We start from the raw sequence: 72,089 nt of genomic DNA, 5'->3' as shown, positions 1-72,089 counted from the left end.
TGAATCCAAGCTAGACACTCAGCTGAAGAAACTTTTTTCTGATCTGGCATTTTCTATACTGGAAATAAATACCACATTCCAAATGGTACCTTTAAAATATCTCTTGCAGGGCTAAGATGGCAGAAACCAGTGCTGGAGCACACAAGGAAAGGGAAAGGACCTGAACTGCAGCACCTCTACCTCCAAGGACTCTTTTTGGTCTTCAGTAAGTCTCCACATCTTGTTCCATACCAGCATTGTGGATTTAATTCAGAGTGGGAGACTCTGCCCCAGCTTTCTTAGCAGGCCTAATTTGATGATTAAAAATATTACAGAAATATTATTACCAGGGCTGAAAAAGAATTTGTTTTCCTAGGCTGTATATTGTCTTTTTAAATCTTTATCCCAAAGCAAAGAAAACCAGTTGGTTTGTGTTTTTCTCTTTATATGTACACATCTATTTAGCCTTTCTTGCACACATACTTCCCAGTTTTGCTTTGTATAAGCAACCATATTAAGCGTTTTTAAAAAATTATCCATTTTCACCAACTGTTTCAGAGTTACATCATTTTTTTTTATACTTTCATATTGGTATTTCCAAGAAGTAAAAACACTTCATAAAAATTACCTCCCAGAGTGCTAGAGGACTCAGAGAGAAGAACCTGTAGGTCAAAATCTTTTGGTGACATGCAGCCCCTCAGGGCATGGCTGGGTTTCGAAGTGAGAATGCAGGAGACCTGGAGAGACTCCCTCGGTGCAGCACAGCTGAGGTGCATTTGCAGCCTGGCTGGCACACAGGCCACACCTGGGGATGTGCAGACAAACTAATGGTGGAGGGTAATGCAAATTGTGTTTTCAGAGCATTTACAGACCAAACTGATCCTCTCCTGCTCCTGGAAGAAGACTTTTTCAGTTAGTTACAGTTCATTAACTGCTACCATTGAGTGGTTCTTGTTTTAATGCCTTTGATCAAATTCAGACAGGGATTTTTTCTTTGTCAGCATTCAGCCAGAGAGTAAGTTCTGGTTTAGTTAATGAAACATATAGCTAATTTACATTAATGACTATTACTGGACACCTGGAAACATTCAGGCAGCCCAATCACTCAATGGTTCTTTTTCACTTGAGAGGTCAAAACCTCTGAATCCAACTTAGACCAGTGGTGCCATGAGTCAAATGTAATAAATTGAGGACTTCTATTAAATCAACAGAAATGAGCTGCATAAAACCTCACAGTTCTTGTTATCTTTGGTATCTCCTGCTGCTTCCTCATGATTGAAAGGCAACTTTAAAAATGTCATATTAGAAAACATGCAGCATGTTGTCCTCCTAGTTTGTTGCAGCGGTTTTGGATGGTAAAGTGCTGCGGCCTTCCCAAAAACATCTCCAGGAGGAAGCTGCTCAGTGCAGCCCCCACACTTGCACACACACACGGACACACACACACACCAGAGAGCTGGCAAAAACAGTCCCACAATGAAGGAGCAGGAAGGCTCTTCACATGGGCTCTACAGGAGAGGTGTATTCCACCACACCCCTGCAAGGCTCCAGAGAAATAGACTGAGAATAATGGGGGGTGCAGGGTTATATAGGGGAGCAGAGAGAGCATCAGGGACCAATGGTCTGAGGGCAAGGGGCGGTACACAGGCAGGGCCAGGGTAAGGAACCAGTAGGGAAACTCTGAGGGTGTGATGATGGGGCGTAGCCGGTAACGAGGGGTGGAGCGGCCAACGGAGCCAACCAGGGAAGCAGAACTGGGGTACATTAACAGAGCAGAACACAGCATAACCTAGAAAGGAGCCTAGGATTTGTCCCACCATAGGAGTCCCTTTGTTCCTTGTCCAGCAGGCCCACCGGCCTCCACACTAGTTCTCTTGACTCAGAAGGATTCGGGTTAACGCAGGGAAACAAGCACATGGGAAAACCCCAGGCAAACTTGTTCTCCATCTGTTCATCCCTGGAGGGTCACAGTTACACAGCAGAACAAAGCTGAAATAAGCAAAACTGACCAAGGAAAAACATGGATCATTGCAAAGGATGAAAACCCCAATATTTCCATTCAAGTTCTATGGCACAAGCCTGACACTACTTTGGTTCATTGTCCTGTAACAGAGGCAAACAGGCTCTGAAAGAACAGCAATCTGTCCACTGGAAGTTTTTCCTAGCGAGATCTCAGATCTTGGCACCAGGCACAATTCCAGCATGAGGGATCATGCTGCAGGGTAGAGCCTTCTACCACATGCTGATACAGCCACAACAAAGAAAAATATCAGAGTAAAAAAAGCCTTTGGAGTCCAAATTTTTAGGGGGAGAGTTTATTTTAAAAACCACAAATGCTTTCAGCTAAATTCTTGTTGGTTTATATATGAATTGGGGAAGTGAAATAATTGTGGGAAAGGTGGAGTCTAAGGCAGAACAATTGTTTTTATTATTTTAACTGTAACCACCTCAAACCAGTTTCCAGCTAATTTCATTGCAACTAAGCATCTGGGATTTTATTGTCATCATTTTTAGTAGTCAAAAATGCTTTTTCTATCCCATTGAAGCTTCTCCTCTGCCTCTTGATTTCCCAGAGCATTGTAAATATGGGACAATGTAACATAAAACTCCAAAGAAGCCATTACTTAAACAAACAGATGGGGTCATTTTCATTTATTTCATGACAACATCCTCTACCCTTTGCTTTCCTTTGAGGTCACTTTTTGATTGTCTTGTTTTGCAGCCAGGCAATTTGTCCCACACCCTCTGCTGTTCATGGGCTAATTAGAATTTTAAAAGTAATTGATACACACTTTGCAGTATGCTGTTAATTCCCTCCAGATTGCTGGGAACATTAGCTTCAGTGTTTGTTTATTTTAACTGACTCTAAAATATTAAACTGTCATGGTTTAGGAATGGTATTCTCCAATTTAGTGCTCCCACTAAAATCATGCTGCCACTCACTCCTTTTCTTATCCCATTCCTGACCTGTGCCTGGAAAGGAGAATTGGAGACACAAAAGGCAAAGGTCATGGGTTGGGATAAGAACAATTTACTAGAAACAGCTATGAGGTAAGAAATGGAATAGTAACAGCAACAATAACAAAAGTGTACAAAAGAAAGAATGATTCACATTCAAAACGCTCACTGCAGAGCCCAGGCTGACCCAACCACAGCCACACCACCCCAACTGCTCCCTCCAGCTCGGAACCAGCATTACCCCACCACTCCCACAGCTCCCAGTGTTTCCTGCACCAAGTTTACTCCGACCCTGAAGGAGCCCCTTCTCCCCAGATGAGAGAGTCCGTTTCCCCTGCCTCCAGCAATGCTGTGAGGTGGTACAGATTAACCTCTGGGTCTTGGCCATGGCCCCTCTGGCTACTGAAAAAACAGTAATTTTTTTTCCTTTAACAGTAAATTCATTATAAAAGTAAGCAACCTACATCCTTAGCAGTGGCTCATGGCCGTGGAGATCTCCACACCCCAAGAAGACTATGCAGCTGACCCTGGGCTGGGGAGGTTGGCCTCTGCACCTGGAGTGACCCAAGCAGGGTCACACAGGGCATCTGCAGGGCTCACCTCATCATCACTGGCACTGGCTGGAGACACCCCTGCTGCTGTCGTCTGCTGGCTGCATTGCCTCGGACACCTCGGACACCAGGAACGTCTTGGTCTTTCTCCACACTGCTTCAGCCCAAGCAGCATAAAGCAGGTGCTGGTTTTGTACAAGAACCTTCCCTGGCATGAGAAAAGGCCCTGGCCTGAGCCCATAGACAAGTCCTGAAGAAACACATCCCCCAGCACGTTAAGCCTAACCTACACCCGCTCTCCTGCTCCACAACTCGGCAGGGATCCCAGGAGTCCCTCCCCCCAGGCCATTCCCTGCCCTGTGTCATCTCTCAGGTAGCCCTGGTGTCACCAGGAACTGAGAATTCCTCCAGGCTCCAACAAGGCTCTTCTGAGCAGCACAGCCCAGGCAGCCTATGCCTCTGACAAGGGCATTAACTGTGACAGTGCGACATGGTAAAAGAAACCCTGCAAGAAATCAAACATGGAAATGTTCTACCATCTTTTTATTATTATCTTGAATTGAAAATTACTATATGCAAATTGTGTAAACAGAATTAGAAATAATGAAGATCTAGCAGGAATCAGCACCAAGAATTTGGGACAGAACTGTGTGGGAAGAAAATTAGCAGCAGTTTACAAGAAAGAATTAATACTAGAATACATTCAGAGTCTGCAGAGTCATCTCATTTATCTTCTTCTACATGTCTCTGAAAAGAGGAATAATTATATGAGGAAAAAATCATCACTACTATACAGTCCTGCACTTCACCTATACCCTATTATTTGTGCAAACAAAAAGTTAGTGTGGGATTATCAGTAAAGATTTGACACCACTTTCCACAATGAGTATTATTACAATTAAACAATTAAAATGGAACCGCACTTGTCAGAGAAGTGCCTGCAGTATACATCAGTCAGTGTTAACAAGCACTTCTATCTGTATGTTTGCTTATTCATTTATGCTCTGATTAAGCCAGCTAATGAAAGCAGCAGTACCTGAGTTCATTCAGCCAAGGATCCTCTCTTAAGGACCACAGGTTGACACCCAGATATAAGAACTAGGCAAATATTGGCATTTCCCAAGTACTGTCACAGCCCCGGACCACTTTCAGCTCAAGGTATTTCCTGAATCTAACACTGTTTATCTGTCTAGTAACACTCAGCAGATGTCTCCTCCAAACGCTGTGCAGGCTCTGCATCCCACAGGCTCTTTTTGCAAATGCAGTCTTTGGCAAGGCGTTTCACACTGTGTTCATCCTGAACACTGTTGCTACAGTTTTTAATTACTTTAATACTTTTATTTTCTATCTATTCCTTTCCTAAAAACTTCTTTTTGCTTTATTATTTGCTCTTTTGGTAGCTATAGAGTACTGAGCTGCTATCCTCATGGAATGCAAGTGTGCTCTGAATTGCAGCACACTGTTTGTACAGCTATACCACTTCAGAAGTGAACAGTCTGCCTTCTTCACATAGCTACCAGTTACATCATCATAGCTTTAAAGAGATCAAGTGCTTCCATAGCTGTGTAACCCTACCTGTACTGGCAGCTGTTCTCATTGAATCACATGTTCGTAACCTGCTCCAAACTGAAATACTTAGCAAGGCACGAGGCAGTACAGAGACCAGGCAAAACCACACTAGCATTTCACTGTCTAAAAACACCAGCTTGAATCAACCAGCACTGCTTCATCCGAGCCCATGCACCCCATGCTGCTGATGTAAGAACCCGGCTTCTCCTCTGTTAATCTCAGTGCTTTTGTTTACCCCCAAAAGAATTTGTGTCTGGTACTCAGACTCTCACCTCCAAGTATCAATGAAGAGTTTTTAAACCACCAGGCATTGAAAGTTGGGAAACTGTTTCTCCCTCAGGTTTCCATGGTTACCGTATCTCCAAAGTGTAATTTAAGTCACTTATGTTGGTTTGCTCCAGGTACCTTCCCAAGCTGTCGCCAGGGTATCACTCCCCCTTGGATTAGTAAGTATATGGCCAGTGTAACCCTAATTCTTCGCCCTGGTGTTCCCAGGCAGCACCCCAGGGGTGGCCCAGAGGTTCACTGAGCAGGTCCTGCAGTGGAGTGACCTGTCTGCCTCTGGGTATGGCCAGGGATGGCTCTTGCCATTGAGTTCAAAACACACTACACGTGCTTTGGCAGATCTTGAAGGCTCAAACATGACCTGGTGGGAGGTAACGAGATTTTTTCTATGGCTGAATCATACTTCAGCTTAGATGTATTTACTGATGGCTTTATAAATCTGACATTTTTCAAGAGAAGCACAAGGCCATGGATAGCACCTCAGGCCCAGGCCAGTGATGCCCAGAGCTTTATTCAACATGCTCAAAGGCCTTCAGGCATCAGTGTACTTCTGCAAATCCAGTACTGAAGCTCCAGACAGCCTGACAGAATAAAGCCAAGGAAAACCCACTTTAAAGGCAGCATAAAGAAACATGAGAAACACACAGCAGCTTGTAAAATGCATGCTTTTAAATATATGTCGCAGATAGCAGAAAAATAAGGGAAGACACAATAGCTATATATAAAAAAGTCCTTAGAACAGCTGAAAAAACAGATCTAATGTATTTTTCAGCTGCCAATTCAGATAATCTGGCAGTACCAGAAACCACCAAGTAGACAGTTGGAGCCCACAGGACAGGAGCCTGTTGGGCAGAGGTGCAGAAGGCCAGGCACTAAAGGCCAGAGCTTACAGGAACCAGTCAGTGCAAATAACGTGTGGGCACCAGGGCACCATGGTTCAATGTCTGCAACATGTCTGGGGCTCCATCAGATGGAAAGCAAGAGCTTTGACAGATCAGTCTTCAAGATACAGAGCTAAACTACGATGCTCAGGAACTTAAAAACTCTGTTACATATTCAGGGCTACATTCTGCCACCCATCCCTCCCAGAACAGGGTGTTCCTACCTGGGAATGGAAGGGCACTATCCAAAGCCATCTCCTTATAAAGAACAATCATCCACAATCAGGCCAGACATTCCTAAACTGAGATGTAATTTAAATTTGCCCAGATTCAAGATGAAAGGCTGATCACTGAGCTGCTGTCAGCTGGAAACAAGCCCTGTGCAAGTATCTGAAAGTCTAGAGGCTGAGACAGTCTTAGGTAATTTTTAAGGATCATGGTTTAAGGAATTCATTCAGACAGAAGGATGGTGCATTACCAAAGAAGAAATACAGGGAAGTGAAACCACCACAATTAATAAACACAGAAAATTTACTTCTTCTGAGCACTTTACTACACTCAATTTAAAATGTTTTCTGTTCAGTCTAGCTATGTTTATCTACAAATATATAAAATGACATGATATGTCCGTTCTGGTGGATAAAGTGGCAAGTAGTTAAGAGCATGCAAAAATAATCAGGGCAGCAAGCGGAAAAGAAAGCTCTTTTCTACTAGAATTTACACATGGAACCTAGAAAGAGAGACTAATTGCTCCCTGGGACCCTGTGATTAGCTAAATCTGACTTGCGAACAGCTGCAAGATCATGGTATCAAGGAGTGGGTACCTCTGTTTTCTGTCTCACTGGCTGCTTGAGACACATTTTCCCCGTGATTTGAGCTGATTGGGCCTCTGATTTACCAATTAGAGGATGAGACTGAACAAGGGGGAACGGAGGATGATTAAAAATCTGCTCCTTGCTATTTCTAAACAACTGTGGACCATTCTCTTCCAAATTAAATCTGGCTTCTGGCTGGCGAGCTAACTGGCAAACGCAATCTCATTCCCCGAGTGCCAGAGCACATCAGCTGTACATGTGCCATTTGTGGCCCATCTGCAGGAAACATGACGTGCCAATTGATTTCAGGAGGGCTGGCAAGGGGATGCAGCACCACAACCAGCATGTCACTGAGCTTTCCTATTCTTCCCACCTAAGTACTGTAAAGTTTGGGAATCCTGTAAGACTGTGCTTTAAAACTTGGGCAATTTACACCATTTCCAAATATCAGCTTTTGTCAGCAGGCCTGTTAGTAAAGTGCCACTCTTTAAATGGAAAAGTAGTGGCAATGAAAGCTTTTCATTGTTTAAAATAATTATAATGCAATTTAGGAGTTCTGGCAGGTGATGCAGGAAGTATTTGGTTTCTGTTTGTCCACTCTGTCTCTTGAGCTAAGGCAGGGTACAAATGACCTGAAAACACCCTCAGAAAAATAGTTCAAAGCATATCAATTTAAAATCCACTCCTATCCAGATGAGATGTAAAATGCATGTCCATAGGAAGCCCACTGGATAATTCTTGGGCACAGACTCCTCACAGGAAGGCTTTAGGCCAGTTTCATAACCTTTATAATTTCAACATCTCTATCTTGGGAGGGAAGTAGTGTTTTGAGAAGAAGAAAGTTCTCTTCAAAATAACTCCATTTTTTTCCTGAATAATTGTCATTTTATTTTTTAAAAACTCATTTTACATAGATCATATTATGTTTTATGATATCATTGATTTTTTCAGCATGAGAGAATACTTTAGATGGGTAATAGCAAACAGGTAGCAATGCTGACCAGAATTACAGCTCACTCCTCTAGCTCTGACACAGTGGATAGGTAATGTGAGCTGTACAGTTACTGAGTAATCAGTAACCAAAGCCCATTTGGCCCTCTCTAATTTGACCAAATTAATTTGTCCCAATAATTGACATAGCTGGCAAATTCATTCCAGGAGAGACTCAGGAGGAAACCAGTTCCTAGTTACCAGCGCAGACTAAAGTGAGCTGCCAGAGCTGCAAGGGGGAGCTAACAAGGCACCTGACTGTATAATGCTTGGAGTAAGGAGCTGTCAGTCTTCCGCTCTTGAGTACTCTCATTTGAGAAAAGCACAAGTTGAGTGCCTCTTGTCCTCTGTGATTGCATCTGCACTCCAGCACTGCCATCCTCTTGGAGTTTGACTAAGCCCCATGATCACGGAGAGCTTGTTTGCTGTTTTCTCAGCATACACACGGTCGATCCATTTCTTTTTTTTTTTAGCCCTTGTTTGCCTTGCTGTGGCTGAAAGCAGTTGCACACCGATACTGCCTGACATTGTCAGTGGGGAAATCATGTCAAACACCAGTACCTGTAATGCTGGCTGCAGCTTAAGTCAAAAGCTGCAGCGAGTGGCCTCACTGCACAGCACTGAATTAAAATGTTGCGCTTATTCATAAGCTTCCTTGACATTAATATGAATAAAATGGCAAAAAGCCCATATTTTATATTCTGTCATTTCACTCTGCATGACTAGTACTGTAACTTTGTATGCTCCCACTACACTCATACAGATTACACTTACAAATTGCCCCTCTGAATAAAGAGCACTGCACAGGGATGACAAGTATTGATTTTCAATCTCCTTCCAAAATGACTCTATCATCGCAAGTAAGTCAGGCAATTTGCCTCACTTTACACTTCAGGCTATAGGCCTCAGATCACATTGACAGGCCTGATCCTTCAGGAGATGTTTAATTAGAAAAGAAATGAAAGGAATTACTGTAAATCAGCAGTTAGCAGTGCTACAGAATTTGTAAGCTCCTTCTTCCCCCCTGTATGAGCTGACTTTATTCTCCTATCCTCATTAGGAAGTTTGAGGTGGTTGTTTCACTTAATTAAAACTGTGGTCTTTTCTCTAGGAAATACCTTGCTGGTGTTTTCTCTTTCTCCTCCACTGCCACACGGCAAGGGCTCATTTTCCTCACCTTCCTCCCTGGCAATGCCCATGGTTCCCTGGCACTTTGCTCTCAGAGCTGTTTGAACAGAGCTGTGACTCCCGTGCTGTGCAGGTGCCTCTCACCCTGTCCCTGCTGTGGCACTCAGAGATCATTGTTCTCCTTCTGTACCCACCCATGGCACCCGCACAGGCCCCTCCAGCCTCAGGACCCAGGAGAAATCATTAGTTACATCAATTCTTCCACAAATGACTCGGGGTTTTGACACTTTATATCACCATGTTTTGGAGTTGTTGTGAGGTGAGGGCTTCTTACTTTTTTTTTTTTTAAAACCAAACCAAAGCAAACCAAAACACAAACCCCAGGGTTTGCTGGCCTCCCCCCACCCCGTCTACACACTCCCTCTCCCTCACACAGGCATCTCTCCCTGCCATGACAGACTGAGACAGGCCCAGCCTTGTGCCTCCACCGCTCTCCAGCCACACATCAGACTCTCAAAGCAACAGCCAGGCAGCCTCGAGTCCGAAATTCCCCCAAAACACAGTGCAGGTTCTTGAAATGTGCCCCTGAAGGTGTCTGCAGGCACAGTACGGGAAATCCGGGGTACATGGTGTGCTCACTACAAGTGTTTCTCACAGCTAGTCATGTGGACGACATATCAACCTTACCATCTTGAAAGGAAACCTCTGTGCCTTTTAAGTACCTGTTAAAAAAGGAGTATCTCTAAGCTAAAGAGAAGGATGTAACATTTGTGACACTGAGAGAGGTTTTAAAAAATTACCTGCTGTTGGAATGCGGTAGGGAGGAAAAACTCTCCTACAGTTTTATTAAAACTTGTTACAAATGGTGAGTGCAATCATCCATCACCTTGTATAGATTACTTTTTCTTCTCTTTAGTGTGAGAAATGAAACCACTTGTTTACTGCAGCAGTAATACATGGAGACCTAGCTCCAAAGCTCCCAGCTGTGCCCTGTCTACCACTCACTATGAAAGGGGCAAAAATAGCACCAAAAAAAAAAGCCAACAGAGAGGTTTGGATGCCAATGGACTCACAGTGGGCAGCATGTGACAGGTCTTGTTTCTGCAGTGCAGAAACACTTGAAGGGAGGGAGTGTTGTGTGAGAGGTTTTCAGCCTTGGGCTGGATGGGGCAGTGGAGGAGCCCTGGCTCCCCTGTAGCCGTGTCAGAGACTATGCTCTCTTTGAGACAAGGACAGCAAATCAAAACACCGCAGATTAATAGCTATTTTTGCTGCAAAAAGTCAGGAAAAGGTCATTTTATTTTTACAAATGCATAGAAACATCTGGAATCTTCAGTATTTCTTTGAACACGGTGCTGTCAGTGTGAGCTCAGTGAAGTCTCTGAACTTTAACTCGTGTTTTGCTGTTAATTTGGGTCACGCGGGTCACGCAGATGACTGGGACTTCTTCCTCTGGTGTTGGGAGGAATCCTGGCTGCAGAACACCCTACGTACTATTGGCAGACATGGCTTGCCAGCTGACTGTGTACAAAGGCTTTCAATAAATAGTCTCATTCTAAAGTATGTGATAGCTCAGCCCTGAATTATTGGAGTCAGTGGGGGAAATACTGGATGGATTTTTTTTTTTCCACTGAATGATTCAGGGGTTTAGAGAAGATTAATCACTGTACTATACAATAATAAAAATACAACACCTATGAACTACTTTAAAATATATCCTGATTAAAATATTCTTTTCTACTCAGAACCCATTAGAACAAGAACCAAACACAGAGTGAACCTTCTGTGCTTTATTACTACCACTATTAATATTTTCAGAAATTTCCAGCTGCTTCAACCATTTGTTCTGGCACTAAAACCAAAAGCTTTGATTTACAGTGTTCTAAAAACACCAAGTTGTTCTGTGAACAACACAGCTAATGGAGTCAAGCTGCCTGTGAAGTTGAGCTTTTTGTTCCTTTTTTCTCTTTTTCTACACAGAGTAGTTGCAGCCTCCTTACATGGCCTTTGTGAGAGCCATACTGAGGAAGACAGGCCAGCCAGTGACCACCAAGCAGAGTATGAACAGCTGAAATCCACTTGCCTTTTCCCTGGCAGAGATGCTTATTTGGGTCCCTAACTTAGCTAGATACTAACGGCCATAAATTTGTAGGAATGTGATTATCTTTTAATTGTCTGTTTCTGTGTAAAAATTTGTTAAAATAGCCTACCAGGTTCCTAAGTTCCTGGAGGCTTATTCTGGCTTGGTGGTTGATTGACCACATGTTCACCAAGGCCTGTTTTCTTGAGGAGATCAGGCCACTGCATTTCAACGGCTCAAGTTTTTAGTCATTATCCTTCAATTGTACTTTCATAACATTCAAGAATGAATAATGCTTTCTCACTACCAAACAGTGACTTTACATATGGGGTTTAAACAAGTGTAAGGCACTGAAGAGAGCCCATAGTGTAGCATAGCTGAATGTTCAGTCATGCACAGGAGTTTTACAGCCTGGGAGAAGAGGACAATACACTCCATCCATGTCTCCTTGCACAGCTGGGGAGGGCTGCTGAGGTAGCCAGTAGTCACCATCTGCTTCTGAAGGGATCTGCAGTCTCTGGACTGCACTCCTTCCCACAGGTGGTTGTGGCTTTGTGCTGGATGGGGAGCTCCTGCACTCAGCACCACCCTCAGCCCCAGCTTGCTGAGGGTTGTTGTTTCTGCAGAAGCTGTGATAACATCAAGCTCACTACTGATGGAGGGGATATTTCTTGCTGCACCTTCTGCTGATGTTTTAGTTCTTCTGGAAGAGCAAAAACAGCCTAAAAGTTCCCTAGCCTGACCTTAACATCCCTATAACCAAAACAAACGAGTTTTCTATGGGTCTTTTTCACAGTATTTCAGCAGTTTTCTGTCTCTGACAGACATGCCACACAAGTCAGGTAACATAACCTTAGTTCTCCTGGCCAGACATTCACAAGGACCAGTGCAAATACTATTTTAAAGTTCAAGGGAGAATATAATTTTAATGAAAATATCACTGCTCTTTTCCTGCAGGCAAGACCTGTGTGGTCCAGCCAAATGCCCTTTCCTGACTTGTCCTCCCTGTCCTGCTGGGCTGCTACTGTCGGAGGGTTCTCCTGCCTCTGCACTGTCAAGTACCAACAGAGAGCTCCCCTTCTGCTCCCTGCTCTCAGGGCTTGGCTTTCTAACATTACAAGAACATGCAAAAAATAAAAGGATAATAAAATCTTAACACCTTCTTAGGATTGTTTTTCAATAGATCTCAGCCGTATTATAAAATTGTAAAATCATTTTTCACTTACAAGTATTTTCTGTTAGAAAATAGAATCATAGAATGTCCTGAACTGGAAAGGACCCACAAGGATTATTGAAGTCCAACTCCTAGCCCTACATAGGACAGCCCCAAGAATCACACCATGTGCCTGAGAGCAGTCACTTATTTTCAAGTGTTCTGTAGTTTTTTACACATCTTTGTTTAAAAAAAATTATTAATCAAAATATGCCAGATACAGGCCTGAATTTTCACTGCAGAAGCTATCTATATATGCTGCAAAAGAGATTAGTATGATGCCTAATATAAATTCCTTTTTTCCTTTTAAAGCTCTTATGATGTAGGTACAAGCTGTACTATACAAATGGAGAAAATGAGGACACAGGAAAGTAAATTACTGAAGACCGTGAAAAATTAGCAATAGTAATCATTATCACGAAGTATTCTTTTGCTGATATCTCAAGAAGGAAGAGGAAATAGAAAGTGCATATTCATTTCAAAAGCTTCAGATCAGTGAAGAAGGAAAACACTTTCCAGTTGCCTGGCAGGAGTGGCTACTGGAGGGCAACACTGTGGCTCCTCTGTTGTGCCATCATCCTTAGACTCCACTAAGACACTCCTGCTGCTATTTTGGTTGCTTCTTGCCTAAATGCAGGCCCTAGCCCTCGATGCTGTGGTGGATCACAACACACGGGGTGTTGTGGGGCACTTCTGCCAGGGATGGTTGTTGGGGCTGAGTCCTTGGGGCAAGGACAGCCTGTTTTATCTCCCTGTACGGCACCCATCAGCCAGCACAGCACCTTCACTCTCCCTCTTCTAAATTGGGAAAACTGAAAAATGCCCCAACCTCTTATTTTCTCCATCTCTGTCCCTTTTATACCAAAATAAGTAATACTTCCCAAAGCCATTTCAAGGGGATACATACCTTCTTGTGCTATTGCCTCATTTTCTGAGAGTACTTCTGAAGGAAACCTTCTCACTAAACAAATTTCAGCATGCTCAATTTAATTTTTCAGAGATTCTACATGAGAGAGGGAGATAAGTGACACAGAACCAGACTAAAATATCACACTTTATTGATTTTTTATTTATTGAACCAGACTAAAATACCACACTTTACTTAGAATTAAGTACTGAAAACTTGACTTAATTGCAAGGTTTAATTAGGTCTTTGAAACTCAGCTCCTACTGAATAATGCATGTCATGTGAGGGAAAAGAGGCAAGCATTTGGATGATGGAACAATAGCTGATTACTCGCTGCTCGCTGCTCGTCACCTGGTTCAAGTGCTGACCTTTACTTGCACTGGTTCCCTTTCCCCAGAAAAACCCTACCTCTGCTTTGAGTTGTTGTTCTCATTCATTTTGCAGTTTTCCTTTACACTTCTTCCCTTTTTTGAGCAGTTTCAACTGATACTCTTTTCAAAGTACACTAGCCCTCTCTGACCACTCCAATATGTTTCTAAAGAGGAGGAGAAACATTTTTCTTGCGAGGACAGTTCAGTTTCAGGTTGCACTGGAAATCCCTTTTCTCTTCAGTAGCTTATTGCTCTGCTGTTTTGTCCCAGGTTCCTGCTCATCTTAGCCCATATATTTGGGATTCTCCCTCCTGTCTGGAGAAAAGGCTTGCTATTATTCCAGCTGCACTTGAGCCTATGTGATCTGAAGCAATCATCTTATTTAAGCTGCAGTTTAAAAATAAAATCCTCTCCATAGTAATTATAGTGTTGCATTAGAAAATACTGGCTGTGTACATATTGCATCCATAGCCTGTACTCTCTGCACTGAGATAGCTGCACCATCTGCTCTCCTGCTCCCTGTTCTTACTCCTGCAGAAATTAGATAAACATGTTGAGGGAGCAGCAGGCTGTTTGCAGTCATGACATATCTGAGCTGTGTTTAAAGTCAAAAGCCCATATTTACTGCTTGGTGAAGAGAGAGGACTCATAATCAAGGGCAATACATTAGATCCATAGCAGTTTAATGATTCAAAGGGATGGCAGCCATGTGTGTCAACCTGTGACTTCTTTAAAATGGAGAAGGCTCCAAAAAGAGAAGAGGGGAGGGTTAACCTTGCTGGTTACCATGAGATGGCCTTCAGTGCAGGGAATTGGGTTTGGAGGCACAGAAATGGGGCAAGCAGGCACTGCTTCTCTTGCAGCCTGGAGAGAAATTCATTGGCCTTCACCCAACACATAGTGCTGAAGCAGCATGAGATGCTGGCAGGAATACTTGCAGGAGGACACCCCTCTCTGGGATAAGTTGCCACAGGTGCTGTTACTCAAAAAATAGATGTGAGCTCTTCCTCCATATTTGGAAAGGAAGGAGAGCAATGAAAGGGAAGGAGTATTGACAAGATGGTCCTGTAGTAGCTTAGAAGTCAATCAGTCTGTCTCGTGCCTCACTGCAGAAACCCATAGAATTTGTTGTCCACATTTGAACAGGAAACCCAGTCTTTATCAACTGACCTAGTCCAACATCAGCTCAGAGTACTTACAACACTGAGTACCTACTACATCTAAACTAATACTCTGAATCTTATCTGAGCCTGGGCACTGACTGGGCCTCTGCAATGCGAAGATGCCATGTTCAGTTAACTCTTCAGTGCTGTGAATCCAGGAATTCAGTCAGCTTGAAGCCTTAAATGTTGGTTGGCTGAGCTTTGCAGGAGCTGTAATGGCCCTGGGATGCAGTCTCCTGGTTTAGAGCTAGTGCTTATACTGAGGTAATCGAGTAGATAAACTGATCCAGGATAAGACTCCTACATCTCAAGCTTGCAAAAAATTCCGAAGTCATGTTTTACAAGCTCAGGTTCTTTAGCAACATGTGTGCATTTTCCCTTGTTCATTTCATCAACCTTTCTAATTTTACTTGTTTTCTCTCTGATCCTTGGAATTCAATTGTACTGATTTCTTGAGCATTAAACATACCTGAACATTCCCCTAGTCTGCTTAATGGCCCTAGGAAAAAGTGTTTCAACTCATTGGCAAGGCAGTTGGAGCAATCACTGAACACAATCTACTCTTGCAGGATTAGATGTTGGAAACAGCGAATTTTTTTTACAGTGAGTGAGCGAGCAAAGTTATGATATTACAAATGGCTCCTGAGAAGTGATAAATGGGTTTCAAAATGCAGCATAATGATCACTACAAGGGGATGCATTTTGGTCTTGAACTACTATGCACATTTTGTTGAGATGGGAGAAAATATCCCAGAGAGTGAGGCTTCAGTAGCCAACTGGAACCCAGTTTGGGTTTTCGCAATGATGTATTCACGAACTTCAAGTTCCACATCTCTGGGATGGTGCTAAGAAGGGACAATGCAGCTGATGTGGATTGATGAAAAGTATTTTAAAAAAATCCAAAGATGCAGGAATCTCTAATCCTGAAGTGTATCACAGCTACAGCCTTGCAGCTCCAGGTGGTGACTGTCATTTTACAAAACCTCAGGAGTCTGAATTCAAGTTAATGTTGAATTGACAGTAAATTTCTAAACTCTCTCTCAGTTTTTTTCTGACTGAGGTGCAAGCTGTTCTTGCACCAAATGCTTTGTAGTACTTACACTTTCTGTCAGAGATTAAGAAAATGGCTCTAGTAACTGAGTCACAACCTGAAGTGCCAAACATGCTGGTTCTTTTGGCTGAACCTATGACTCAGTCAAGGTGAGCAGAGTTTCTCCCCTCTGCTTCAGAAACATATCCAAAGCTGTTCCCAGATGTTTTCTGCTCCCTGCAGGTCTACCAATGGCTCTGTTTTTACAATTTTTCTACTCTCTCATCCAGTGAGTCTTTTTGCCACTCATACTTTCCCTGCAATCCCCAAGTCCTAATCTGATCATTAAAGCAAGTAAGGAGGAGGCCATAAGAAGCCTCTCACTGCAGTGTCAGTGTGGCACAGCTTTTTTCTCCCTGAGCTCAAGGTACTGGGTCTATTATCCTGTGGTGCTTCGTGGCCTGCTCAGGCCAGGCAGTGTCAGCATCTGCCAGGAGGTCCTGCACTGGAACACCCTGTGGATACAGACTCCTGCCCCAGGTTCATTTGTAGTCACTGTGCAGAAAAGGAATAAAGGAAAAATTTCCCCTTCATCTATCAGTATATTGATGATTCCTGTTCGGGGTGACTAGCTGAGGAGATGGGCTCTCCCAGGGCTCTGCTCACCAAATGCAGTGGGAGCTGTGGAGGGAACCTGTGGGTGAGATGGCACATCCATGACATGCACTGTGTCCTGCAGAGTTACAGCCTTGATTGTCCATATTACTCCTCAGAGAGGAGGAATCATCTTCCCCTCCAGAGGAAAAAGTGTAATGCCCTGTGTCCAATTTTCTTTTCATTGCTGTTTTTATTATGAAAACAAAATGTTCACTGATTGTAAGATGAAAATGGAGAGAGCTAATTTTTGTAGTTCTTGCTAATAAAATTCTTAATGTGTTCCTCTCCCATTATCATAAAGATTGTTATAGTTTACTTTATCTCTGGAATCTTATTATTTTCCCCTGAATTCATGGGCATTCCTTATCTTCAAAACTATTTTCATCTATTGAGATATTCCTCCTTTATCTTATCTTTACTTTCATAGTTAGTATGAACATATCTTTATTATCCTACTTCTGTTTTCAAAACAATAAGTGGCTATTGATCACAAAAGCCTTAGAGTCTTTAGAGGATGAGGCAGCAAAAATACTGGAAGCACTGGGTAAGAAGAAATTTTAGGTTTACAAGTAACCAAAAATCTAATCCACAGCAAAGTAATACAAAGCCATTTAAAAACTAGTAATTCCAGTAGTACTGAGAAGTGTCAGCTTAGTTTACTATATTGTGAATGCTGCAGAAAATACACTGGGCCCTGCTCATACAGGTAAAATGCATGTCAAGTGCTCACATCAAATGTTATATCGTTGGGGGACAGGTTGTAATAACCTGGCTGTACTGAAACCAGTCTGTCTGCCTGCCTCATGCCTGAGCATACTTAAAAATGGGTTACAGTGAGGGTTAAAGAGCTGCTCTCCAATCATAAGGTCTTTTTCCCTCTGGAAATATTTTGTACCTTGTAGGGACCCAAGCAAAACTAAAACGATGTGGTTGCAAAGATATATTGGAAAACACCTCTGAGCTGCTTGCACTAACCTCTGTGAGTTACAAGCACAGGAGTTGCTCTGAGAGCAGTACAGGTGAGTGTGGCCTCCAGCTCAGCTCCTGGTGAAGGCCCTGCTGCACAGACACAGGGCACAAAGCCCCCGAGAGTCTGAAAACCAACAAGGGAAGTACAGGGCCTCTTTACAGGGATTATTTTCATCCCCAGAAAAACAAGAAAGAAGGAACAGGAATCCAAGGTGATTCTAACTCACATCGCACTTGTAGAATGCAAGACTGCAGTGTGTGGCCCAACCTTTGCACATGTGTCGTGGTCCCACTGAGCACCTGCAGAGCCAGGGGGTTCCTGGAGGCTGTTCAGGTGTCCCAAGGTGCGCTGCCACTCACTCACTTTCCTCCTTGGGCTTGTGCCACTGTCTCTGTTTGAGCTGGTCTGATAGTCATGGCTGGAAGCCAAAGGAGGCAACACAGTTCATCTTAAGGCCCTAAAGCCTGTTTGACTGTATTTAAGTAGCAGTTAAACAAAAGAAGATAATCAGAATTATCAAGGAATTCTGTGAATTTGACTTCTGAAATCCTAAAACTTTTATCTGTCCTGCTTTGGGATGGCAGCAGGAGTCTAATGATGAACATGTCATGAACAAAGACTGAAACACCTCTAAGCTGAGCAGCCCCAAACTGGAATTCACCTGTGTTTCCTTTTGACACATGGCCACATGAGTGCCCTTTTCCTGGAACAACCTGAAAGCTGGCAGCTAGGTGGGAGCCAGAGCATGATGGATTGCCCAGGCAGCTACAGTGACTCTGGTGTCAGCGGGTAACAAGGCAGTTGAAATCCTTCGTTTTTCCAAATGTCCCCTCCATCTCCTTTGAGCCACCAGGACACGTAAAGCAGATGAAGTGCAGCAGGAATCAGGCCAGCTCTGTCACCAGCACATGCTGCCAGCAGGAGCTCTGCTTCAGACCCACGCTCCTGCCGTTAATCTCATTTGCACCGAGCCAAACACTCACAGAGGCTTTTCCTCACCCACTCTCTGCTGAAAGCAAACTGTTCCAATTGCTGCTGAGGTGAGAAGGAGAGGACAGGGCAGGCTGTGCGTCAGAGGATCAAGTCACCACCAGATGGGAAAACACACAGCCCTCGTCCTGCTGGAGCAAGGCTGGCCTCCCTGCACATTGCCATGGCAACCTCAGGCTCTGGGGTGACACTGCCTTCACTGAGACCTGGGCTTGTACTGGCTGTGAGGAAAGGGTTTGAGGCTCTCATCATCATTCCTTTTCCCCACACCACTGAACTTAGACCACTGCTGAACTTGCTCACTGCTGTGGAGCACAGGCTGTAAGATTCCTGTAAGCTTCTCTGGCTTTTTCATTGCAGCAGTTTCCGCTGTAATGTCCACACATGGCTGCTACGGAAAAAAAAAGGACAACAGAAGGATAAAAGCTAATTATTGTGGCTGGCAAAAAACGGTAGAGGGTCTCTCCATGCTGGCAGTAGTTCACTTGAGATGTGATTAATGCTGGCTAGTGTGGGCACAGCCAAAGCTTGTACAACCCTAGATAAATAATAATGAAGTTTAAAAAGATATAAGCTCCTTGAGTTAATAATTTTAACAGGCTGTGAGAAATGTTGCTGTTCTCATGGTAACAGAAAAGCTGTAATTTCATCTCTAATTTGAGCATGCCTGATTATACAGTGTGCATATATGGGGTGTGCAGATATAGTATGTGTACAGATAGCTTTCTGACAGGAAGTTTTTTCTCTCTTCTTTAACTGAACTTTTTAATGAAATGATACTATTGTATAGTTTGGGCAAACAATTCAAAATGGACTAATTAGCACTAAATATACCATTGAAAAGTGTAGTCAGAATAATTTGGAACGAAACTGGTATTGCTGCTTGCCACCCCTGGTTTCTCTATCAGTAGATGTCTGATACTGATGTATGTGGGCATCTCTCAGAGCTCTTCAGGAGATCTGAATGCATTTGCATCCACTGGTGGTTGCAGTTGTAGAGTTATATTCATTAGACAAGAAAGAAATGCATTCACTGGTCCTCATCTCTGTTCTACAAACAATGTGTGCTCACATTTTGAATAAAAAACTCAAGAACAAAGACTCTCAGAGGGCAAAACAGCCCAAGGATTTGGACAGTCAATTTTTCCTTTTGTGGCTTTGACCAAGATATCAAGACACACAAAGATACCAAGAGTCTCATCTTTTCCATAGTAATTCTGAAAAAATATGAAGAAGGCACCCGAATGAGTGCTGCAGGTGCAAGGCTGAGAATGAGTCTCTCAGAAAACCAGCGAGAATTAGACTCGTGATTCTTTAGCACTTCTAAAAGTGTTATCCATGGTCCTTTTCAGTTTATTACAATGGCTTAGTCATGGAAGCCAAATGACAGCACACATAATGGAAGCAGTTTGGGTATCTGTACAAAAGCATCTCCATGGATTACTAATCTTAAACCATCTCCGGTGCTCATTTTTCCTATTAAAGTTCTGTGTTCAGGTTTATTATTCTCTATCAGTTCGAGAACATTTAACTGTCTGATACCAGGGCAGTTCCAAGCAGTTTCAGAGTACTTACAAATAGGAATTACAGCTCTGCTTGTAGGAAAACATGTGACCTGGTCCCAAATGGATGTGTACAGGGATTGAACTGGGACCCCAGTTACACAGGGGTAGGAGTGGATGCGTGGGTGGCCCGAGGAGCCTCCTGCACTGGAAGGAGCTGGAGCTGAGCATGGAGGAGGAGGAGGAAATTGCCATTTTCAGCTTCTTGTTTTTATCTTTCAGCATAGGCAGATTGACATGTGATGGAACAGACACATTTCACAGTTAGCTTTTCAAAGGCTGTTACTTCAGAATCATTAACCTGGCTGAGATCTTTGCATTCTTCTCTCTGCTTTGCTGAGTGTTTTCATAGCAGCAATTGGTGGTGGTTCACATATCCTTAAAGCTGAAAAGCTGGCATTTTAATTTATCCTAATTCAGAACTAAGTTGTCTTGCACTGTTGGCTAATTAAATGTTCAAAGAAGTGATAAATTAAGCAGGTTGATCATTACAACACAATTAATTAGTCAGTCCAACTGAATCCAAGCCTTGAAATCCGCATTCCCTGAGATGACAGGAATTTCAGGGATATGCAAGAATGCGAAGGGTGTGTCAAGGTTTAAGATGAAAAAAATTTCCTTGAATATTTCATGTTCACATGAAGTTTGAGATTTTCAAGCTGTTCATTTTGTGCATAAAGGAATTAGTTTTCTGGTGCCACTAAGAGATGATGAAGTTTCAAGATAGCACCTTGAGATGCTGAGAATTGCAGCTACTTTCCTGCAGGATCTGACAATTTCCTGTGTTACACATAAGGAACACACCTGTTTGTGAACAGGTATGAGTGGGACAAACAAAAGCACAAAACCTCTAACCAACCACCTTGACATTAGTTAACTTCCTAAATAGGCCACTTTAAATGTGATATTCTGTGGCAGGGAACTTCCATTCACAAAGGTTTTCATACACTGTTTTACTAAAAGTTCTCCCTGGGGCCATATTATCTCAGATCTAAAGATCAGAATGTTTGTTCTGAAAATCAGTATCTCTGTGCACCTGCTCAAATTCTCAAGACAACTCCCTGCCAGGAGAAAATTAAATCGGTACAATTCATTCTCACAGCAGCTTGATATTCCTCCTGCTAATACATACAAGTGCTCCTTCATCCCTCCCATGTGCCTGGCCCTGTAGAGGGTGTCTCAGGAAGGGGCACGTTGGCACACAGTTCAGCAGCACCACGTGGTTGGGGATTGTCTGGAATGTGAATCTGGGGATGGTGTGCCTGGGACAGGCCATGCCATCTTGCAGCTGCAAACAGGAATGAACACTCATCAGGAGAGGTACTGAGATTGTTTAATTAAAGCATATGGGGGACCTTTTTCTGTCTGTGCAATCATACCACTCACTGTTCGGTGTGTTAGTAGAGTTCTCTCTTCCTTTGCACTTAGGATAGTTAGATTTGAGATCTCCAGTCCTCGGCAGTGGAGGACTTACAACAAAGAGTAATTGCTGATAGTGTCTCTCAGGGGTAACTTTCCAAAGCATGCTTCCCACAGGCTGTTTTTCTCACCTATCCACAGTGCCTCTGGAGTGGAACCAACACTTGAATCATTCTCTTAGTGCTGCTGCACTAGCTAAACTACTCTGTCTTCTGCCCACCTCTTCTAGAGGTGAGAATAAGTTTTAAAGGTCTTCTGCATGTCTGCCATGAAGAAAACATCTTGTCGTGGCTTTTCAGTTTATCTACTGTTTCCTTGGGTCATGGGTTATACCTTGTTTCCTGAACTCCTACTTGTCTGCTGAATCAGCTGGTATTTCATATTGCAAATGGTGCTCTTCAGATTAAAGCTTCTACATTGTTACAGTTTCTTTTTTTTTCCTTTTCTGAGCTCTAATTGGTCTAGCTGGATTATGTTAATTATTTCTGATCAAAACTGCTTAATAAGCATGTCAGGTCAATTAGTGAGGGCCTCTGGAGTTTAAGATACTTCTTTTCTTTTCTTTTTTAGTTATCACGTAGGCAATCCATTGTTACACATTTTATGTTTCTAGAGCTATCCCTGAATTAATGAAAAGTTAACAGACTGGGATGTAAGAAAATGCTTCATAAACATCCACCAATATCTTGCACTGGGGATCACTGGTACCTAAAATGCTGCTTTAATGCTTCAGCATTGAAATCAATCTTGAAAGCAGAGTTCATGGCCTCACAGCTGGCCCACGAGGGGACGAGCATCAGGAGAGCCATGCACTGCCCTGAGCCTGAGGGATGGAGGTTAAACAGGGAAAGCTGCAGCCATGAGTGTTGTCCCTTCCTGTCCATAAAAAGCAGGGATAACAGTAATTTCCCATCTGTGAGATCCATTTGAGTAACTCTTTGTAAAATACTGAAAGGCTGCTAAATGCTGTTATATTTATTTCTTGCAGATAACTTCTTGTAACACTCATTCAAAAACACAGAATTCTTTAGATTACACTGGCATAGAGGATGTCAGAGAAAAGCTGTCCACAGATTTAAGTCTTTTTTTTTTTTTAATATTCTAAATACTTGATTTATTTCTGTGAGTATAGGTTTTCATCAAACCATCTTTCTCCTTAATTGAGCTTATAACTTTACTGCTGTCCTCCTCTTTGTTCAGTCTGGCAAGCAATTTCCCAGCCTCGTCTCCCATCTCATATATCCACATTTGATCTGATTATTAGCATTTAATCTTCTACAAAATTCAGTGCATGATATTCAAGACCAGCCTTCTTTAAGGAAGTAATACCTTTTGGTGTGCTGGGTGTCACACATCTCCTTTGTAAGGTAACAATTTTATCGTATGGTATTGCAAGTTATTTGCTCTCCATTTTCCTTTCCATCCTCCCCTTTTCTAACTGGCATATGACTCTTCATAAGAAGGTATAAGTGAGGATGATTCTGTACTACTCAGGTGGATGATCAGCTGTCTTGGGTAGCCATGTGAACACACTGGTGTCTCTGCTGGGGCTGGCCCTGAAGCACAGGCACACCCTTGGCAGCAGAGGCAGGATGGGGAACAGAGACGTTGCTGAGGACAGCAAACATCAAAGGTGGAGTTTCTGAGCCAGCACAGACAAAACCTCTGGTGCACACATACATCACCTTTTGCTCATAAACCTAACTGGGATTACACATCACCAAGACAGACTATTCAGAGCCTAAAAACATTTAAATCTGGAAAAAAACAATTATCAAGAAATGGCAAGTGATCTTATATAGCCAAGAAGTTGTCTCCAGTGTCAGAGTACAGTGCAGACTGTTACCAGCAAGCTGTTACTGAGAGAACTGAGCAATCGGTGTCACCACAACTCCTTCTTCACTTACGCAGACCTTTCCTTCACTTATTTCCAGCTAAATTCCTATGGATCTGTTCTAAGTTTTTCCCGGATGCAATTTGGCATTAGTTTTGTTTGCAGCTGCAAACAAATCTGGGAACTGGTGATGACCAGTCATGTTGCACTGGCTGCTGGTCTCTCATCCTGTCTCAGGGGGATTTTGCTTCTGTCCCAGTGGCTCACCTGCACCTCACCTCTCCCCAGCTTGGGAATCAAGGAACCAGGTTGTCAGGAACATCCCTTTTTTAAACAGTAACAGCCTGGATTGAGCACTCCTTGTTTTGATAAATCAAGGCTTAAAACTTGCTAGAAAACAGCTCTCTGAAAGAATGCTTTGCTACCATGCCTTTCCCATGCATGCTAAGTGCCCTTGTCTGCAAAGCCACTGAATGTCCTTTTTTTGTTTCTCTCTACAAACCTATCTCTACGTATGTCAACACAGTGTGTGTCAAACACTAAATTATTTATCATTAGTCCTAGGTGCTTCAGGTATGTCACATAATTAAACTATCAAATTAACAGGGAAGAGGAGTGGAAAAAACATGATGTTCTGAGCTCCAAGTCTTCTCTATACAGCATGAAAATGGAAGACAATTGAACCATTTAGGTCTTCTGAGTTCAAAGATTTTCTGCATTTTATTAAGAAAAGATATTTCCTTTGGGTCTCATTTATGGCAATATTTTAAATACAAGATTTTTCTGTTCTATGCAATTATATTTAAGGGACATCAATGATTAAACTCTCAAAAAATAGAGTACTGTTCATTATTGTCACACTGCATGAATTTGAGAGTGTGGGGTGTTTTTGTCAGACTTTTGACAAATAGTGTTTTTAGTCTTGTTTCTGAGGGATGAGATGCTGGGAGGGGTGTTTAATTTCAGAACTGATTAGGACTATGAATTGGTCATTTTGGGACTTGATTGCTAACAGCTGAGACATTATGGGACATTCTGCAATGGAAAATTTGAAATAGCTGAGGGAAAATTGCTCCTAGTGATTAATAGCACCTTTACTCTAAACTTCCTCCAGGCAACTGTGCTCTTAAAATAGTATATGGGAGGTGTGGGCAGAGCAGCCGGACTCAGCTGAGAGCAGGGGGTTGTGTGCTCCTCAAGCACCTACAAAACAGGGAAGAAAACCTTTGGCAAAGATGTAGGAGATGCACCTTTCCTTTCTAACAAGGAAGCCTATGATTTTCCATCTTGGATACCCCTGTAGTGCTTATTGTTGTACTCACAAATACCACTCACCCACTCGCAAGTGGCCTCCCTCCTCTGAGTGACAAGCTCCACAGCAGAACTTGTGAGATGACCAGAGACGTGTGAGTATTCTTTTTTAATTGTTTTGTTTTGTTTGTTGGGCTTTTTTAATGCAAGGAAGTGAAGTAGATACTTTTCAAAAAAACCTTCATTTATTCTGCAGGAAATGCAGGAGAATGTATTGAGCAAGCTGGGTGCATTTGACCCTTAGACCTGGTGATGCAAGTATAGCGACTGGTCCTTATCATGTTTAACATACTGTCATATCAGTGTCGTGGTGTATGCTTCAGCGAGATTCCAGCACACCAGGGATGCTGATGAAAAAGAGGACGTTTATATTGTAGCAAATCCTGGTGCTACAGTTCCCCACTTCAGGTGAGGGAGTCCAGGTGCTTGGTCAGCTTGTCATCAGTCCATCTACCTGTGTGTGCACAAACGTGTCCTGAAATGCTTCTGGAGTTTCTTTCTAACAGTCCTTCACTCCAGTCTGACTGCAAGCAGCTGTGGCAAAAGCAGCAGCCTTATCTCAAAAATAAGTGAATCCGAAACTGATAAGAAACCCGTCAGTCTGAAATTCTTGCTAAGGAAACATCCTGCTGGTGTCCCCTAGTGATCCCACACTGCTGGTGTGCACTGGAACCAGTCTCTTTCCAAGTACAAACACACTCTTCTGCCAGAGGTGAGCCCAAGCCTGCTCGTGTGAGGGATGAGAGAGCTTCAATGCCGTGCACATGTTGTTACTGTCCCATGTTTGTTAGTGTTAATTGCAAGATATTGGTGAAGCACAAGTGATGGCAACCAGTGAGGAAATGGCCAAAGGACCTTACAAGGGCTAAGTCTGTCCTCAGTTTAAAAAATGTAGAGCAAATCCCAGCCCTTTTTTCCTAGCTTGGAAGAATTTTCCCTAGTCAAAAACTTAAATAGAAGCAGGATCCAGACATACTTGAAGATGTGGCTCAGTAAAGGCCTAGACAATCCATAAAAAAATGCAAGTCTTCCTAAGTACAGAGTTTGGTGTAACCCTCTTCCTCATAGAGCAGGAAGAGAAGAATTCAAAACCACAAAAGTATTAAGCTCTGCAAACGTAAGGATCTGACAGGCACGAGATGGCTCACCATGTCTGGGGTTTTGCACACAAAGCTGTATTCAAACATAAGGAAAACATCTTTTTTCTTCTTGAAAAAACAAAATGTGAGTGAAGCATTGTGGATTTTTTTTGGAGGGGGGGTTCATTTTTGTTTCAATGTTTTTATTTCCTCTGAGTGTGTTTGTACAAAGTTTCAGGCACAGATTCTCTAACTTTTTATTGAAGTCTTCACAAGTATACTCTCTTCAACAATGTATCTAACGACATTTTGATGTGTAAGGCTCATGAAGAGTGGTTAATGTGATAAAAGCAGAAGCTTGAAGCAATGACATCTAAAGAGAGTCTGTCTGAAGATCTTGAAATCAGATAGAATAAAGAGAAGGCTAAAATGACAAACATGTTTGATCTTACGTACTTAAACAGAAAATCATTTCTGAGACCTGTCTTATCCTATAAAGGAGCTGATGAATGTCTCAGATTTAGATACATGTAGCTATATTTGCTACTGAGAAAATTACATACTTGCCCTTTTGCACTAGTGCTGTATTTTGGCAGTTTATTGATTTAAAAACCCAAATCACCCACTTCATTCCTCCTCCCCTCTCTGCCCAAAAAAGTACTCAAGTGGAAAACAGAAGCTGGCTTTCTTCTACAAGGAAGGAATTAATTTCCTTAAGGAAAAGCAATGAAACGCCTCCAAAAATGAAGTACTAAGATGATTTTGGGTCAAGTAGAGAAGCACAATGCACACAGAAGGCAGCTGTTGAGTCAAGTGCAGTCACTGCAGTGCAACTACACCATTTACGGGGGAAAGGGCAGGTAATAAGGGTGAGAGAAAACAATTTCTGTGGCATTAAACCTGTAAATTAGGGGGAAATAGGAAGGAATTATATGGTGTGAGCCCTAAATCTCTCATTTTTGTATTCAAGTCTGGAGCTCACAGATCAAGACAAGCAGAGAGCCTGGTAACAAGGAGGTAATGATGATCATCCTTAAATTTACCATTGGATATGAATGGCACAGACAAGCTGAGACCTAGAGCCCTTCCTTTAGAAAAATAGGCTCTGTTCATGCAGAATTGAAGGAAAATGAACATTCGCTCTTGTTTTGAGATACTTCTTCCTCCAAGCCCATAAGACTTTAAAATTTTAAACTTTAAAGCCTTTATTATTTTTTTTTTTTTTACGTAAGAAAACTTATTTTCTTGTCTGCATTCAGGAGGTTCCTAGTCCAACCCCTCCAGCTATGGAAAGCTTTTAGTATTATCATGGCCCCGATTCAGTAAAGCATTTAAATAGCTGCTTTATTGTAAGTGCACCATGATATATACAACTCTGGGCTCCACATTCAGAGGCAAGGTGGCCTTGGAGCCTTTAAACTAAATAATGGTGCATTAGAAAAATTCATCTCTATTAAAAGATGCCCTTTTCCTTCATCTTCTGAGGCAGTGCAGAGAGATTTGCAGAAGGCTGGGCGTGCAGTCTGTAGTTACTGCCTGCCCCGGCACACAGAGCAGCCAAGCTGGGGCTCACTGGCACTCTCCCCTTCTCACAGATGAGCTGCTCATCCCTCACCACTCCACAAGGACCTGTGGTTTAGCTTTGCTTTGCTACTGCCATCTCTGTCCAAAGCCAAGACATGTCCACCTCCACATGTTCTTTTGAGCAAGTCACTGACCTAAATGCAATGTACCTGCATACACAAAATCTCTAATTTCATGCAATAAATACTGATAAAAAAGAGAGAAAAGCATAAAATAAGAGGAGAAAAGATAAAAAAGGAGAAAGCATCAGCTCTAGATCAATGAAGGCTGGGGCCACCTAAGCCACAGTGCATGGGCTCCAGCCAGCAGAGAGCAGCAGTTTGAATACTATTTTAGAGATGCTCTAATTCCTTATGCACCCGCATCTCTGATATTACACTGAAGTTACACTTGAATGTACAATATTTGCATTCCACTTGCTAATTCATGTTGCTTATACTCTCTAATCTTGACATCACAGCACAAATCCTTTTCATGCTCTATTTCCCATGCAGTACAGCTTCCTTGGTTTGTAAGCAACATTATTTTCCCCATTAAAGTTAATTTTTATAGTAGACTATGGACTGGCTCTAACTTTCTCTCACACCCCCCACTTTCCAGGAGGAGCTACACAAACAAAAGTCAAAGAAATTTTTATGGGTTACTGAAAAGATACTAGTAAATTCTGCTCTTCATTTTCTAAGCTGGTGAGAGTTGTTACAATGACAGAATTGTGGACAAAACTACTTCTGACCAGCAGACAATCAAAGCAGACATAATGCATCACAATAGAATGTGAACATACTAAGGAATCTGCTGAGAATGAGGAAAGAAACTGGCTGCTGAAGGCAGCCATACTCCTTCATGGATAAAATCAAGGCAGAGGAAGTAAATACGAATCCTGAAGGTGATCTGTGAGCAAAAGCAAGGTCCGTGAGGAAAACAGAATGAGTCTGTGGAGGCCCGTGAATGGTGGCACAGATTTTGCAAGGTGCTTTTCAATATGTGTGGTGTCCTCAAAAAAGTCTTGTAATTCCTTGTACTTTGCTGGCTTCATGACCCTTCATGTTCATGTAGCTGCAATGCAAGCCCATGTTTTTCAAAACAAAGCTGAATGCACCTAACCTAAGCCAGCACATCTGTCTCAGTAAAAAGCTGTCAGCTAACCCTGATGAACACTGACCAATATATCCACTCCTTCAGTGTTTGCTTGTTTGTCTTCTGTGATATCTGCAATGTCACAACAGAAGTGGTAGATCTTAGCTTGTCCTGGCATAAGGTCTGGTTTGGCATGCAGAGAAAGTCATGTTGAGTCAAGGCTCATTCACTAGTTTTATATTTGCTGACTTTGCACTAAGAAATGATTTCAGGATCCATGTCCTAGTTCTGTAGCTGGGAATACAGGATACACAACCTGCAAAATGCTGTAGGAGAAAACACAGTCTGTGCTCTGTGGTACAATTTAGACCATCTGTGAAGACAAATCTTTCCAAGCTGTGTTTTTGCTGCTGCTCTCTGACATCTTTCTGTGCTGCAGTATGAGTTATGTAACAGTGATTTTCAACAGATATCAACAAAAGTGACCTCAGCTTCAGCAGCCCCATAGCTCTTTAAATTATGCCTTGTCAGTGTGCATGGGCACATGCAATGGTAGTTCCTATATCTCCACTTTTTTTCCTTGAGTGTTTGCTTTCCACTCATACAGGAAACAGTATGGGTTTTCCTTTTGGCTGTGGGGCAAAAGGTTTTATTTCTCTCTCATTTCCTGATGAAGGAATCCTTCTAAACATGTAATGAGACAGCAGCAATGCATTTTTGCATGGCTTCTACTGAAAGACTCTTCATGAACTTTACTTTTTGTGGCATGCAGGGACAAGGAAATATCCAGTGTTATTGTTCAAGTCCACTTTATACTATATCCTTAAGAGTTGCTACATGGGTAGAGCTCATGAGCCTTAACAGAGTCATGCTTTAAATGGCTGCTTATTTCTTCTGTCTTGTCTCTTGTGTGCTCAGAAGTGGTTCAGACTAGTCCACAATAGAAACTGCTTCTGGTTTGTGTCTGAATTCCTGCAGATTCCTGCTGTGGTCAGTGGAGGTGCAGAACCACTGCATTAGTCCTCAAGGAACAGAGGCTGTATCTGTAACCTGTCGACACATGAAATCAGGTTTGAAAGTATCTCTTTAACTCTCTATCTTTTGAGGGAAAAAAAAGGGCCCCAGTGCAAGGCTGGGACTCAGCTGCACAAATGTCACTCCAGACATTCCTCCAGCTGCCATTTCAGACCAGCACAGCTCTGTCACAAGTCCCGTGTTCCATCCACCGGCCTGTTCTGGATGGCTCTGGGTTTTAGGTGATAGAAGTTCAACTTTCTGGCCTTTGTACTGAGTTTCTGGCTCAATCTGAGACTCACAGCAAATCTCTTGATTCCTCTGCAAGACACAGATAATGATCCTCTCTATGTAAACAGCAGGAGGCTCAGAGAAGAGCAGGAACTACTCCATGTACATCTGGATCCCAGCACAGCAGGGCCTCAGTCTCAGCTGATCCTCATGCACTGATAGTTCTTTCATCTCTCTCTCCAAGCTGGCCTCATACTCTGGCCAACAGAACAGCCTGGAGGCTGGAGGCATTTCAGGGGTGGAGACTGGTATTTCTGCTTTAGGCTAAGAAACTGAAACCATTCTGGGACAAAGTATTTGCTGCTGCATACTGAGATTGTTGCCACTCCATGGCAGCAAGGTTAGTGTTCATTCAGAGCTTATACAGATGTTTTTCTCAGAATTGCCAAACCTTCCATTTGTTCACATCTTGTTCTCTGAGGTACCACCATCTGTGTACCAAGTGGTCTATAGTACAAGCCATGGGTTTTCTCTTCTGGAAAAAGATGATGGGTTCAATTGTCCTATTCCCTACACTGAAACACTTTCTGCACAATGGTGAGCTGCAGATGGTTTTGTCTTACTTGACTTCAATATTGTATCCTGACTCATGGAAGAACATTTAAAGAATACCTCTCATCAGTGCCCTGAAAAGATAACTACACTAATTTTCCCTTTTTACCTTTCTGTCACTAATTCAGAATTATAAACTGCATAATTATACTGCACAGATTTCCATTCTTTCTTGTGCAGCATTTAAAATGTTTTGTTCTCTTACCAAAAGATTTTTTTCAATATTTATAGTCTAGATGCTTTTTATGTGTCTTGGACGCCACAGACTCTGCAATAATTCCTTTCAAGAGTCCTTATTTCTGAAAGTACCTTTGTGTGACTTCATTTCACACTGTTCTCCAGAGTGCATCTTCACATCTTCCACATCTTCACACAGTTGTCAGCTTTTTATTTTTTTTTAATTTTATTTTTATCAACAGCAGTGCTTAGAGTTTAACAATCTCTGATTGTATTTTACTGGGGAAAACATCATATGAGCTTCAACCAAGCCATTAGGATACTGTGGACAAGTTGTGTTTTCTCTGTCAGGTATCTTTGCAATCTTCTTGAGTGGGGAGGAGGGTGAGAATGACACAAGTGTGAAGAGCTGGGACAACAAGGGCATTTTGGGGGCTCCAGTTGGCAGCATGTAGAACTTTGTGCTTCTGAAATCACTGAGCTGTAGCCAGTGCAGGACAGCTGATCTTCTGGAAAGCATTCCATTTAAAAAGTGAGCTGGAAAATCATGACCTAGCATAAGGTTAAACTATTCTTCTGAAAATGGACTAATGCAAACTTATCTGCCAGGTTTGGCTGACAGTCCTGAGCAACAACCCAGGGAGCTGAATGCCTTTAATTCAGGAAAAGACAGGCCAGGGTATGGAAGCTTTTGGAGTTGTAATGGTAGAGCAGATAAAAATGGGGCATTATTCTCTACTGCTTCTTCTTGTAAAAAGAAACCAAGGCAGAAGAGGAATTATCTCCTAAGTCTCATTACCATGGACAAATTCAAGGTCAGGAAACCAGTCTCTCGCTGGGCTGTTCCTCCCAGTGGGGCTGTGAGCTGCAGCACTTCATGGAGCAGGGAGAGCCTGACTGGTGGATGTGAGGGCTCTGCTGATCATCACAAGGATGGCCTGCATGACAGGCAGTGTGCTGGAAACAAGAATTTTTCATGGGAATGTTTGTAGTTTACAATTTAACACAAACCCTGTTAAAGCACAAAAGCAGCGTGTGATAGCCCAGAAACACTGTGCACAGCAACTTTGGGTGTTTATTTATGAAAACAATACAGCGTGGTTCCAAGAGGAACTGATCAAGTTGCATAAAAGATTTACGAGTCCATTCTGTAGCTGTAATAACGCTTTTAGCACTTTCTCAGATCTTTTCTTATATTCCAACATAGCAGCTTGTGCTGGTTTATCTTTTGGACTATAAACCATTTTATGCCTTCAGTATTTTGGAAGTGATATCACCATAAAACAGATTTAAGCCACAAAATAATACACATATTTTCTGTTTGGAAGTGTGTTAAATCTGTTTTTGAGAAACTAACTGCTTGTGAAGCTATTAGCACAGTACTAGTAATACCCCAAAACATCACTCTAAAGGTGACGGCAGGTTCTTGTTAACAAGTAATCCTGCTTTAATACAACTCTGTTGAAAAATTCATAATCGAAAAATCATGTTCAAGAAAAAAAGGTGTTCCTCTCAAATGGTTTAAGCAATTTTATTTTGTTTTTTAATAATTTAATTAAAAGAGTTCTTAAAGTTTTCATGAAATGAAAACCAAGGATCTTGGGATAGCTTTTTTTTCATTCTTCTTTAAAAATATACCTAAACCAAGGCTTTTCTAAATGTTCAGCAGGTAAATATGCTAAAATTTACAACTCCAATTCAACATTTAAAATAATAATAATGGAGCAGGGTGATACTGTCCTGAGTTGATGTCAGCAGTTTGCATCCTGTGTGAGCATGGCCTCAGGTGGGCGATGTGAGTGCACCATTCCCGGGGAGGGAATTCAGGCACTGCCGCTGCTGGGGAGCGTTGGCAGAGATACCCAAGCTTTGATAGGTATGTGAGCAATAACTCCTTCTGCAGTGCTTAGAAGAAAGCAATTTCATTTGGGACTACATAAATTTTCAGTTTAAGTAGGTTAAGCGAGGAAAAATAACATTAAGAACTTTCACTGGAGTTGCAGTAGCTTCAAAATTACAAAGAAATGGGAAGAGTATTTATGTTATCCAGTAACTTTGGCAATCAGCTCTACCAAAACACTTAGACATGTGTTCTTTCTTTTTTCCTGACTTCTTTAATCACTTGTTTTTCATTAAAATTTCTCAAACAGCTTGTGAAGCAGTTATCCAAATATGTAACTTAGAATTATTCTGAAATCTGCCATTTTAAGAAGCATTTATCAGAGTTGATGTACTCAGCCCAGGTATCCCAGATCATGTGCAGGAATTACCAATTCCCTGGGAGAAATCCCAACTAGCTTAAGTCTTTTTGGAAAATGTCAGGTCCCACGTCAGAACTGATTGTGCATGTCCAGTCATGCTGTCAGCTTTGGGTGCCCTTTGCAGGATCTCCAATTGCCAGTAACTGGTGAGAATCACTGAATCTCTCTGAAAGACTTCAGAGTGTGGAGGATCCATCAGGAGTATTTCTGATAATGCATACAGGAGTTGAGGGTAAATCAGAAATCATCTTCTCTCAGAGAAGTTTTATCAGGTTCAATAGAGATTAATGCACTCCAAAACACACACACACACACACACACACACACACACACACACACACATGAGGAAAGCCTTGAAAATTGGCCTTTGAATTCTCATCTGAAGGTCCTGATCAAGACAGGGAGAAAGTGTGTGTTGCTGAAGATCCCTTTTAGCTTTCAACTGTGCACAGGTGAAAACACTTTTGTTCATCTATTCCTACCTGGAATTTGAAGAATTTGGATCACTTCTGAAAGCAGCCAAGAATTTTTAGCTCAATACTTGGGGAAAGAAGGACCCCACCCTTGAATTCTAATCCACTGAAGCAACAAAGCTGGGAAGTGGCTTGACCTATCCCTTGGTTATGAATATTTACACCAGCTCTTTGAAATGCTTTCAGACCCAGGTATATGAATGTGTCCAAAGTATTCACCACAGGCCAGGTAAACAGAAGTTTGGATGAAGCATCAAAGACCTCATAGAAAATTCTAATCATTCCTAGCAGCTAGATTTCATATCTCAGCATGTTTCTGTAGGTACTCACCCTCTTTCTGAGGTCTCTTCTTCCAGAAACTCAACTTTAGGGGTTTAAGTGTTTGCAGTAGATGACCAAAGAAATAGTTTGTCTCAGATGCAGGCCAAAGCACAAGCAATAGCACCAGCCTTGGTGTAATCCCTGGCCCCTTGCCCTTTGCTGGCAGCTCTCAGGTTTATTACCTAGCCAGTGACCAGGCAGGGCTTGGAGCTTTTGAACCAATGGGCACTGGCAGTCTCAAATCAGAGCAGGCAGGGTTTCTTTGAGGACAGGCATGAGAAGTAGTCCTCTTTGGAGGATTCTTGGCTCTTTGTGGCCAAGGGTCCTTCTGGGCTGGGTTTGATAACCTGCTGGGACCATCATGGGGAAAGTAGTCCTTGTGCAAGCCTCTTGTCACCCTCCTTAGGGGAGCAGAAGGCAGGAGAGGAGGAAATTCAGGGAAAAGTCTGAGAAACTGCTGCTCTGACCTCAGGATGCAACCTCCCTTTTCTGTAGCTTGTCAGAGCAGGTGCTGAGCCAGGCAATGGGTGCAAGGAACATCCTGGTGTGGATAAACAGCCTCGCTCACACCACGGGGCTGTCGCAGCTGCAGGATGTGCCACACCAGAGCGAGGCAATTCCCAGCACACACATGGTGGGCACAACAGCCTCCAGCTGCCCTTACCTTTTCCTTCTGCCTCTGGGCCCTGCTTCCCCCACCAACTAAGGGCTGGAGAGAGCAGTGGGGAACCCCAGCCCCAGTGTTTGCTTCCTCTACAGGAGAGGCTTGTTCCAGCTGCTGCCTGATGCAGCTCTGTGTTCTCAGAGGAGCTGCTGCAGTCACTTGATGATTTTGCATGTAGATCCAGCATCTGATCACACTTTTAACCTGGAGGGGGAAGCAAAGGAAAATTCTGGTGAATTAAATTACCTTCTGCTGCATACAATCATCTGGCATAACACGGCTCGGCAATAACATTCATGTTGCCATTAATGGAAAACACTTCGCATTGCACTCCAGAGATTTTGTTGTTGTTGTTTCCGTTGATATGGAAGTGATCCATTCAGATTGGAGCTGCCTGAACAAAGCCTAGGGGCTCAGACACCACCAGCAGCAGCTCTCTAAGTATCTCTGTCTTACTGTGTAATCTCTCACTGACTTGAAGGAAATGTGCCAATTGCTGCTGCTATAGGGCTCTGTGTATATAAAACACACGCTCAGCTGAGTGGCCCTATGGGGCAACATGATTTATTTTCTGGTTTACCTCAAGTAAATCATGGTAATACTTCAACAGAATTGTCTTGGCTTCAACAAAATGTGTCAAAGTATTTTTAAATAGAACATTTAATCCATGCCTCGCTCCCTCGAGTCATGAAGTAAAAAATTAAAAACATGACTATGTACCATCCAGGTAGAAGTCAGAAAATTCTCATTAAGGACTTGTGGGGAAAGTGAGGAATTTTCCAGATGCCTAAAGGTATCTCAGGGTTTCTAAATAAGAGAAATTAAAGCTTGCCTTGGAAATCTTTGGTCATCTTGAAAAGTAAACTGAAACATACATAATAAAAATGATAATAATGATGTCAGAGGACCAGAATCAACATTTCATCCTATCATTATATACAGACTGCTTCCATCAAGCTGACAGGTGCCTGTACACCTCTGAGGTAAAGATGGTTGTAGTGCTGACAGCAGAATGGTGACACCTGACTGACAGACAACAGAATTGCCAGGCGGTTTGGATCCAGCTGGAGGAGCAAGCTGGGCTTCCAGAGGCTGGAGTCTGGTGGATGTGGAATTACATTATCTGAGATGTGACACTATTTTATGTCCTTGGTCCCTAAAATGTTCAAAGGATGGTTTTCCCCCTGGCTGAATGAGACTACCCCTTGAGCCATTTTATTAATGTTTCTTTATTGTTTAATGATAGCTTGCATAGCTTAAGGCTGTCTGCTCTGTTAAAATTAGGAGGCACACTTTGTGATGGAAAAAGTCATCCGCTTTTCTCACTGGAATCATTCACAAACCAAGAAGGGATGCTGCAGCCAGCCCTTAATTGAATTTTGTGGCATTCTGAATGATAATGCATGGGTCTCCTCTCTGAATCAGGAATGAGGAATTATTACACAGAAGGATAAACAGGATAAAAATGAAAATTAATGCTCTTGGAAAACAAATCAAGCACTTCCGCAAATCTGTTTACTGGCATTTCTGTTCATAGACTCATAGGTTAGAAGTCTCTGTTATTGAACCCAGACCCATCAGAGATGATCATTCCCTAATTCCATGCCTTTTTTACTCCTAGTGAAAGACCATGAAGTTGCACAGGGCATTAAAAGCATTACTTTAAGTAGTATGGTGAATAGACTGAGCTTATTACCTTCAGTATAAACCAGGAACATAGGAGGTGGATAATGAAGGGGAAGGCTCATGTTTACAGATGTTTATCTAAGGTAATTAGACATTTGCTGGGGGGAAGGACTGTAAACCAAAAGTACAGGAGAAGAAAAGTGATTTATTCTCTGAAACTGTCTGCCTTTTGCAGTGAGATCTAAAAGTAGATCCCATCAAATTTGCTGTCATTTACAACATTTAGAAATGAAAGTGGCAATTACCAGCCCTCTTTATATGTCAAAGGTTGTTAGACAAGGTTGGCTCAGCATTTTCACAGTGAAGAGCGTTCAGGTCTTTCAAATTCAGATCTTAGTCTTAATTGGACATAGAGGAGCCTCTCATAAAATGAGCAAAAACAACACAGGCAATGTAGTTTCTGGACAGGTCTTTGTTTGGCAATGTTATGGAAGATGAAGGCTGGGAGACTTGGTTATTTTTCAGTGCAGAAATCCTCCCTAACATTATCAATTTGGAAAAGTTACTTTTTTGTTGTTTCTACTGAGAGAAAAAATAAGTAAAGGATTCAATGCAGAAATTTTCCGATGTAGATCTACTGTACTACATACTTACCACTTGCTACAACAAGTCAATATTAGCCCTGGTGAGATTCAATGAGATATGACAAACACACTATTCAGGATTTAAGTCTATTTTCAGAAGAACTTGTTCTTAACAATTGATTTTTCTTTGTTAAGTAGTTGTCTTCACTGTTTTGATTGGGAGTTATTTATTTCTTTACAAAAAACTTACTTCACAGTTTGTGGATGGAGTAGGGCAAGGGAGCTCCAGATGACCTAAAGAAATATTTTTTTTTCTTGGTCCCACTGTCACTTGCCACATCAACTGTCCTGTCTGAAACTGAGCTAACAAGTCAATTCTTTGAAAATTTCACCTTGTAGTCTCTTGTAGTAGTAAATTTTACCTGAGTTTAGGAGACTTCCCAAGTGCTTTTTTCTCCTAGCTGAAAACAAGCATAAGCAAAACTTCAGAAAACAAAACTAGAGTTAACACCTGAAGAACTGCAATAAGAAAGCAATTTAATGTCTGTAAGTTAGAAAAACTTTTTCACCTCATTAAAAAACATTAAATGGTTGAAGTGTAGAGGATCACCCCAGCTAAAAGGTTAGGCATGTCGGTGAAATGCTAAGAAAAAAAAGTTGGAGAGGCTTTTGCTTTTCCTTTAAAAGCTATTTTTGTACACACCTGATGACTCACAAGTCTGTGGGAACACAGGAGCAGCTGATTCCCTCCTGGGTCCCAAAGACTATGTCTGTGGGGTGTTTATTTTTACCATTTACAGTCCTTCAGATGTGACTACTCTCCTCATGTCTGAGACCACTGAAATGGGAAGGGCTGTTTCACCCTATCCATAGTCTGCTTTACATACAAGAGTCTGGCACATCTGCATAAGTCAAGATGCTGTTAAAAACAAGTTTTTCTCATATAATGTAGAATTTGAAGCCAAATGCTGGTATAGGAAGCACTGACTTGTACTGTTGCATACAGATTTGTCCTGCATGGGATTCTGGTCCTTCCTGGTGTGGTGGTCCTTCCTAATGGTTTTTCCATTAGCAAACCTCACCATCTAAAACCTTGTATTTTGCCAAAGGTTGTCTAGGAAGTGATTCAAGACAAGACAAGGGGCAAGTCTCATCTGTACTGATTGTTGGGTAAACTCAATAGAGAGATGCTCCTCACAGTGTGAGCACTGTCTGCAATAAACATATCTGAAAACCAGGCTGTGAACTAAATTAAGAAACCTTAAAAGTGCTGGGATCTGCCCTAAGAAAAAAGACCACTTGTTTTAAAGAGGGTCATGAGGTGACAGAAACCCAGCCCTGCCAGTAAATCCTGGGGAATGTGGGGGATTCCTTCTAGCCTGGTACAAGGGTGAAAAAATTGGTTTGAAGGCCAAGCAATCAAAGGTCCTGACGTTTGGGAAGTTTGAAGCACTCGTAGTGTCCCAGATCTTACTGTGTCCTGCTCTAAACCCTAGGATAAAGAAAGGACTGTCTGTACCAGTTCTCATTCCCATGTGAGCAAGGGCAGGAAACTTCTGATTCAGGGCATGTTTACACTTATCTGATAGATTTTTTTTTTCTCTCCCTCTGTTGTCATCTTATTCTTAGATACAATGAGAATGGTCATATAAATAATACCAGTACAAAAACATTTCAGGATTCACTGGAGTTTATATTCCTTTGCCTCCCTTAAAAGAACCACTACCAAGTCCTCATTCCACATAAACATGTTTGAGTTTCTTCATAATCATTGGGAAAATTACTTTGGCCCATCAGGAGAGTATCAGCTTTGCATTAGCAAGTTGGCTTGAACACAAAATGATCTTTTTACATTCTATGTATCCATCTCTCTAGAACTAATCATCCATTCAGCTGGTAGATTATTTAAATATAAACATACAAAAAAGGTGCAGTAAGAGTGTTTTCAGAATCCAAATATTTGCTTTCTACCTCTTTAAACCATCTACCCACCACAAGGGTGAAAGCTGCCAAGTGGCAGCTGAAAGCAATATTTGGTCTTCCATTAGTCATATTGGAAGCTGTTTTAAAATGTTTTTTGCCTGTGAAATAGTGCTGCTGGGAAAAACGTGTAACAACAGAGGGCAAACGAGGTCACTGCAAACCAGCTCTTGGGGCATGTCTGGCTTGTGAACGAGTTCGACTTCTGTTAGGAGCTCCCATTCTCCCATTGAGATTCCATTTCCTGCTATAGACAAATCACATTCCCTGGGCCAGTAGGAGGGACCTGTGCCCTGAGCTCTCACCCTGGGGGTACCGTGGCTGTGTGTAGGATGAGGGGGAGCCCCATCAGTATCACTCACTAACCTTCACCCCAAGTGCTGGAGAAGCACTGTGTGCCCTCAGGTGTCTGCCCCAAGGGCAGCGACTGGGGGGGAGGTTTCATTTCCCTCACATATGAGAAATGTATTTAGTGCTTTTTAATGTGTGTCACTTGGGTTTGGGCTGGGCCAAGGATGTCCAGACCGGCATCACATTAGAGAGTTTACAGACACCAAAGGAAAAGATTGCTTACTGAGGCAGAGGCCAATTCGTTAGTGAAGTATTTATGCTACAGCTCCAGGAGTTCCAGGAGGAGTGGGAGAACTCTCCAAAATGAGAATTGACAAAAGCGATGCACAGACGTGCTAATCCTAGTTTGGGAGTTGGGTGTTGGTGGGTTTGCATAGGGTTGAGCATGAGAATCATTCCTGATGGGGCCTGGTGAGCCTTGATTTCACATTTGTCTTTATGAAGTCTTAGAAAGCTTCCCTGGAAATATTCCCAGTGGAAGGCACTGGAGGTGACTGACTTCCCCAGCTTGTTTTTCAAGGTGGTGAATCCTCATGAGGCTGTGTTATAAAAGTGCCCTGGCCAAGGGAGGACAGCACATCCCCTTCAATGGCATGCTCAAAATTAAGAGCCTTGAATGTTAGAGTTGTGATCGATTTTCCCAGCACTCAGATAATTCCTACGACTAAGTAAAAGCATTTCTAAAAATAGGGTCTTTGTCTGAAAGGAGGAAAACAAGGTAAAGTATCCTCGAACGCCTACTTGAGGTGTGCTGTGTTACAGCATTGGCTTGCATTTGATGGAGGGTTAAACAAATAGAAAGCTTTATTCTGTGCTGCAGATTTGTTTCAGAGCTGAGCATTTTTTTAAGCCCACAATGACTCAGAACTGTAGTAGACTGACTATTCTGTAACTAATACAATAGTTGCAAAACTTCCTTGCCAGAACCAGAATCTGGAAGGTAATTGCTGCTCAGCATTGCTTAGCATACCAAATTTGCTTTACTATCCAAGTTTGTGATCCATTTATTATCAGATCATCTGGCAACAAAGAAAGTAAGGGTGGTCAACTTTCCCAACTTTCTTTATGACCTCAGAAGTGAATCAGCACAAAATCAACAGATATTTCTGCTGGGGTTGCTTTCAGGACTATCTGGAGAGCCTGCAATGCTGTTCATATTCTTTGGCAAATGAAATAGGACTGTTGCTAGGAAATGGGAAGTTTACCTACTGGCTACACCAGCTTCCTGTTTGTAGTCACAGGAGAGCAGTTCAGACACAACTGGCCACAGGCAGATAAGCCACAGACACGCAAAAGCTGTAGGTCAGACACTGCAACCTAATTAATACCTTGATTAACACTGTTAGCAGGATGAGAAAGGTTTATCGTAGAACTGAGCATCTATCTTTAGGTCCAAATCTGCTAAACTGAAGGCTCCTTACTCAAAGCCAAATTTTCTTTTCTTCAGATCCTCACATGAGCTTGTGTTAGACTGATGTGTGCAACTGACAATTGTAGAAAATATCACATACTCCCAAAACAGCACTGCTGTACAAAGGGAAATTAGGATAGAACAGTATAATTACAGTTGGAAGAGACCAACATCAATCATCTAGTCTCAACACCTGACCACTTCAGGCTGATCAAAACAAGGTCCAGCACAGAGAAAACAAACATCTCTTCCTTGTCTCACCTGCACACCTGAGAGCTCCCACTCTCTGCACTCTGGCCCTCCACACAGGGTACCTCGGGCTTGTGGGGGCTGCTGGGTTGGCCTCTTTCCATGGCTGGGCTTCCCCAAGCTGGCTCATCTCATGAGCATCATTAGAGAGAAGGCAGGTTCTGTAAGAGAAACGGGATTAATTCCTCTTTCCCAGCCTCCTCTCCACCCTTAGTTGTGAGAACTTAAACAATTAAATCTATTCAGCTTTCAATTCTCAGTTCATCTGTGTTTCTGAATGTGCGGATAGTTTCTCTGAGGAAAGCTTAAGAAAGCTCTAGAACAACTCAGTCAGTCTTATTTATTGCAGAGTCCCCAAAGGATGTCAAATTTAAACTGAATTCCTGTTTGGAAAGGAAATGAAAAGAAAGGAAGGGGTTTGCTAGAATCAGAGGGTTTTTAATTAGTTTGCGGTGGAAGCAGTGGAATTAAGTGCTGTAATATCCCAGTGCCTCTATGCACATTGTTCTCTCCAGGGTCAGCTCTGTGAATCTGCTGAGTGACAGAAGGAAAAGATGACCTTGCTTCCCTCTCCCATGTTCTAGTCTCAAATCAGCACACCACTGTTAAATTCTACTTTTACCTCTCCCTCTTGTTGGCTTGACAAGGTCTCTATCCCAACACCGAAGGGAAATGACACTTGGGTCACAGATGTATCTCTCTTCTGGTCTCTTTAGCAGCACTGTGGCTGCGGGGCCAGGTTGCTGTCGTGTGGTAAGTATTTAACTCAGCGATGACCTATTCTATCTTTTGCATAAGAGAAACCACCTGGATCACAGTAGCTTTTCTGTATTCTGCCCTGACAGCCAGCTGGATGTGGCTCCTGAAGTACTGGCTGCAGGGCTGGACACAGCAGCTGCAGATGCTCCTTTTCCCCAAATGAAACATGGCACAACTAGTTTTTAGCACTTGCTCTCTGCATACTGCTCTTGCATAGAGAATGGGCTAAAGAACATTGATTGATGGCAAACTTTCCATCAGCTTAATGCCAGGCATTAAAAAAAAATTATTTGATCTAGTTTTTGAATAGTAGAATCGAGTAGTGTCATGCAGGTTAATATGTGAAAAAAAAATAATTGAATTAAAAAATTGTGTAGCCACACATACGCCTTCCTGACAATCTCATACTTGTATCATGCTCTGCATGCTGCTAATTCAAAAGGCTGATATGGTCACAGACAGCCCAGCTTCCAGGATCTACCATCCAAACACACTTGAAGTGGCATGAAAAATGCAATAAAATAATTCTTTTGGACAAGTTTAGAGAGAGGTATTCCCAAAAGACAGAATTCTGGCTTCCAGCCACATAAAGCTTACTTTGTCAATAACACAGTGAAGGAAGGCATGAATGAATTTTATTTCATTGGACAAGTGACTTGGAATACAGATAAGGCAGGGTAAGCATATAAACCTTTAAATAAATGTTTTAGCACTATCTGGAAGGGAGGAATGCAATTGATTCCAATCTTTTCTGACAGAAAATCAGTTCCTCTAAAGCTCTTGGGGCAACAAACACTAACTAAAAGTGTCTGTTACTAATAAAATCTTTAAGTACAACAAAACAAGATGTTGTCCTTTGCAATTAATAAGCTACAATTAATGCAAATTATTACTCAGTAGTTTAATTGAAATATTAAACTGTGATATTAGGTCTTTGTTTTACTATGATTTTAAGAGCCAAGTAACTTTGAAGAGGGATCTTTAAAGAGCTCCAGGAAAACCCAGCAGAGCAATAGCTGACAAAGCCCCTGACAAAACACAGTGTAAACAGCAGCAGTAGGAATTCAAAACTCTCTGTGCTGGAGTTTCCCTCTAATGAGCACTGCCATGGTACCTGGAACTGCTACAAACTGCTGTTAATAGAAAACACTGATCTGTGATTATGCCCAACAACATTCTTTGTTCTGTTTTGTGGGGGTTACATCAGACAAAGTTGTTTTGTGGAAAATTTTGACCTTTTCCTTTCTCTCTGCCTGGTTAACATGAACCTTGTGATATTCTCTGCAGTGATACTACAAGATGGAGCTAAAAACTGCTGTTATAATTCTGGTTTTGCTTTGCAAACACATGTTATGTGTTGCAATGAAGGGGGGCATTTAGTGTGTTAGGAGAGCCACATTTGGAATTTCTACAAGAGAAATTCATTCTAAGTGGCAATTTCTTTTATACTATAACTCAAACCAGTACATGGAATTGGACTTTTATTTGCAACACCACAGGCTGTTAAAATTTACAAATCAAACAACATTATTATATTGGGGGCCGGAGGATGAATATGGCTGGAAAAAGGGATTGTACTCAGTCACATGAATTTAAAATAAAATGGTACCTCATTCCCACTGCCAATCCCATTTGAGTTCAAAGGAGTCACTCCAATTTTAGTATTAAATATTCTTTTCCCAATGCCTTCCATAATGAAAACAAAAATTGCAGAATAGGGAAAAAAAAAAAGACTGGTGTTTCTACAAAGTACATTCAGTATCTGCATTAATGCTTTTAGCCTAAAATATGTAGTACCAGTAGTACGACTACTACAGGAGTAATCTGTTTATTAGTTGGTAGAAAACACTCTTTGCACTGAATTTGCTTTCAGGTTACTACTTACTGAAATAGACCCCTTCAGATTAGGTTAGCTAACATGGCTGAAAGAAAGAAAAAAAGTCACACAAGTACATGTGCTTGCAACTGTTATTACCTAATAAAGAGCACTCAGGATCTGTTTCTGTGCCTTTCCAGCCCATAAATCACAGAGTTTCAGGATTCTAATTTCTGCCTTCCCATTTTAATTGTTCTTTTTGTTTTTATAAATAACTATTCAGCCTTCAGACTTCGGTGTGACCAGGCTTTGGCACCATACATGTGAAAAACACAAGAGGTGAGCTCAATATTTAGAAACAGGAAATTGTAGCTCTATTTTCATATTTCTACAGTGAGAGAGGCAATAGAATCTATTTCACAATCTTGTTACAGAACCAAACCCCCAGCACTCTGGGTAGCTTTTCTGAAGGGGCTGGCTTTCAGTTTTGCCAAAGAAAGCATTCAGCAACTGCATGGGGAAAAAAAAAAATCAAGTGTTAAACAATGGCCAACATTTTCCTTGCATCTGATGGATGAGTCTGCATGGTAATCTATACTTCTGCACTGCTGAACCCAAAATAATTGCATAAAATCACCAGGGCTCGAGACTTATCTCAGAAACCTCTAAGAAATACATAACTCTTAACACAGCAAAGGGTGGGACACAGGAACACAGCCCTTCTGCACTCTCCTCTCTGAACTGCTTATTTCTGGCAACAGGTTCCACATATACGTGTGTGTTTGTGTGTATATATGTATATAAATATACATATGTTTCTATGTTTCTTTTTCTCTAAAGAAATTTCTGCTTTTGAACGACACTAAAAAGTGCAAGTTTACATTCTGCAGTGAGAATACCTGATAGTAACATCTGTAAAAGAAACACTCTTGTACTTAGGAAGCATTTTTAATCAAGACTTTTAACATTCCATCAACATGAGCAGAATTTCCTGCCTTGTGACAAAGTGCTTCAAATTTTAAGTCCTGAAAATGTTTTCAGATAATTTCTTTCACATTTTCTGTTTTTATGGAAACCTTTCAAAAGTTCTTGTTGATTTCAAAAAGAGAGACATACCAAACTTGGTTAATTTTCATCCAGTTCTATTGACTGCAGATCCCATCAGTGGGGAGGAGGGGTCTTTTGTTTTATACAAAGCTGTTCAACAAAGGAGTGATTTTACAGGCAGTGCTGACACTGTACATCTTTAAAATCTCTTACCTTCTAGGGACTGCTTAAATAATGAGAGATTACTGATTGACATACCATGGAAAGCTTTCAATAGAGTAATTTGACAAGTATTTCCATCTTCACCTGAAGGATACTTTTGTTAAAAATATTTTTCTTTAAATAAAGCTTTCCTTAGTGCTCAAGAGTAGGCTAGTTGTGCATTGGTGAAGAACTGGCTGAGACAAATGACTGGATGAAGAAGTAACCTCAAAGATGACTTTGATAAACAATTAAATAAAAAAGGTATTGCTTACTGTAATTATAAACCCAGAAAAATGATTTACTTTTCTCCATATGCCAGAACATACAACTCATCTGAAGAGTTTTAAAAATTCTTTTAAAGTGCTTTTAAGCATTTAAGTGCCCTTTTAAAGAACTCCCCAAACACACAACCTGGAACTCCAGGTTAGGGCATGTGTTTTGGAGGGGTTAACAGCCATTGGGAGCTGGCAGAAGGGGGTTTTACCCCTCGCGTGCCAACACAAAGCAGCCTGGAGGTCAACACTGAAACCCCTCTGGAAGGCGGCACTCGGTGCCCAACACACAATGAAAAGGGGTAGAGCTCCTCACCCAAAAGGGGCTGTATCTTCCTGTCCCTGTTAAGCAGGCACGCAGGCAAAGAAGTAAAGAGAGGGAACTCTCCACATGTGCTCCACGCAAATTTATTCCAGGGAAATGACAGGGACAAGAGGCAAATTGCTAGGAAGGTCCAGGGATCTTATAGTGGGTACAGAATAGGCGGGGAGAGGGATCACAGCCAATGGGGTAGGGTACAGAATGGGCGGGGTTGACAGCAGGGGAACCAACGGGAACAACATATAGGAAGGACTTAGGGAAGGATCCAATGGGGCGTCGAGGAACAAAGAACTTTCTAGAACTGATACTTATTAAAGAAGGGAAAGGAATATACATAATTTCATACATAAAACAGGGAGGGGAAAACATTAACTGATCGGGGAAAACATGCAAACAGCAGAACAAGAGAATCATGGGTTCTCACCATGACTGAAGTTACACGCTAAACTTGGGTTGCTGAACACCACAGCAGCTTATCTGAGTTCTTCTCAGGAGACACAGTGACTGGAGCCATCTGCACTGCCACAGTGTTAAGCAACTGAAAACAGCTCCTGTAAACTTTGAGACTGGGAGTACTGGCAGCATAGGGTGTCCATAGGGCAAGACAGGGAGCACACTCAGGTAATGTCTGGTGCCATTAAATGGCGAGCAACTGCCTGGGATGGTAGCAAAAAACTTTCCTGTATGGAAGGGCCACAGTAGTGTGGGCTATATCCACAGATAGATGGATATGAACTGTGGGTAGAATTCGTAACAAACTCCCCTTAAAATAGGTTTATGTTTTCTTCTAGGACCAGCTGCGGCTCACTCCAGAAGGTAGCGTGGAAGGAAAGTCATATGCTTGCAGTATGGAAAGCTGTCCTACAGTAAACCAGGGAGATGAGTAGGATTTTGTCTCCTGCTCTTCCACTGGAGGCATCTTCCTTAACTTGATGTAGCGTGTCTTTCATTTCACATCCCTGAAGTGCTACCTCTGATTCCCTGTCGTCTTCCTGTTCTGCTGAGCTCCTTTACCAGCAAGGAATCTTGTGATAATGATTTTTCCAAGTATAGCTAGTTGAAAATATTAAATGAATGCAAATCAAGTATTTGTGCATACACAGAGGGAGGGATTTGGTTTTGATCAACTGAAGCTTTTTTCCAAATGTTAAGTCTCGAGACATTTCTGCTGACTTCATAAAATAATTAAAGGTTGTGGCGAGGGAGTTTTATTGTTTGAGGTTTTTTTACTAGCTGTATCAAATAATAAGGAAAAGCACCATTAAGATTTCAACATATCCAGTTGTGCATGCTTTCCTAACAACTAAGCCAAACTGTTAAATTTCTTGTCAACAGGCAATGATTTACGTGGATGACCCTGACTTGCTGCTCCTGTAAGTCTTTAAACAGCTCCACTTTCAGCTGCAATAGCTTCCAGAAGTAAGTAATCAATCTTGAACACGTTGTTTCACAAAAATGACTAGGTGATTTCAGAGCTGTGTTTTCCCCAAAGTGAAAATACCAGGCTGCTGCTGCATCAAGCTGGTTCTCATTCCCAACTGCCTTCGTGGAGCCGGTGGGATGCACAACTGCAGTCTGCAAGGGAATCACTTTGTGTCCCCTGGAGCTGGGGAATGGCACTAAATCAGCAGGCTCAGTGGTGCTAGAAGGAAGGATTCTCAGAACACAATCTGTTCCCAGGCAGATCAGAGGGGATGATTTTAGTGTGTAATCCACACTGACAGCCCTCGAGTGCGTAAAACACCAGGCTGAGCCAGGCTGAGCCAGCTCACAGCGAGCACTGCCACCCACTGCTCCCATTGTTCACCCTTCCTGCCCAGCAGAGCAGGCCAGGCTGAACACCCTGGAAGAGGGCAGTGGCACTGAATTCACCTTCAATTTACTCCAACACAGGGAGTGAAGTCAAATCCATGAGCAGTTTCACCGTGTATAGAACTACACCACTCGTCTCTCTAACACAGCCTTGGGCAGACAGGTGGTGTTACACAAACTGTTCTGTTCTCAGCACCATGTAAAGCAATTGTACCTTGGAAGCACAGTTCTTACCTTCCTTCTACACCCACAGAGCAGCCAGGGCTGGCACAGACACTCAGTCTGACCTTTTTGGCCTCTTCTTGTGTGCTGTCTCTTGCCAGGGACAAGGCCAAGGCTCTTGCACTCTTGCACACCAATGCAGATGAACCCATTTCCTATTACTTTGCACACTCAAGAAAGGAAAAGGCAAATTAATACAATATAAAGACAGAAAAGGAAGGAGAAGAAAGTTTGCTGAGTGATCTTAAGCAAGCCAGTGGCTGTGCAGTCCACTCTCTTCTCTGCAGCACTGCCAAGAGCAGGTACTTCCTCTGATGTGGTTCATCTTGAAGGATGCAGCAGGACATGTCATCCTAGAGAAATACTGTGCAGATGGATATGTCACGATTTTTAGCATTTGAAATGAGCAAGGGAAGATGATTTCTCTTCCTGACTCTGGCACTGACCTACTGTCTGCCTCCTCAGATCACTTTAATGCGCTCCTAAACTGTGAATCCCAAAGTTCCTGCCCATCCCCTCCCACAGCAGTATCAACTCATGGTAGGGAGCAGTCACTGCAATCACATTCACAATGAGAAATGTTGTTAATAGCATGAAAAACAACGTATTAAACACATAGCACTGAATTATGGGTCAAATACAGATTTAATTGAAATATTTTGTTGTAATTCACCTTGCTTAGCTTTTCTTTCACATATAATAAGAAATTGAAACAATTCACCTGACTCAAAGCAACAAATACAGCATAACTCTAAATCCTGATTAGATTTTCCTTTGTGGAGAGTGTGTGTGAGCAAGGGAACACATAAATCAAACACTAAGTGGTTACCACATTTGAGGCACTCAAAACTAAATCAGTGAGGCCTCATTTACTTCTAGTCTTAATTCCAGCATCCCCCCAAGGACCAAATAAATGTAAAACCTGGCTTTGCTGCAGTAACTTATTCTACCTGTTGCAAAGTCTTACAACAGAGTGCAAGTGTTATTCCAATACTGAAAGAGAAAACTAATCATATACCTTAAAAATGAAAACTTCTTGTCCTTTGGAAGCATTTCATTTTACCTGATATTTGTTCTCTCATGAGTAGCTCTTGAAACTGAAGAGAGAGTTTAAAGTAATATTAAATACAACTTTGTGTTTAGCAAGGGCAGTGTGTCAAAGCTATTTTAAAATAACATAATATTTACAAAAGCATATCAGCAGAGAGAATCAAGAGTTGGGATACCCCAAGTGAAGTCAAAGCATTAAGAAAAGGCATTGCTGACTAAGAAAAATTCATCTAAAGAAAGTAGGCTACAGGTAAGAAATCTGTCATGGTTTCCACACCATGGGGTTTTTCGTATTTTTTCTGGTCAGCTGAACTGACTATTTGAACAGGTTTCCTACATTGACTAACAAATATTAAGAGATCTTGTATTCCAAAGCCATGCTTACTGGCTGACACTAGGATCTTTTATTTTTTAACAGGAATGTGGCAGTGCAGGTGGCTGCAGCCACTCTGTCTCCTGAGGAGAACTCAGACAACCAGCTGTGGTAGTCAGCAACCCAAGTTTAGTATATCACTTCCAGTCATGGTGAGAACCCATGATTCCTTTGTTCTGCTGTTTGCATGTTTTCCCCTGATTGGTTACTGTTTTCCCTCCTTGCTTTATGCATGAGGTTGTGTATATTCATTTTCCAAGTTTGATAGGTATCAGTTCTAGAAAGTTCTTTGTTCCTCGATGCCCCATTGGTTCCTTCCCTAAATCCCTCCTTTGTATTATTTCCATTGGTTCCCTTCCCTCAACCCCGCCTTCTGTCAAGTATCCCATTTGCTGTATCCCTTATCCCCGCCTTTCCATCCCCACTATAAAATCCCTGGACACCGTCAGATCCTCAGTTCTCCATCTCCTCCTCCCCATTGTCTGATCTCAGTAAACCTTCTGTGTAGAAATTACACGGCGAGTCCCCTCTCTCTCCCTTCTTTGCCTCTGCCTGTGTGTCTTCACCCCTGTTTAGGGACAGCCCCTCGTGTGAGGAGCACACCCCGTCTGCCTGTAGTTCTGTGTGTGTCTGTGCCCGCCGTAGTGCAGTTGGGTTGTGGCTATACCTCCAGGCTCTCTTTGAGCCAGCACGCAAAAACCTGACACAGGAACAGTTTTACAGTAAACATTAGGACATTAGCATACAGCTACTTTAATTTACAGGAGAAACTTGGAAAGGATGCACACCATTTGACAGGGTTTTGGGACATTACTCTGCATCTGCAGCACTGCTCTGACAAAGGACAGGATACTGTGTGATGAAAATTAAAGCCCCAAAACACAGAACCCACATGTGTTACCACAGGAAGAAAATGCTAGCGAGTTGAGGGTGTTTTGTAAGAACTCATACTGTATCTGTTAAATTATTAAGGAAACCTCTGCATAATTTATTTCTTTCAACAAGATACTTCCATGCACAGATAATGTTACATGTGAGTGTGTGGATTTGGGGATCTTGTATGCTTGGTTTTTAAGAGAAAAACTTTCAGCATTTTTGAATAGGTAACTTTGTATAAACCAATACTGAGCAGCAGCAATAGTCTGAGCGGACAGCATTGCTTGTTTTTCCAAACGGCTTTTTCATAACCTGGATGTGGTTATTGTAGCTACTTACCTTTTAAAATCAGATCTGGTAGCTCTCAAGACTTCAGAGTCCTTTGTGATAGACAGCAGAGAGCATACAAAATCTCCCTAAATGCATTTTTGCTTATTTTTTTAATAGGTGGAATTAATGTTTGGGTATTAGACACAGACATCAATCCCAGAGCTACACTGCTTACCAGGCCTGCCCTGTGCTGAACTCGACATGAATACAGTTTTCCTCCTTTCCTGATTACAGCACAGAAAGCCACCCAATTATTTTAAGATATCACATATTTTGTGTTATCTCCAGTTAAAGATGATAATATGAGGAAAATTTTTTCCCCAGAGCGGGGTCAGGCACTGAACAGCATTCCTCAGGGAATGGCTGGAGCTATGTCAGGGGAGGTTTAGGTTGGACATCAGGGAAAGGTTCTTCCCCCAGAGGCTGCTGGGCACTGCCCAGGCTCCCCAAGGAATGGGCACGGCCCCGAGGCTGCCAGAGCTCCAGGAGCATTGGGACAATGTTCTCAGGCACAGGGTGGGGTTGTCTGTGCAGGGCCAGGAGCTGGAGTCAATGATTCTTGTGGGTCCCTTCTAGCTCAGGATGCCCTATGGTTCTATGATTCTATGTCCTTCATCATCAAGGAGCTGACTGCTTTACCCCATAGCCAACAATAAGCACTGGTTATAAGTCACCACCAGTTTACCCAGACTGAAATGAAGCTTTCATGAAACTGCAAGATGCAGGCAACTAGCAGTGTCTGAATAGTTCCTTTTTTAACTGAGTAGATTTATTTTTAGATTTCGTCAAAGTTCAATCCTTAATGTCCTCTCCACAGGAGTAAACTGTCATCCATTGTAAAGACACTGTTCTCCTTCATAGTTCCTGTGCTGTGACCTCTCTGTCCCCGCTGCCTGACTCTGACCCAGTGATCAGAGCTCAAAACTGAATACTACTTACTGGAGTAAAGTGCTGCCCTTTTTCCTCCCTTTTGGGCACCACCATCGCACACACACATTCCCTGAGATGGTTCTGAGACCAAATTCAGCTGAGACTGGGTGTACCGAAAGGTTTTAGCTTCAGCCATGCAGAGGAGCACCAGAGCCCCAGGAGCAGGCTGGAATGGAAGGGCAGGGCAGGACAATAGCAGTATGGATTTTGATCAGCTTAACTCCTAACAGGATTAAATCCCAGCGTCAAAAGGCACAAACTGGTAGGACTTGAAAGAGGGTGACACTTACTGTGTGCAATTCTGGGAATGACTTTACCATGCCCCCTCTTCTTTTCTGTGTGAAGGGGCCTCTCAGATCTCTGTCACTTCTTTGTCAGCCTTGGGAATTAGCACCTTATTGAGAAGGCTGTCGTGCCAATCAGGTAAATCAGTGAGCTCTACCCAGTTCAAGTGCAGGGCACCACTCTGGTGTCTTACTGTTCATGTGCAGCCAAAGCAAAGCCTGTGATGGTGGGTTAGAGCCTGGTCCTTCCCTCTCCATCCTTTTGTCAATACAGTGCCATCTTTGTATCTGATAACCTGATAACCTGGGCTCTCCACATCCTCCAGCTCTGCCAAATAACCTCATTGACAGATATCTCAGGAAATATCTTCCAATTCCTTTGATGTAGTGCCCGAGTGACAGGAGATCCTCTGAGCTGCTTGGATCAGTCAAGACAGGGATATTTTTTTGCTGTGATTGGATTTGAAACTTTCTAGAGAACTTTGTCCAAAGAAGTCAAGTGAAGAAACGTAGCTGAAATGTAAAAAACACCCATGTGAGGGAGCAGCTGGGAGAGGCTGAGGATCACAGTTCAGAACTAACTTTGTGTATAAATCCCAATTTAAACTCTGTTCTCATTTGAATCTGGCCAGAGCACTTCAGCTGATACACCTGTGTTTGAGCAGCAAGTATCAGAAGATGTGGGATTTAACACAAGTTCAGGTAATTTCAGCTCAGACTCGTGTCTTGCTGACACATCACTAACTGCACACACTGGGAAACAAGATCCACAGAGTATGGTAAATGTAATGAGAATTAAGTGTGGGCAGCTATAACCAAAGATAATGAAGTTCCAAACACCGGCCACAGCCATTCAAGAGAAAATACTCAAACCATGAAGCAATGTACAGTTAAACACATGCAGTTTAAAAGCTATACTTTCATTTACAAATTACTTTATATGTCCCATTTTCATTAGATGCTCATCTTTCCTCTTTATATATAAAACTTGGACAAATGACTGTTCGGGTTCTCTTTAAAAAGAGCACCTTTGAGGGCTGAATTTACAACTGTCTTTTCTCAGGTTGTCACTAAAACTTTTTTATCCTCCTAAACCTCGTCTTACCTTCTTCTGTGAACAGAGCTAATGGAAGGAAAGGCAGCAGCCCTCCTCTGGCTCAGCTGTGGCTCCATGCAGCCACTGAAAATGCATGAAGGCGCCAGTTGCACAGCACCCCTCTCCCTTCACAGGTAAGCTCAGCCCTCTCGTTTGTGAAGTTAATTTAGTGAGGTTAAATGACACAGTTTTTCTGACTACATTTTCTCACCTCCAGCTGGAGCCCTGTCAGGGTTCCCACGTAGGGCAAGGAAAACTCTCCCTGCCTTGTTTTCATACGTGCTACAAAGGGATTGCATTACCCTCCCCCCCAACCCCAATTACCAGGCTGTGAAAAGAACTCCAATTAAGTGGTTAGCCATAAAAGCATGGCAGCTCTTCAGGAAACTGCCTATCTAAATAGAGATGTACGGAAGGCAGTTTTCTCTCTAATAGTGATGCATTTTCAATTTATGCAATACAAAGTGCATTGGTCTGCAGTGTCCCTGGCTACTGATGATTAATAGCCCATACACTGCAAGGGGCTACAAAGAAAAGTGCCAAGGGAAGCAGATGCAGCGGGTTTTATATTATCATGACTGCAACAAACTCATTCAGTGGTGTCAGCTCTGACTGCAGGATTCTGATTATGAAATATGATGCGTGTTGAATTTAATGGCTTTCTCTGCCCTTCTGGTGAGTTCACTGCTTTCCAATGTCATTTTGTGTTCTCATCTGAGTGGTAATAAAAGGAATATCATTGACTGTGCTAGCTCTGTAACCACTGTGTGTTTTACAATAAATTGTGTTTCAGGACCCTTCCACCCAGGAGAGTGTGCAGGGCCAGAAAGTAATATTCCCCAATTCTCCAATATGAAGGGTTTCTCTGAGAGAACAGGAAATTATGCAAGACTGCTCTTCTCTTGAGGCATTCCTTATGTGAGCAGGACATCTCTTTTTCAAGTGGTTATGTAGCAAAAAGGTTCATTTGGATTGCAAATAATACCAAAAAAAAAAAAAGAAAAATCCAAATAAACAGCTACTGCTATGAAGAAGCAATTAGGATACCTTGATAACAAGAGGATAAAAGTTGTTCAAAATAAAATGTAAATAAGGAACCTGGGCATACATGGAATCAGACATGTAGGAATATAAAGTCAGGGGAGACATCTAAAGAGGAGCTTTTTTATCTAGCAACTCATTATTCCATCCAACCTGTCAGTGAGCTGTGGCCTGCACCGAGTTAAGATCTTACCTGCTGGAGAGCTGGCTTTCTGGAGAGCTACAGGTGTAGCTATGAAACCCCTAATGACTGCAATGTCATTATATTGGTTTCTCAAACAAAATAAGCCTCACAAATAATGCATTGTGCCACTATCAGTGTTGAAGAGTGCACACACCAGACTGCTCTACACTGCTAACCAACACTGTCCCAAGATGGGGTGGCTCTATCCCAGCAGGTACAATGCAGATCTGTGAAGAGAGAAAAGACAGAACCTCAAAGCTGAGATATTTTGCTTTACCTAGAGGAATTCCAGAGTTTCCATCCTCTCTGCCCGCATGCATCTCCTGCCTGCAACATCAGGGGCTCAGTCACTCCCACAGCTGCACTGGTCAGGGGAAAGCAATGTAACAGACAATAAGAGAGAAATCTCTGATGAGATTCTCAGATAAATCCACCTGTCTGATCTTTCCCTTTGGAATCTGCTGCAGCCAGCATGAAACTCTGCAGCAACAGGTAGATTAACGATTGAGTGAGCTGGAATGCAAGTCCCATCGTGTAGATAGGCTGAGACACAAGCACATTGTTCCTCTTTCTCCCAGGAAAAGGCACAAATCGAAGTTTACTCACTTTTGCACTTCACAGTTTCATGACTGGCCAAATCTAGAGAGCAGCAGTGAAAGAGCAAGAGCTGCTTCTCACACCAGCAAAGCCATATCCACTGAGCCACGAAGTGCCTGAAACACAAAGGGTATTTTTCTCTTTGTAAATGCACATTCCAAAGTTCACCTGTGCTGTTTTCTTAACTACAGCCCCCTCTGATGGAGTATTGCTGTTTCTAGAAACGTAAGGAATATTCTTCAAAGCAGGAGGACAGAAAGTCATACCTGCACATTTCAGTTCTGAATCCAGGTATGGGGCTTTATTTTTAAAGTGATAAAACCAAACTGCAGAGGTCGTTCCTAAGAATTTACAGTTAAAGTGGAAGCTTTCCTTTACAAAAGTAAATCTGTATATTTGTCTGGTTTTTGGAAGAGAAAGACCACCAACAAACCAGGACACAGTGCCACTAACATGGCAGAGGTGCATACAGCCATGTTCAGCCACTGTTGCCCAGCTGAATTCTCCCTTTAACTTGGTATGTTTGTATTCAGCAATTCAATTGTATTGCACACCACTTCATTTGTTAGGTTTCATAAAGAACCTAGGAATGAAACTTCCACTTTTAGGACAATCCAGAATGTTTTTAACCTTGTTTTTGTCTCTAGTTGAAATGTCACTGGTATTCTCAATCATATTTTATATATGAACACTTAAAAACCTTTGCCTAAAGGACAAATGAGACTTGTCTTTTGTCCTTTCAGACTATACCTCATATATTTTCACATAAAAATGTATTGGAACAAGATTTAAAACTGTTATACATTTTATTGAGCTCTACCTCCAGAGGGAGAAGAAAAGCATGTTAACATTTAACATGGTGGTTTTGTCTTTCTCCCTTTCCTCCACTGTTTGCTGAAAAACTTGGAACAGTTGAAAGGTAGAAATGTCAGGCAGAAATCTGTGATCTGCCTCAAATTAAGTCATGTATTGCTGCAATACAACAGAGGCTTTGTCCTCTCTGGGATTCTGAGTCTCAGTAAAGAGTAATCAAACGTAAGAATATTCCCAGATGAAGAGAACATAGAGAACAAGGGCCCTGAGAGCATTTACCATCAGCTTGACAAGCCCATGGCAGTGTTGCCTTCTACAGTCATGACCTTGTCTTTTGGTTTACTCTGGAACTCCAGGACAATCAGGTGCGTGTCTCAGGCAGGGCACAGTGCAGGGACACTGGATCCAGCCCCAGCACCACCAGCTGCCAATGCAGAAAGGACTCATCTGCTGGGTGCTGCAGGAGCTGAGCCACCAAGCACAGCTCCCCCAGGATGCAACCCATCCTCTCTCCTGTGTGTTTGGGAGCTGATATCTGCTGTCTGCAAGCAGAGGCACAGCAGTGTCTGTCTTGGACCAGGCACAAAGACAATTGGCACTGGAGCAGCAGCCCTGGGAGAAACTGCATCCTGGAGTCTCCGCTGCACAGCTCAGGAAGTGCTGTACTTAAATTTAGATGTCTTCATGAACCGTGAGACTGATTCAGCACTGAGAGGGCCAGAGCATGCCAAATGTATCCAAGACGTTCTTCCCAGGCCAGAGAGACTCTGCACAGTGAAAATGAGCTCAGAAGGCCAAGGCAGAGAGTTTCAAGCAGGTGAAGAAAGGTTTAGTATGACTAAGATAAAAGTTCTTTAGCAGCTGGGATGCTGTACATATAGGGGGAAGGAAGGAAGATGAGCTGCTCCCTGTGGTGCCCACTATCAGGCACATTCTTTATTCTCAATGTATTTCTTATGTTTGAAGTTGCAAATCTGGTACTCAAGTTCAACTTGAGTTCTCTCTTTAAGCACCTGCCTTTTTGTAATTACTTCAGTGGGGCCTTAGAGGAGCATGTTTGAATTAGAGTAAACCAACACATTTGCATCCAACTTTCAGACCACTCACCCCAACATCACCTCGGAGCACACTCCATGCTTACACCGTTCCCTAAAATCCTCTCTGTGGAAGCCCTGGCATTCCTGCATAGAGCATTCATCCATCTGTGAGCCTTTTCCTTCAGAAGACTACTATTAGCCAGGTTTGTTACCAAGATCAGCATTTTGGGAGCTCCTGTACTCTCCCATCAGAAGCATGAAGGGAGGCTGGATTTCACCTGGAATGCCTGGTTGCCAGCAAGTGCTCATTAGTAACACCCAAAGCCTCCGCAGCCGTGCTGTTTGATTTATGAGAGATTGTGATGGTGAAATGCCAGACCACCAGGGATGGTTTGTTAGTTTGGGCTGGGCAGAATTTTGTACCAGTTATGCCTGTATAAGGGCATATGCCAAGAATTGTTATTTTGTTATTTTTCTTTAAAGGCTGTACTGAAATACCCTGGTGGGGAAACAGGGACATCCTTTCTTGCAATTCTTTAAAGTAAATGAATAACAAAACCAACAAAATTTCCTCCTTTTTTTGTTAACATTAGATTTTGTCCTAAAATTTTGTTTTAGGAAAACACAGCTATGAAACCTGACTAGAATTTGCTCTTCACTTACAGCATTCTGACATATTCAAATCTATAATTAGACTCTCTATAAAGATACCCAGAGAGCACAGTGTCAGTTTAATTGGAGAGGGGAAGGAGTCCCATATCGAAGGAAACCCCCAAGATCTTTCCCTGTGTCCCTGGGGGAGCGGGGAACAGCGCAGGCATTTTCTTCTTCTTTCACACCCCCCAACCATGGCTATTTTAAACCAGACAAGCACCTCCTTGCTCTAAACCTGAGCTAGCAGGGCAGCCTCTCAGCCACACGAGAATAGATGTACAGGGCAGGGAGGATTAATATTCTTGGAGATTTTCCTTAGTCTGCAGGAAGCCAGCACAAAGGCACTAATAACCTCCAAGCAGAGAACATTTCTCGTGGGGATAATAGCTCAAGGATAGAAAGAGAGAGCTTTTATACTATAAAAGAACATTATCTTTCTTGTAGGAAAACTAACTAGTTTGGGCTCTTTAAGTGCAGAACTAAGCTGCCTTAGTTTTACCTCTGCATTTGCACCTGGGTACGGACAATTTTGAAATGTCAACAAAATATTTTTTAAGGAGTCTCTCTTATGCCTCCTCGTTTGCACTTGTTTCATAACACAGGAATAGGAATTAAAGGCCTTCACTACGGTTCAGGCAGCTTGCCAATACCTATTTTATAGCAATAAAATATGTACAAATTAAGGAATCTCATGTGGAAAATTCATTCAACAGCCTCAAAAGCCAAGTGAATGGTAATTACTTCAAACACAATGTAGTGGCAATCAGGCAAGATTGGATCATGCTTTTAAATGTATGTCTAAATTTTTAAGAACCAAGATAATTATGAATTATGAAAATAACTCAGACAATGCAACAGCAAATACAGTGGAGTAAGATAGATCTTTAAGGAATGGAGAAGACTTAATTTCAGCACCTGCATAGGAATGATCAAGGGCAAATATGGGGCTGATATTTTATTTCCTTACTCCTAGACATCATTTTATACTTTCAGGGGGCTCATGGATGCCTTGAGGTATGGAGCAAGTGGAAGCATATAAAATAAAATACAAGTAAAAGGATTTATCCCCCTTACTAAAAACAATGGAAGTTCTTTCTAGTTCACATTCATATATATTGCAGTATAAAAGTAAATTTTCCCTCTTAGTTCTCTGTGTGAGTTTTCTTCAATCTGGAAAACAATCTCAATGCTCATCCACTTACACAATGCCAGCTGAATAAACACAGTGGGTTCATTTCCCACAGGTAAAGCTGAACAGAACTTTTGAAATAATTAACCACCAGAACAGCACACCTCAGGATATGGTTGAAATTCCATCTGTGAAATCCTTAGGACTATACATTTTGCTACAAACATGCCAAACCACAACCAGCTGTGAGGGGCTAGAAAACCTCTTGTATAATGCTGTGTCAAACTGGTTGACAACAGTAATTTTATAGGTGAGCAAGAAGTCAAGCACAGTAAGTACCAGGGGAGAAGGAGTGGAAGAGGAAAGTTTTCAAAGGACAGCTCGGCATCTGTCTCCCTTGGAAGACAAATTATGCCTGAGACTTTGAAAAATCTCTCCACAGATATCCAGCACACTGGAACCAACTGTGTATTCATTACATGCTCAAGGATTCAAGCTCTGTTTTGCTGTGGATTATGTCAGAGCATTTACAGGTTTCCCTTACTTGGATTTGCTTTGCCCAAAGACATGCCCAAGGACTGAAGAGAGAATCTGCCACGGTAGAAGCCTATGACATTAAGAATGGCACAAACAAATCAGTAAAGGAAGAAAAAAGTTCATTTCATCCTAGAAGAGCTCGGGGACAATGGTGATATTTTCAACAGAACAACTCAAATTTTGGAACTCATTGCCACAAGACACTGTGGGTGTAAAATAAAAACTCAAAGAGGGATTGGACACACATCAGAGAGAATAAATCCCTATAAAACCTAACAGTGCTAACACAGCTTCTGGCTCAGGAGATCTGTGCTCCTCTCCTGGCTCGGAACTACTGAGACATTTCTGGGGAGAGTTCTGGGGAGAATTCCCTCAGTTCCAGCCCCTTTTCCTGCAGTGTCATCCCTGCAGGTCACATCATTGCTAAGATAACTCACTGAAGTCAGGGCATCCCCAGGCGGGATCCATCCCAGGAAATCATTTCCATCTATGAGAACTCTAAGCCAGCACTTGATTAATTTATCCAACTGTTGTGCACTGTAACTCAATTCCAGTGGATACAACCTATAGTGGAGAGGTTGCACCAATCCAGCTCAGCCAGAAGAGCAGTAGAGTCTCTATAAACTGCTTGTTAAGGAAAAAAAAATCCTCTTAATTATAATTTTAAAATAGCAAAATATCAAGAGAGATTATTCTCCATCTCTCCCAGTTAGATGAAGTAGGAAAAGGTCTTTAACCACCAGCAGAAATTCCATACATTCTGTTAGTTCCTGTTTTTATCAAAAATTGAACTCGACTCCATAAAAAGGTTAAATAAGGCACATGCCTGTATTTTTGAGATGATTTGGTTTCACCAAAAGTCAGAAAGATTAAAAAAGCAACTTTGGGTTGCCCAAAGCTATTGAAAAGATGCTTTCTTAAAAATTAGCAAAATAAAACCAATTTCAGAGTTACTGGCTCAGCCATCAGCACTACAGTTCCAGAGTGCAATTCCCATGTGCCCCACACACAGCCAGGGTCAGTGGCCAGGAGAAGGCTGGGGAGTCACAACAGACACAGCTACAGTCCAATGGCTCAAGAGAATAAACTTTCCACTATCACCTTCAGGATCTCTTTTTAAAACCACGGTTTTTAAGACATGTTTAAGTCACAGGTGTGATACAGCAGCCATTGCTGATGGTTTAATTCTAGCTATTCATGGATTTCTAAAGGGGAATTTGTTCCATACGTGCCCTCGCCATTGCACCATCAGCCCCAGATCCGGCTCTGGAGCACGGGTGGCAGAGGTGCAGAGTGTGCCTGGCACAGTGGGCGAGGACCCAGCACAGGGAAGTGGCCCAGGTGACCTCAGGATGGCTCCAGGATGGCTCAGTGGCACTGCTGCCTCTGCCTGATCAGCTCTGGCCCCTCCGGCTCTGTGCGTTTGCTGTGCAGTGTCACACCCACAGTGGGGTTTGCACTGCGGGGGCACTCAGCTGTGCTGGGAGAACACCTTTTCCTCACACTGCTCTCCAGCACACCACCATCCAAAGCTGCTGAGAAAACCAGAGTGAAAACATGACCCGTTAAGGGTAGAACTGACTGACTAGGCCAGTCCTGGCTGTAACAAATACCCACCCAATTCCTTCACAGTGGCAGTTGATTTGTCTTGCTACAAGTCAAACAGGATAACCCAATTCCTCAGTGTAACTTGAGAGTGAATCATTGTTTTCTGGGGAGTTATTATAACTATTTCCCAGGGAACCTTTGTTAACACTAGCAAGAGCATGGCTAGGTCTGGCATCAATTAGAAACCACTTCATTGATTCCCAAACCTCCCAGTCTTCTGTGGCTGTAAACCAGCTGGTGCTGCCTTGGCTGTGGCACCACAGAGCCACAGAGCCCCAGGCCCCTGCCCAGGGCTGGGCACAGCCTGGAGCCATCTGGGGTCACTGAGGGGATGAGCCACATCATCCAGCTCCAGAGGGGAAGGTAAAGCTCCCAATGCCCTTCCTGCCCTCTCACCAACTCCCCAGGAACCTGTCCACCAGCCACCACGGTACTGTGCCTGTGCTCGTCTCTGATTCAAGCACTCGACATGAGCCCTGTTTGAGCAGACTCCCTCCAGTGCTGCTGCCACACTCGGTGTCACACTTGGTACCACACTCAGTGTCTCTGTGCCAGCACAACACCTGAGTGACCGTCAGCACCACCCAGGCTGGCAAGTGAGCTGGATTGTCACCAGCCGGGCTAAGGCGTGACAAGGACTGACAGCAGAACAATCTCCCAGGGACAAACCTGCCCTCCTTAATGCACCTTGCTTCCTCTGATGAGGGAATTTGATCTTACAGGCATTTCAGCAAGTGCAGTACCTAGATGCCCAACCTGTGGGGTTTATTTTTTTTTTAAGATTACCGAAGTTTTTAATCTGGAATCTTTATGTTTTCAAGTGCTCCTTCTCTTCTCTAGGCTATGTCATGCAATGGACATCTTTTTTCTCTTCTTTTCTTGAAGTTATGAGTGAAAAACAAGCATTTTTAAATTATTTGAATACTTGAGGAAGGAAATACTTGTTGATTTTTTAAAATTACATTTCCCTCCCTTTACTGTTAATAAAAGATCAGTACAGGTCAAGTGTGGGAACTATAACATCCCCCCTTTCATTCCTGCCTTTATTCTTTACTGACTGTTCAGCCTCTGGCAAAGATACCTACTGTGAAACAGGAAAGAAATTAAAGTTCTGGCAGTTCATAAATTTCAAAACTATAAAAAGAAAATATTAGAAAGCATAGTAGCAAAAGTAGAAATGCGACAGAAGGTGAGCAGTGAGTAAAAAATGGATAAACTGATTATAATCCATTTTCATAAAATAATTTTTATAGAATATTTCACAAATTATTTTAAAAGAGTGGAAGATTGTGCTGTCTCAAAAATGAAAATGATTTTATGATGTTTTGCTGCTTCAAACTTGCAATGTAAACTTCTTGTTTCTCACCTGCTACATTTTTTTCTGTACCTTCATACCTGGGATATACATATCTTCTATCAGCATCCTCCTCCTATTGAAAAATAAAAGAAGACACATTCATCCTTGGAATCCTAATACTTTGTAACAAGAAATTTAAACCGACCTTGTTTTCAAAAATGTTCTGTGCCTCTCCTATCCCTCCAGTGTTAAATCACACCTTGAATTCTTTTGCAGAACTGGCAGCAGCAAATTCAATGTGACGTCTCCTTTGTTTCAGGATTTTCATTCCATACACAGTCACTGCTGAACCTGTTTCTGACACTGCCAAATAAGTGCTCTGTACTTACTGTACAGTCACAAAAAAACAAACGTAATGTTCAAGACATGATGTGAAAATGACCACAAATACTTCTTGTGAGATATTGGAAGTGGCAGATGATGCCTTGATTGTGGAGGGGAAAATCCAAGGAGCTTGCAAGGGTAATTCCTGTTTCCCCTGATAAAAGACGAAGATCCAATACTAGTCCTGATTTTCTAGGGGCCTCTGCATATGTGTGTGGTTTAATTTAAAGAGCCTGGATTTTCACAAAATAGATACCAAAATTGATTCTGCCTCCTTCAGGTTAAACATGGGGAAATTCTGACTGACAGAATCACCTGAGGGTAATAAATCTGCCAAGTGTTTTGTTAAACAGCCATTCAGTCTGAAATGCACCCTGGCATTCTGGAATAACAATGGGCTACTGTAACGTGTGGTGCATTAATTATAAAGTTGACAAGAAAATTACCCTTCAAGCCAAGATTACTAAAAACTTTACTAGGCTTTTTTCCTCTCTGCTGTTAAATACAGTATTCAGTGCAGCCCTCCCAGAGGTTCTGCCCACCTCCCCCTGCAGAGTTAACCAGCATGGCAATAAAGGTCCAAGGAGATCTGCACTAATATTTCACTGAGAACATTAGTTGCTTCCCCAGATTTTACTGTAGTTGGTAAATGATAAATGAGGAATATCAGCATTAAAAATGGCCTTGACTTTCCCCAGTGTAAGTTTTTCTGATAAACAGAATAAAATGTTGCTTCAATGTGTGACTGGATTGAAATTCTACAACAAGCATCCTTGTGGATCCCTGGCAATCTGTCAAGGATGGATCCCTGGCAATCTGTCTGTGAAAAGAAACCCACCCTGGTTTTCAAACACTCAAGTACTGGTGAGAGAGAAGGAACTCCAGTCTGCGAGGCAATGCAGTTACTAACACATTAGTATAAGGACACAACAGAAATGAAAACGCTCTTTTATGAACAGAACATAATTTGTGTCTTCTCCAGCCAAAAACTCCTCTCTGATGCCTCTGGCAATTCCTGAAACTGCAGCATCTCACAGCTAAATCTGGACACCCTCAGTAAAGCACAGCAGTGGTGCTTCAGCACAAGCCACCTCACCTGTGTGTGCCACAGGCACCTACAGGCAGCAAAGCCTCTTTGAAACAGGTGAGTTCTTCCCCAGTGGCATCCTGACTGCAGGATGTAGAAACAGATCCCAACGTCCTGAGAGTGCTGTAAGTGCAATGGGAGGACTTTTTTCTCTGTTGTAATTCCTTCCAGGGTGTACTTTTATTCAGAAATTTCAGGAGGTGAAAAATTCTGTGTATGAGAAAAGTACTGCATCACAGATGACTAATTCTTAATTTTATTACATTAACTTCCTAAATACAATTACCAGTCATGAATTTGCTTTTTTGAATTAGAATCTCTCCCAACACCCAGCCCAATTCTCCAGTGAGTGTTCAGCATTCATGCACTGCTGCTGATATGGAAAAGCACTTCTAGTATTGCCAAGACAGAAGTGCTTACTACCAAAGAAATGTTTCAAAACTGTACTAAAATATACTCTATAGAGTTGACAACGACGTGTTAGGACTAAAGAAAATATTACATGTGCCATAAGTTGAATTAAAACTCAAAGATAAGCATAAACCTGAACACTCAGTTTCCTACAATTTGAGGTAAAAGCATGACTTATAATCAAACACATCTGGAAAATGACACCACTGAGATTTGTCACCCTGAGGAAGAGTCTGTAAGGACACATGTTTTTAACATAATGCCATGCTTCCTTTAAACTAAGTACAGAGAAATTCTTGGGGTTTACAGCATAATTTTAAAAAGTTACATCTTTTATGGTCTCTTTTACTGTAGGTTCTGTAAACTTACTGTAACAATAAATGAGCAGCCATCATGGATTAAAAGACCACTCTAGTTTCAACTCTCATAAACCCCACTTTCATAAACCTCATTACCTTGTAATTTATTCTAATGTGGTATTTCCTTTTAAAACCAATTTCTTTTCCTTAGGCACGTCTCAATGCCTTTCCGGTTAACTCTTGCACCGAAAGCCCACATAACTCAAGCAAAATCTTTCCATTTACCTCAACAAACTGTATCTTTTTCTCCTCTTCAGAAGTTGTGAGGAGCTGGGTACCATAACAGCGTTTTCTCTCAAGGAAAGCTTCAGATGAAGCAACGGTGTGGACTGGATGCTTGAAGAAAGCAAATGTGCTCTCACATTGTGCTCTCCTGGTGACCACGAGGGACTGCAGCACCAAAGGGGAGACATTTCTGAGCAGCGGGATCAGTGAGCTAACATCAACAGAGGTGTCCTCTCAGAGCTGCTGTCAATAACCCAGAGTGGGCCAACTTACAGCCCAGTAACAGTACCTACAGTTCTAGGTGCCTCTGACCTTGAGGCAAGCACAGCCTGGATGTTCCAGCTCAAGTCCTGTTGCAGAAGTCAAGCTTGTCTGGTTTCAGTCTCAACTGGAAAATGGCTTAAAACTCATGTGATACCTGCACATTTCTGGAAGGAAAAGTTAAAATTTCCCCAAATTAAAATGCTGTGAGCAGAGAACTTCCATAGGGTGAGGTCTGGCTGATAGGAAGGAAATTTAAGAAGAGACAGAATGTAAAGGATGCATTATGGTTACATAAACAGCACAGAGAGAAAGGAGGCAGGGTGAATCAGTGCCTGTCCAACACTGGAAACTCAAAGCCTCTCATTTCAAGTGTTTGAAACCCTCTTCTCATCTCTCCTACCGCACTTCCAAAATTTCATATCCACAGGCTGCACAGATGGGGAGTCCCACCTCATCAGCTCTTAGGCAGAGTTTGACATTGAAGACTTCTAACTCTCAGGGCTTGTTCTGGTTTAAATATATTTCCATCATCTGCATATTTCTTTCTCCCCAAAGATAGGTATTACACACCTTAGAAAATGGATGAGGTTTCTTTTAATCTCTGTACATCACCTCAACATTTCATAATGCATCAAGAGAACCAACAGAGAATGGACCAAAGAACAGGCCTAAAGTCTTCCTCACAATTTTCACTCACCAATTTTTGCTTTATTGCCATCATCTGGATGACTGAGAGCCTTCCACAGATACCAGAGGCAGCCACATTGCCTAGGTGCACTTGTCAAATTTATCTGAAACCTCAGTACATTGTTTTTGCCATTGCTCCACTGTGATTATCTGACCTGTCCAACATGAACCAGAACTTCTGTTTCACAGCTTCATCAGAGCTACAGCCTTGAGGATTCAGCCATGACCACAGATTTCAAGCAGCAGCAACTGCCCAACACTCTGAAGCTGCTCAAATATTCACTTATACCCAGAGCCCAAACCATACAGCTCAGCCACTGAGCCACTGGGCTACGGCTGCCCAACATGCTCCAGTGATGTCTAAAAAGTCTCTTATCACAGATCTCTTCTTCTAGTAATCATTTACTCTTTTTTTCCAAAACAAGGTAAAGAGATTGAGAGTCTCTGTCTCTTTACATTGAATGATTTTCAAATCTTCCCTGTAACCAAACACTCCTTTCCCAAACACTCTCCAATGTGCCAACATCCACACATCAAACTTGGGCACACATCTCTACCACTCAAATAAGAGCACTTGGAAACTAATCAGCACAGTTCTGTGGAGCAGTTTTCCATTTTACAGCTCTCATTGTTTTGCCTGCACACACTTGGTTTGTCTGTCCTTCATTTGAAGTGGGCTTGCTTTGGTGGGAAGGAAAATAATGTAAATGCCTGCTTTCACATGTAGTTTAATTTGTGCTTGCAGTAGATACTACACAATTCCATTACCTCTGCTTCCAAAATGAGGTGTACTTAAGATTTTAATACTTGGGGACAAGGGAAGACATCAACATTACAGAAAAAATAAAACCATTGCCTAACTTGAGAGAAGAAATTAATGCCCTGTGATCCATTACAACCCAGCCCACTGATGGCATAGCTCTGCACTGGCAAAAGTCTCCACGAGCTCCATTCTAAGGGGTAGAGGATGCTGCGTATGTTGAAGAAGAATCTTGGCTGTGATTACTTTGAAAATACCAGGTTACAAAATGGAAAATCTCTTTCCAACAGGCAGCATAATTCCAGTTGGCCATTACATCACAAAACTTCCAGGGATTACTGGCAATTTTAGAAGGCAACTGTGAAGCTATAAAACATCTGGCTGTATTTCACACGGTGATCATTCACTTCCTGGGTCCCACTTCAGAGTTCTGCATGAGCAGCCCTGGTTGCTGATGGATACTGCTGAGTCTCCAGAGCCCACATGATACTGTCCCAAATCAGAAATGCCACAGCAATCAAAACACCAGAGATATCTGTGCCAGTAATGTCATAATTCACATTTTTGTTTCTCACAAAGCACATTTTCTATATCTCTTTCATGAGAATGCCCTCTGCACTGTCACTGCCAGAAGCAGCCAGGCTTGCTGTGACTGAGCACAGCAGAGCCCAGGCTCACTGGCTGCACTGGCATGAGTTTGAAATGCTATAATTGTATTAAATGCTTAACTCCACTCACTAGGATGGTTAAAAGGCTGCAAAAAAAGCAAAGCTTGCAGAAAGAGAGAAAGCACAAGAGGAGGTTAAAACCAAGCCATAATTTTAAACACCGAAGCAATTGGTGACAGCCAGAGACTTCAGGTGTCCATGTGGTCAGCGCTAAAGCCTCTATTCTTCCCTGTCTCAGACACAGGCATTTTCATACTCTCCCAGTAATGCAGTAAACGAGCATTACACTCATTACATGAGTGCAGCAGTGAAAAACAATGAAAGCAGCTTGGCATTTTTATAAGACAGTTCAAATAAAAATTAATGGTACATGTAATAATAATTCCAAGTGTATTTTGTTTCCATTTATATCCAACTAAGAGACAATTTTTGGTGCATTTGGTTTTATAGCTCTGTGTATATGCAGCAAAGTAAAAATTCTGCACATGGGAAAATAAATAAGTGGCTATATGACTGGTTGACAGCAAGATTTGTAGAGCTAATTAGTTCAATGAATAGGAAAGGCACTCAAAACTAACAGCTCATCAAATAGTTCTTCATACAAGAGATATCTGTCACCCTGCCTGTGCTGAATAAATATTTTTAATGTCATCCAGAGATCAATGCCAACACAAGCAAATAAAAACAAAACAAAACACCAAGGCCCAAAGAACCCGACACCCAGGCTGACCTCACCAGCGGCAGCTCAGTGTGATCACAGTATCATCAAGGTTGGAAGAGACCTTCAAGGTAATTGAATCCAACCATCAAACCAGCAACGAGCATGATCACCCCTAAACCACATCCCCAAGTGCCACATCCAGATATCTCTGGAGCACTCCCAGATGGTGATGCACCACTTCCCTGGGCAACTTATTCCAGTGTCTGACCACTCTTACAGTAATTATTGTTTTTTCTAATCTGAACCTCCCCTGGCACAACTTAAGGCCATTTCCTCTAGTCCTTTCACTTGAGACATGGTTGTGTCCCACCTGGCTACACCATCCTTTCAGGTAGTTGTAGGGAGTGAGAAGGCATCCCCCCGAGCATCCACTTCTCCAGACTAAACAACCCCAGCTCCCTCAGCCACTCCTCACAGGACATGTTTTCTGGGCTTCCCCAGCTCTGCTGCCTTCCTCTGGACACCAGAGCTCCTCCAGCACCTCAACATCCTTTCTGAAGTGAGGTACCTAAAACCGAACTGTCCTGGGTTGCAGTGTATTCTATTCCCATCCTCATGAGCTGTTGAAATCAGGTGGGGCAGCGTTTCCTTGCCTCCTCCCCCCAGACTATCTTTCTGTTCATGGCCCATCATTGTCCTGCTGCATGACTCCCTCCAGACCATCTTCTGTTAATGAGCCTAATCAACACTTGGCCTCATGACTCATTACCCCATTGTGAGATGCTCCACCCAGGGAGGTGATGGAATTGTGGTAGGTATGGAAATGCAGAGGTAATGGAATTGTGTAGTATCTACTGCAAGCACAAATTAAACTACATGTGAAAGCAGGCATTTACATTATTTTCCTTCCCACCAAAGCAAGCCCACTTCAAATGAAGGACAGACAAACCAAGCATCCCATCGTGGATATAATCTGAGACTCTGAACACCAGAGACACCCTTTCCACTGGATTTCCAGGGGACAGGAGCTACATAGCCACCACTGGACCTTCTGAGGAAGAGCAGACCCTTTTTCTACAGGATCACTGCTTCAGGAGGACCACAGCCACCATTCTACTGGACTGCTACTACCACCCTGCCTAACAGGGATTCAGGTTGTATCTTGACTCTGTCAGTTTGAACCAGCGTTTTATTTTTTTCCTTTTCTTTAATTTCTCCATTAAATTGTTATTCTGAATTGGTGCCTCCCACTGGTTTGTTTTCAAGCTAGTACACGAACCCAGAGTTCAAGGTGCTTCATCAGTGCCAGTATAGGTGGATGGGCACTGTGGTCACTGCCCTGGTCCTGCTGTGTCACAGTGATATTGGATGGTAAAATGCTGTGGCCTTCCCAGAAGCGTCTCTAAGGGAGCCTGTCAGTGCAGCCAGCACGCTTGCACACGCACGTACACACACACCAGACAGCTGGAAAAGCAGTCCGACAATGAACGAGCAGGAAGGGTCTTCACATGGGGTTCTACAGGAGAGATTTTAATGCCTCCACACTCGTGCGAGGTTCCAGAGAAGTCCCTGGGGAGAACAAAGAGGGGTCCAGGGTAAGGGAACTAATCACGAAACTCTGAGGGGGTATCAGGTAACCAGGAGTGTAGCAGCCAACGGAGCCAACCAGGGGAGGAGAACTGGGATACATGAACAGAACAAAGCATTCTTGGGGAAGCTTTTCAGTCACCATAAGCTGGAAAGGAACCTACGACTTATCCCACCATAGGACTCCTTTCGTTCCTTGTCCAGCAGGCCCACCAGCCTCCACACTGCTGGCCACACTATGGCTGATACAGGCCAGGATGCCCCTCACCTTCTTGGCCACCTGGGCACACACTAGCTCATATCCAGCCAGTTGTCAACCAACACCAAGTCTCTTCCTGCCAAGCAGCTCTCAATCCATTCCACCCCCAGCCTGTAGTGCTGCAACTCAAATGTAGGACACAACTCTTGACCTTACTGAACCTTCTCAGTTGTCCTCAGCCCATTGCTCCAGCCTGCCCAGATCCCTCTGCAGAGGCCCAGAGCCTTCCTGCCCACCCAGCTTAGTGTCATCTGCAAGATTACTGAGGGTGACCTCAATCCCCCCATCCCAATCACTGATGTAGATATTAAATGACTGAGCCCGGAGGAGGCCCAGTAGTGACTGGCCACCACTCACCACCACTCTCTGGGCCCAGCCATCCAGCCAGTTTTGCAGCCAGGGAGGTTTTCAGCCAGTGAGGTATAAGAAGTTGTTGGAAATACCAAGCTAGAAACTCCCTTCTGCAGCAGCCCAAACCAGCTTCCTGTGATCCAAGACAGCTGAGGGTCAGAATCACAGACATCGATACACCTTAAATACTGTAATATACATAAACAGTCTTCTTGGTTTTAGTCTGGGGCCAAAGGCCATCATTTTGGCTAGTCAGACTGTGTCCAGTGCAGATTACACCACTCTGTGCTATTATCACCCTGAAGAAAACAACAGGCAGGGAACAGAAGACTTCTCACAGCCCTTCTGCTCTCAGTCTGTCCTGCCAGACTCAGATCACAGCACAGCCTGCTGAATTTGCTGTCACTCAGGATGTCCCTGCAGGTGACCCTGGATGCATTTCTGCAGAAGACAGGCATTAAATTACAAAAGCAGCCACGTCTCAACTTGCTGATCCCTACATGTGCGGCTGGGACTGCAGGGGAAAGCAGAACTCAACGCAATTCCATGCCCACACAGCCCTCCAGCATTCCTGACAGCCTAGGTGTCTCAGTTTGAGACAAGTTTAGGGGGAAACGCTCTGGAAGGAACACCTCCTCCCCAGAAGACAGGTTTCAGCACTCCCTGTCCCACCAATATGAAGGGAATTTCTTGAATGAAATTGAAAAAAACTATTTATTTAACAAGCAGAGTGCCGGCAAGGCACAGGAAACGAATGATGTTAGATAATAAACCTCCTCGGTGCGGAGAAAGCTGGTGGATTCAGAGCTGTTTTCTGTAGCTGGCTCGGCCCCTCCTGAGGTCCAAGGCCGGGATGCGGCATCCCCGCAGCCTCCCCGCCGGTCCATGGGGTCTGATGATCTGGTTCTCGGATCTCAGCAAGGCCGAGCAGTTCCAGAAGAAGAAGAAGTTCCGGAGGATTTCGGTGTGCAGTCCTGGGAAACTTTTCTTCCCTCAGTTAACAGGCCGGCTAAAAGCAGGAAGGCGCTCCCTGGGCTCTGCAGCGGTGCGAACGCGGGGGAGTCTGTGAGTCCTTCAACACAAACCATGCTGAAGAAGAATTCGCTCGGCTCCCCCCCGCTTTCCCTCAGACCTGGCTTAAAGCTGCAGGACCCATTTCTGGGCAATAAGCAGATGATAGGGGAATACAGTACTATCATAAAATTACCCCAAGACACTAGGACAGAGCAAGCAGCTCAGCACCACGAACCTAGGGACGTGCAGAGTCTGCTGGCACTCATGTGCAAGATCTATTCCAAGACTCAAGGTCCTGAAACAAGTGTAGCCCCTTAACAGAAGATTTGGGCCCAGGATGAACTAAGCTGCATTTTTCAGTGCTGCTCCTACTGCCACTGTTAGAGAAGTGAGAGGTGGATCCCTAAAGAGGTTGGAAAAACTTCTCCCCTTCTTCTGCATTTAAAATTGGCACTCCTACATCCTGAGCAGCTGCCATTGACATCAAACTGAAAATCTATAATGTAAAACACCTTGAAACTGGTACAGGGTTGACTGAACTGTCTGTCCTGACAGCCAAGGGTTGTCCTCACTTCACTGTCCCAGTTCAGATCCTGGTGCTTGTTTCCTGTGTGTAAACCCAGGCCCAATTCATATACCTCAACCTATTTCAGATCCCACTGGAAAGGAAAAAGACAATATTTATTTATGTTTGCCAATTTTCTTGTGCCACAGCATGTGAGTTGAGCCCAGCACTTCATTGCTATTTAAAGAACCAGGAGGCTGTGGCTCAACCCCCCGAGCCAGCTGCCGAGCCAGCTGCCAGGCTGGCTGCAAACTGGAGCATCTCAGATGTCCATGAAACAGGTCCTGTCACACAGTGTAAGAACTGCGTGTGCTCCTTTTGGGCACTGACTCCTTCCTTGCGTGGGTCTTTGCATTGTGTTGAAAATTATGATTAATAGGAAGACAGAACACATCCCCAAAGCACACTCTGTAGAAATCGCAACACCTTGTGTAGACATTTGAGGTCAACTAATTTTCCATGAGAGTTCACTACAGAAGTGTTGCTTCATCAAACACAAACAGGTTCAAGCAAGTGCTTTTGTGTCGAGGACCCAACAGGGCTGTGTACTGCAGATTAAGGAAACAATCATGCTTTGAACTAATAACAGATGAAATGATAAAAATTATCAGTGTTCTAGGAAGGCTTCTGATAACACTGTGTTTTGCTTGGGTTTCTGAAACTCACATACATCACCTTATTCAATACCTTTGTCTAAAAAATTAGGCTCTCAGGGATAGTTTTATTCCTCAGAAGGGCTTGTATGAAATACATCATTGTGAGAGACAAATCAGGTTACAAGATATTGTTCTGGGCAGAACAGTTAGTTACAGTTAGCAAAAGAAAAGAAAGTACTTGTCTATCTGTATTTTGTACTCCTTGATGCAGAGGAGAAACTAATATCCTAAATAACAATGACCAAGAAAGAAGAGAAAGAATAAAGCAGCAATGAGCATACACCTGAAACCAACAGTAAGGACCCAAATCTCTCCTCCTTCTGGCAGCAACTGCTGAGTGGGACAGAGGAGGAAAAGGATAACCTTTAGAAGCAGCTGGTGGGAGGGAATCACTCCCACAAATACCTTGAGACAATGAAACTCCCTGAAAAGGACCAAGAAAGCTCCCGCAGCTCCCAGCAGCTGATGCCAGCAGCACTGTCCCTGGTACAGAGAAATGCAATACTGTTAAAGAGTCCAAAGTAATTAATAGCTTACACAATTTTATTATTGACAGTCAAGTAAACCATCAGATTCTCTGGCAAGTGATGTTTCTAATAGATTTGAAATTGTGATATAGCTATTATTCAATCAACTCAGTTTTGCAAACTAAATCGATATCTGAAACCATTCCAAGAGACATAATGAGACCATAGTAGCTACATATTTAAAAGAGGAGAAAAAGTAAACCATCTGTTTGCTTATGTATAGTAATAGACAACATACCCTTGCCATCTCTTTTGATTTTGACACTGTACTCCTTTGAAGACCTACTCAGAAGAAAAATGCTCAAGCTGTAGCTGACTTTCATGATACTCCCCAAATCTTAGGCTTCTTTTAAAGCAAATCATTACAATTCTCTTCATCTTTTATGCCTGTAATCTAGAGTTCCAAGCACACTCTTGGCTATAGAGGCCATTTGGGACAAACATAAATTGACAGAACATTGGCGTTGTCTTCTGAGCATTTCAAAATGATGACACGCATTTCCATATTTGAATTCTTCTAAACCTGAGGCATGATAGTGAATGAAAGCAGAACTGAGGAATCTCACATCTGAACATTCGTTTGTGATTTAGCTTTTAACATTTTGTCAAATCTTCCCAAGCTTCCTTAATAACAAAGCAATACAACAGGAGCACTTCCACGAAGATATTGAAACTGACTCTTGAAAACATGGTACAAGAAAGGTTAATCATAGTTTCCATTTTACTTTCCTAGTGCTAACCCAGCCCACACTCAGTTCAATAACTTTTCTCAGGTTGGCTAAGGTGACCAGCATGATGAAAGTCCACATTCACAACTAATATAATTCATGACAAATTGTTTCTACTGGTCACCCTCTCATACTGAATTCTTCTTGTGTGTGAAAGGGTGGCCATGGCCAGCACTACGACTGTAATTAAGGTTCACAGACTTACTATTTCCATTATAAAGCCCAATTTCCAGGGTTTAAGAAGTCAGC

The 72,089-nt window shown here is 42.6% G+C and overlaps 2 long non-coding RNA genes across 3 annotated transcripts; both read left to right on the top strand.

Moving 5' to 3' along the window:
• The first annotated feature begins 24,498 nt into the window (after positions 1-24,498).
• LOC125336394 lies at positions 24,499-48,315 on the top strand. Its single transcript, XR_007207746.1, has 3 exons — positions 24,499-24,758; positions 46,113-46,196; positions 48,280-48,315. It is a non-coding gene; the product is annotated as an uncharacterized LOC125336394 (long non-coding RNA).
• A 37-nt stretch (positions 48,316-48,352) lies between these two features.
• Positions 48,353-66,795, top strand: LOC125336477. 2 transcript variants are annotated; one of them, XR_007207765.1, is made up of 5 exons: positions 48,353-48,386; positions 51,776-51,884; positions 53,764-53,863; positions 62,014-62,175; positions 63,040-66,795. It is a non-coding gene; the product is annotated as an uncharacterized LOC125336477 (long non-coding RNA). The 2 variants fall into 2 exon arrangements; XR_007207766.1 differs by lacking the exon at positions 53,764-53,863.
• The last annotated feature ends 5,294 nt before the right edge of the window (positions 66,796-72,089 follow it).

Source organism: Corvus hawaiiensis, chromosome 20 (genome assembly GCF_020740725.1).
Source record: "Corvus hawaiiensis isolate bCorHaw1 chromosome 20, bCorHaw1.pri.cur, whole genome shotgun sequence".
NCBI classification, from domain to species: domain Eukaryota; kingdom Metazoa; phylum Chordata; class Aves; order Passeriformes; family Corvidae; genus Corvus; species Corvus hawaiiensis.
The sequence above is the reverse complement of the archived record's forward strand: the minus strand, read 5'-3'. Positions and strand labels throughout refer to the sequence as shown.